Consider the following 72,089-nt stretch of genomic DNA (forward strand, 5'->3'; position numbering starts at 1 on the left):
GTGCTCTAAAGAAGATATGGAAGGGTAAGCAAGACCTCCTCAACTGATTGGGACAAATTATGCCTACTGGAAGGCAAGAACCAAGATCTATCTTCAAGCACAAGGAGTAAATGTGTGGAAGGCCGTCACTCATGGCTGGACTCACCCCAAAACGACTCAAGAAGATAAGTCAAAAATTCTTACTCCGGTTGAACAATGGACCCCCGAGGAAATTAGCAACAGTGAAAACAACAACAAGGCACTGAACACCATTACCGGATCGCTTGATGAGGGTCAATTCGGGTTAATCGCTGGATGCAGTTCTGCAAAGGATGCTTGGGAAATTCTTGAAAAACTTTATGAAGGAGACTCCTCTGTTAAACAAACCAAGATGCAGCAAGTCCTCACCAGATTTGAAGAATTACGAATGAAATATGAAGAAACCATCGTCGAATTTAATGCTAGGGTTCAAGAGTTGAAGAACAAAGCTGCCGTATTGGGGGAACCATTCTCCTCAGACAAACTGGTCAGGAAGATCCTTCGATCCCTTCCTATACGCTTCAGGATGAAAGTCACAGCAATTCAAGAAAGCGTAGGCTGGGAAACGAAATCGGTTGCGGAACTGATGAGCAATCTAAGAACATACGAAATGGATATTCTATCGCAAGACAACAACTCAAAAAGGGGCAAGAATGTTGCGTTTATTGCCGAAGAATGTGACTCAGAAGAAGAATGTGAAGAATTGGATGATGAATCTGTGGCAATGATAACAAGAAATTTCACCAAGATTCTCAAACAAATAAATCGAAGAAACAGAGGAGGCAAGAATCAACAAAACAGACCCAACAGTGCTGCTCCATCCTCGTCTAACTCATCGCGAACCGTCGGAAAATCGTCAAATTCGAATCAACAGAAAAACTTTAGTCAAAGCAATCAGTTCGGTCAAAATCAAAACTTGACTCGACAAAATCAATGGCAGCAAGGGGAAGTTAAGAACAAAAACAAAGGAATTCAGTGCAAAGAGTGTGAAGGGTTCGGACACATTCAAGTGGAATGTGCCACTTACCTCAAAAGAAAGAAGTCCATGAAGGCAACAACCTGGAGTGATGAAGAGTGTTCTGAAGAAGCTCAAGATGAAGATGAAGAAATATCTGGAAACTTCGTAGCCTTCACTGCAGTTGTTACTGAACCTAATTCGGATTTGGATAATGATTCAGATCATGAAGATGTAGATAAAATACCTTATGAAGAACTTGAACAATCCTACATCAAACTGTACAAGAAATGGGATATTCTCTTGAAGACTCACACAACCACAAATTCAAAAAATGAGTTTCTTGAAAAAAACATTGAATCCCTGAAGAAACAAGTTGCTGATACAAATGCTGAACTGTCCGAGTCCAACTCCAAAGTGATGAAGCTCTCGGCAGAATTGGAAGCTTACAAGAAACAGATTCAAATGATGAACACAACATCAACTCTCAATCAAATCCTTGACTCCGGAAGATCACCTAACGTTCGAAATGGTTTGGGGTACACTCAAAACTCTCAAAATTCTTTCACTACTAAGTTTGTCTCTGCAGGTACTAGTACTTGGACAAATGCTGAAACCCACCAGAAGACTTTGAGGAAATATAATCCAACATGTCACTACTGCTACAAGAAAGGCCACACGAGACCAGAATGTTACAGGTTCTATAGTGATCAGAGAACTGACAAATTTCAAAAGAAATGGATCACTCCAGTCAGTCGTCAAGTTTGGGTAAGAAAATCTGATCTAGTTTGCTACTCTATCCTTCTTGGAAAAGAAAAGGGAAAATGGTATTTCGATAGTGGCTGCTCTAGGCATATGACTGGCAGTAAAGAATTCCTCAAGAATGTGATTCCATATACTGGACAAGTGACCTTTGGTGATGGAATTAAGGGTGACAGCATGGGTATTGGGATCCTCAATGTAGCTGGACTGCCCTCACTATCAAAGGTACTGCTGGTACACGGTCTTAAAGCAAATCTGATCAGCATCAGCCAATTGTGTGACCAAAAGTTGAATGTAGGGTTCACGAAAGATCGATGCATTGTTAAGGACAAACTAAACAAAGTTATTATGGAAGGTATAAGATCCTCTGACAATTGCTATATTCTGTCTTCGAATCTTTTGTGTTGCAGCACCACCACAGATAATACAGAACTCTGGCATCAAAGACTTGGGCACATGAATTATCAAGATATGAACCATCTCATAAGTCATGAATGTGTAAGGGGGGTACCCAAGTTCAAAGTAAAGGAAATTGGTGTATGTGGCCCGTGCCAGCTGGGAAAGCAAACCAGAACCCCACACAAACATTTCAATCATATAGGAACCTCTTCGTGTCTGGATCTTCTGCATATGGACCTAATCGGACCAACACAGGTGGAAAGTTTGGGAGGTAAAAGGTACATCTTTGTCTGTGTTGATGACTACTCTCGTTTTTGCTGGGTAATGTTCCTCAGAAACAAGTTAGAAACCTTTGAACATTTTGAGAAACTGTGCTTGAAGCTGCAAAAAGAAAAGGGCCTGCATATTGGTAAAATTGTGAGGATTAGGTCAGATCATGGTAGGGAATTCGAAAACCAGCACTTCTCAACCTTCTGCTCCAAAAATGGGATCAACCATGAATTCTCAACCCCAAAAACCCCCCAGCAAAATGGAGTAGTTGAGCGAAAAAACAGAACCATCCAAGAAATGGCTCGAGTCTTGATAAACAGCAAAGACCTTCCTCAGTTCTTTTGGGTAGAGGCAGTTCATACTGCTTGTCATATAATCAACAGAGTGTATCTTAGACCTGGGATGTCGCATACACCATATGAGCTGTGGCGAGGAAGGAAACCAAATTTGAAGTACTTTCGCATTTTTGGCAGTAGATGCTATATCCTAAATGACAGAGAAAAGGTTGGAAAATTTGAACCAAAGAGTGATGAAGGCATATTCTTAGGGTACTCACCAAATAGTCGAGCCTACAGAGTCTACAACAAGCGTATCAAGACTGTCCAAGAATCTGTCAATGTAATTGTAGACGATCAACCGCAACCAGTTGGAAATTATCTACCAGCTGCTGATCTTGAATAGAACCAAACAAAAACAACTGATGAAAAAGGAGTCAAGAAATCTGAGTCAGACTCTGAACTAGATGACTCTGATCCAGACACTGAACAATACCAAAGAAAGTCAGACGATGAAAAAGGCATCAAGAAATCTGAGCTAAAATCGGAATCAGAGGACTCAAAATCACCCACTGAACAACAGCCAAATNAGAAGTCCATGAAGGCAACAACCTGGAGTGATGAAGAGTGTTCTGAAGAAGCTCAAGATGAAGATGAAGAAATATCTGGAAACTTCGTAGCCTTCACTGCAGTTGTTACTGAACCTAATTCGGATTTGGATAATGATTCAGATCATGAAGATGTAGATAAAATACCTTATGAAGAACTTGAACAATCCTACATCAAACTGTACAAGAAATGGGATATTCTCTTGAAGACTCACACAACCACAAATTCAAAAAATGAGTTTCTTGAAAAAAACATTGAATCCCTGAAGAAACAAGTTGCTGATACAAATGCTGAACTGTCCGAGTCCAACTCCAAAGTGATGAAGCTCTCGGCAGAATTGGAAGCTTACAAGAAACAGATTCAAATGATGAACACAACATCAACTCTCAATCAAATCCTTGACTCCGGAAGATCACCTAACGTTCGAAATGGTTTGGGGTACACTCAAAACTCTCAAAATTCTTTCACTACTAAGTTTGTCTCTGCAGGTACTAGTACTTGGACAAATGCTGAAACCCACCAGAAGACTTTGAGGAAATATAATCCAACATGTCACTACTGCTACAAGAAAGGCCACACGAGACCAGAATGTTACAGGTTCTATAGTGATCAGAGAACTGACAAATTTCAAAAGAAATGGATCACTCCAGTCAGTCGTCAAGTTTGGGTAAGAAAATCTGATCTAGTTTGCTACTCTATCCTTCTTGGAAAAGAAAAGGGAAAATGGTATTTCGATAGTGGCTGCTCTAGGCATATGACTGGCAGTAAAGAATTCCTCAAGAATGTGATTCCATATACTGGACAAGTGACCTTTGGTGATGGAATTAAGGGTGACAGCATGGGTATTGGGATCCTCAATGTAGCTGGACTGCCCTCACTATCAAAGGTACTGCTGGTACACGGTCTTAAAGCAAATCTGATCAGCATCAGCCAATTGTGTGACCAAAAGTTGAATGTAGGGTTCACGAAAGATCGATGCATTGTTAAGGACAAACTAAACAAAGTTATTATGGAAGGTATAAGATCCTCTGACAATTGCTATATTCTGTCTTCGAATCTTTTGTGTTGCAGCACCACCACAGATAATACAGAACTCTGGCATCAAAGACTTGGGCACATGAATTATCAAGATATGAACCATCTCATAAGTCATGAATGTGTAAGGGGGGTACCCAAGTTCAAAGTAAAGGAAATTGGTGTATGTGGCCCGTGCCAGCTGGGAAAGCAAACCAGAACCCCACACAAACATTTCAATCATATAGGAACCTCTTCGTGTCTGGATCTTCTGCATATGGACCTAATCGGACCAACACAGGTGGAAAGTTTGGGAGGTAAAAGGTACATCTTTGTCTGTGTTGATGACTACTCTCGTTTTTGCTGGGTAATGTTCCTCAGAAACAAGTTAGAAACCTTTGAACATTTTGAGAAACTGTGCTTGAAGCTGCAAAAAGAAAAGGGCCTGCATATTGGTAAAATTGTGAGGATTAGGTCAGATCATGGTAGGGAATTCGAAAACCAGCACTTCTCAACCTTCTGCTCCAAAAATGGGATCAACCATGAATTCTCAACCCCAAAAACCCCCCAGCAAAATGGAGTAGTTGAGCGAAAAAACAGAACCATCCAAGAAATGGCTCGAGTCTTGATAAACAGCAAAGACCTTCCTCAGTTCTTTTGGGTAGAGGCAGTTCATACTGCTTGTCATATAATCAACAGAGTGTATCTTAGACCTGGGATGTCGCATACACCATATGAGCTGTGGCGAGGAAGGAAACCAAATTTGAAGTACTTTCGCATTTTTGGCAGTAGATGCTATATCCTAAATGACAGAGAAAAGGTTGGAAAATTTGAACCAAAGAGTGATGAAGGCATATTCTTAGGGTACTCACCAAATAGTCGAGCCTACAGAGTCTACAACAAGCGTATCAAGACTGTCCAAGAATCTGTCAATGTAATTGTAGACGATCAACCGCAACCAGTTGGAAATTATCTACCAGCTGCTGATCTTGAATAGAACCAAACAAAAACAACTGATGAAAAAGGAGTCAAGAAATCTGAGTCAGACTCTGAACTAGATGACTCTGATCCAGACACTGAACAATACCAAAGAAAGTCAGACGATGAAAAAGGCATCAAGAAATCTGAGCTAAAATCGGAATCAGAGGACTCAAAATCACCCAAATCTGAGCTAAAATCGGAATCAGAGGACTCAAAATCACCCACTGAACAACAGCCAAATGTAGGTAACCATCCATCTACACCCACTGAACAACAGCCAAATGTAGGTAACCATCCATCTACACTCACTGAACAACAGCCAAATGTAGGTAACCATCCATCTACACTATCAAAGCAAGTTCCTACACATGTTCAAAAGAATCATCCCGCTAAGAACATATTGGGGACACCCACCGCCGGTGTTCAAACCAGAGGAATGCTAAGAGGCAGTCTAGCTGAGTTATCTGGGTACGCGTGTTACACATCAAAATTTGAACCCAAGAATTACAAAGAAGCACTTCAAGATGAAGACTGGATAAGGGCTATGCAGGATGAACTTGCTCAATTTGAGAGAAATGAGGTATGGGATCTTGTGCCTTGTCCTTTAGATGCGAATGTAGTAGGCACAATGTGGATTTTTCGAAACAAAACCGATGAAGAGGGAAATGCGGCCAGAAATAAGGCCAGACTGGTGGCTCAAGGTTACTCACAAGTTGAAGGGATTGACTATGAAGAAACGTTTGCACCTGTGGCCAGACTTGAGTCAGTCAGATTGCTGTTGGCCGTCTCCTGCATTCTGAACTTTCAACTGAACCAGATGGACGTAAAAACTGCCTTTTTGAATGGACTTCTCAATGAGGAAATCTTCGTAGCTCAACCAAAAGGATTTGAGAATCCACAGCATCTTGATTACGTCTACAAACTGAAAAAGGCCCTTTATGGTCTGAATCAGGCACCAAGAGCATGGTATGAACGACTCACCCAATATCTCCTGAAAAATGGGTACACTCGCGATGGGGCAGACAAAACACTGTTTGTTAAAAAGACCACTGGACACATAACTGGCCCAGGTTTATGTAGATGACATCGTTTTCGGCTCAACATCCCCTGCAAATGTTAAGGAGTTCATTCAAGTCATGGAAAAGGAATTTGAAATGAGCATGATAGGGGAACTGACATGCTTCTTGGGTCTACAAGTAAAACAGATGGAAACAGGGTTGTTTCTGTCACAAACCAAATATGCCTAAAACTTGGTCAAAAGATTTAGTCTTGACTCTGCTAAGGAAGCTAAAACACCTCTTTCCACAACGCTAAAACTATCAAAAGACTCCAACTCAAAACCTGTTGAAGACAAACTCTATCGAAGTATGATTGGCAGTCTACTGTACCTAACGGTAAGCAGACCTGATATAATGTTCAGTGTAGGTCTGTGTGCACGCTTCCAAGCAAATCCAAGGGAAGCACACTTGAATGCAATTAAAAGAATAATCAAATATGTTAAGGGGACTGTGAATTATGGACTATGGTATTCGCGTGACTCAGGAACTGAACTACTTGGATACAGCGATGCTGACTGGGCAGGAAATCTGGAGGACAGAAAAAGTACATCAGGAGGGTGTTTTTTCTTAGGAAAAAAACTTTGTCTCATGGTTCAGCAAGAAGCAAAACTCAATCTCATTATCTACGGCAGAAGCTGAATACATAGCTGCTGGGAGTTGCTGCACTCAACTCATATGGATGAAACAGATGCTGAACGATTATGGACTAAAGTTCAGTAGTGCTGATCTTCACTGCGACAACACCAGCGCTATCAATATTGCAAAAAACCCTGTCCAGCATTCCCGCACTAAGCATATAGATATCAGACATCATTTCATCAGGGATCTTGTGGAAAGTGGAGACATAAAAATGCACTACATACCAACAGACAAACAACTGGGAGACATATTTACAAAGGCACTGGATCCGACCAGATTCAACATCCTAAAATCAGAACTCGGCATGTGTAATGGTCCACCGAACTAGTACAGTAAGTGGGACACTCTTTTTTCCTTATCATAGGTTATTTCTCTCAAAACTTTTTTTTATAATTTTCTTTTTTTCTTTTTTTTTTTTGCGCGCTATACTAATATCTGTTTTTGATAAGCATATAATATCTAAGGAACAGTGTACCCGACTGACCAAACTGCTATAGCATTAATTACGGAGAAGACAACTGTCAAATCTACACGACTCCCACTCTCCTCATGCCTCATCACGTGACCCGAAAAAGCAGGTCATCATGGAGTCCTTCGACCTTTGAAAAACCAGTTACAGTTAGAGGAAATCAAAGATCACGAAAATCTCTCAAAGCTGCAAACCCCCTCGCAATGGATCAAGATGAAACCCAATATTTTGATTTCTCCAGACTCACAAACAGATATCCCTCTGAAATTCAACATCAAGCATCACGAGAGATGGTTATGATAGTCAACAACAAGATGAAACCTCCAGGAGGAGAACCAATCTGGTCGTGGTACTCAAGAGCAGAGCAACTAGACTACCTGAAAGGGTTTCTCAAACCAATTGCATTCGAGAAAGGAGAAACAGCTAAGGCCAAAGATCCTGAGGTTTATTCTAAAACATCCTCCTTTTCTTCATTTTTTTTCTTAATAAATGACTATACATGAACAACATAGTTTCTGCCTTTAATATTTTTATCAGGATATAATTGTTCTATCAGATACTGAGGATGATATTAACCCAGAAAATGTCACTGTAGAAAAACCTTTGCCCTTAGTGTCTGTAAAACAAGAACCAATAGATGATGAACATGAAAAATTGCCTGTTCCTGAGAAAAATCTACCCGTGCCTGATAATGTCAACCCAGAATCAGCTGTAGTATATGGTCCTCATCAACTTGAACCTCCTGCTTCCCTTTTCACCAAACTAAACTTGTTTAACATCATGGATGAACACAGAAGATCAACGTCTCTCACAAATAGACTGTCTATTCCACTAAATATCCCACAAAGTACAAAACCCACACAAGATAAAACTCTGTCCTTGCCATCACCACAAACCACACAAGTAGAAATCCCTGAACATCAAAATCCTGAAAATCCTCTCCCCATTCAGTCAGAAAACTCTCATACTGATGAAACTAGGTCTGAACCTCAATCTGAACCAAATCCTGAAACAACACCTACCATCCCCATTGATGATTCTCCACTAGATTTTGAGTTTGAAACAGGAAATCCTCCAGAATTACCAGTTGCAGAACAAACTGATGAAGAAGACAATTTGCCTTTGTCTCAAGTGAAGAAGAACCAAGCAAAAGCAAAAGGAAAGAAGAAGATTCAAGAAGAACATGTGGACAAAAATCCTGTGGCAAAAACTCAAGTCTTTCCCGCTCCTGTCACCAGGCGAAAAACCAGGTCATCCACAACACAACAGGAGAAGGAGATCCCCTCACCAACACGAAAAACCAAGAGAAAACAGCCAATTGCTGAACAACCTGCCCCTGTGGAAACCACTACTAGTAAGAAGAGAAAGAAGATCACCACTCAAACTCAGCAACCTGAAAGCCAGTCGGATGTCTCTGCCGTAACACCCCTTGAAGTAATCACCCCTCAATTCCTATCTGATGAGTATGCTGCAAGGTGGGACTCAACAAACAAAAGGAAAATCCTGAGCGAAAGGTATCTTGATGTTGAAAAGTTCAAGTCTCAGTGCCAACTAATGCCAGTGGTTGAGAAGCTAAATCTTGTCAAGTCTGTAACAACTCAGACTAGCTATCCACCTATTGCCATCAAGGAATTTTATGCAAACCTTCTGAAGACTATCAAGGAGGCCGGCTCACATGTCTACGGACGTGTTTGGCTGAGAGGAAAGGAATACAATTTTGACACACGTACCATCAATCTGTATCTGGGCATAGATGCAAGTGACATTGAAGACCCTGTTATTGGTGCAAATACCATCACAAAAGTCATTACAGGAGGAACCTACAGCTACTGGCCTGCTGAAACCAACATGTTACCAGCAAAATCTCTCACAACAAAGTATGCTATTCTGCACAAACTAGCCATGACAAATTGGATGCCGAATGAACACCGAGGAGGCTTAAACTTTCTTATGGCCACCCTGATCTACAAGATAGGCAAAGGTATTCCCGTTGATTTAGGTGAAATTATCTTCAAACATGTGGCATCCTTCAGAAAACCAGAGTCTAAGGAGAGCAAGGTAAAGCTGCCTTTCCCCTGCACAATTTATGGAGTTCTGCGCTCACAAGGTTTCAAACCAGAACCAAATGAACCTATGGAAGCACCACAAGTCAGAACAATTGATGCCAGACTGAAACAAGGAAGTCATGTGCTTGATATCTTTCCAGAACATGCAAGTAGCTCAACCCCAGCTCTGAACCTTGATGTACCATTTACCAGCAAACTCACAGCACAGCACCTCAACAAAAGCATCAGAGATCTTAACACAATCATCCAGATACTTGTTGAAAAGAGAACAATTGAGATGCAATTGAGAGAACAATTGAGATTGAGAGACCAAGAGATGACTGCTGCTGTTGCTGAAACACCCACTGATCCATCTACTGCACCTGGAGCTGATTCCACCGCACCTGAAGCTGCTTCCACTGCACCTGAAGCTGAATCCACTGCAGACAGCCAGGACGATGAGTCCTCAGAATCTGAATGATTCTGTTCTAAAACCTGGGTTGCCTTTTCTACTTGGTCCTGCTATGGAATCTTGTGGCTACAGATTCACAAGTTCCTGGCAATAGGGGGAGTAGGAACAACCTTCTAAACATTGGTTACTACTGGTTACTGGTTACTTTTTTTTTATGAAGAAGATGATTGGTTACAAGCATGGCTACTTGGGTACTAGTCTTGATAAAAGACCCTTCTGCTGAAATGGACTATTTGTAATAGGGTCTCATGTTAGTTTTCATTGTATTTTGTTTGATGATATAATCATCTTCGTACTTTGTTTGGATGTTTAATTCAGTTTCTGTTGGACTTTTGTCTTAAATAAACGTTGTTTTTGACTATCTCTGATATTTTAGGAAGATTGTTGTAAATTGCCAAGAAACTTGTTACAAAGGGAGAGATTGTTAATAAAATTGCTAAGAAGAAAAATACTTGTAAAAACTCACTAAGTTGTAACAAGTCCTTGTGACAATTTGTTAGTTCAGCAGATAGTTCAAAAAAACAAAGTGTCTTATGATGTATTAGGTTTCTTATAGTTCAGCAGAAGGATCAGAAGGCTTTATGGACAACTTGCTGAACAAAACACTTGACCAAGACAAGGAAGACAAGAAGAGGATTCAGAGTCAGTTACGAAGACTTCAGATTTAACCGAATCTGGGCAACATATATATATGAGGAGGACTTCCAGTGATTGAACTAACGGAAGAAAATACAAAAGATCTGAATGGAAAAACTTCCTTAGATGTGATAACAAGATATCTTGACAAAGCTTACCTTTGATTCAAGATGCATCTTCTTCATGAAGTATTGGGCAAGCAGTCACTCTGAAAGCCAGTTGCGCTGCAATTGAGGGGGAGCCTCAATTCAAGAAGATCGGGAGATCAAGTATTCCTCAACTCTTCAAGGCTGAACTCTAGAATGGTGATGATGAAGATTTCTAGAGTTGCCGTGTGATTCTCTACTGTAAATTGGTGATACATTTCCAGATTGATCAATGAAGAGTTGGGCAATCAGAGTGATGCCCCCCAGATGTAGGAATTGAGATTCCGAACTGGGTTACCAATTCTTAGTGTTCTTACTGCTTTGTTAGTTTCTTGCACATTATCTGCATAATACTCCTTGTTCTATTCTTTGCACTAGATCAGTAAATAGTTTAAAAGGTCATCTAACAAATCTAGTAATTGGATTTAACAGTTGGAAGACTCTTTTAGCATCTTAGACCAAGAACACGGTAGTCTAAGTTTTTCAACATTGTTTGGTTGGTAGAAAAGAAATTACTAAGAATATTGATTCCATTGTTTAGTTGGGTTTGAAATTGTAAGAAATAATTAGCATAAAGAAAAATATGCCCCTATATAATAATAATAATAATAGTAATAATAATAATAATAATAATAATAATAATAATAATAATAATAAAGAGAGAGTGTGTGTGTTTTAGAGGGTAAAATTGTCCTACTAATTTTTCATGGAAAACAAAATACGAAAGAGGGGGAGGGAAAGGGGGAGGGGAGGGGAGGTGGGGAGTGGAAAACTTTTTCCTCATTCTTTTGAGGAAAACATTTTCTAGTGAAAAAAGTTTTCTATGAGCCAAACTAAAGAAAATTTAATTTTCCTCAAATTTAGAGAGTGCTTGATAGGAAGAAAAGTTTGAACTTTCTTGGAATTTTAAAAGATGGGAAATTATTCCCACGTTTGGTGCAATATTTGACTTTGGAAAGTTCGGGTCAATGGAATCACATTCCATGTTATCAGAGAAAGTAAATCCCACATAGGGGAAGTAAGATTCTTTTTTTCCTAGGTGACTGGGAATTACTAAATATATTTAATTACGTGCTTGCAAAAATAAATATATTTAATTACGTATTTATCTTTTTTGGTGTCAAGTTAAAAGTTTATTATAAATGTAAAAATTTGTCTCTCCCACCATTATACATTATTTATCAAAGAAATTTACATCCAGATAGTAGTTAAAGTTTTTTGTAATATAATTTGCAATATGATTCATTACGTAGGCTATGTTTGGCAAACCTATCTGAAAAGGTAGTTGAAAACTGAAAAACTATAAGCTCGAAGCTGAAATCTGAAGAGTTGTTAAGCTAGTTGTTATGCTTAAAAGTCTTTCGTAAAATTAACTTTTTGATAAGCTGATAAATGTAAAAAACTAAAAAGGACATCTTCATACAATTTAAGTAGTTTTAAATTTAAATATGTTTTTTATATATTAAAATATAAAATAGTGAAATCAATATATTTTAATAAAATATAAAGTAAGAATATATATTTGAAAACATATAAAGTAAAACAAAATGTTTATAATTCATGAGATTAGTTCATACAAAAATCAATGTTCACACACAAATGTCAAATTGAAATTACAACCAAACATATTGAAGAGAAAAAAGTCAAAAAGGTTTAGCCAAAAAGGTTTTAATTGGAAAGGGTAAATGATGTCATTTCTTTAAAATAATAAGGATGGAAAAAAGAAGAAGTTAGGAAGCTACTAGCTTATTTTGAAATGCTACCTTAGGTAGCGTTTAAAAATAAACTCTTATTTTAAGCTACTAGCTTATTTTGGGAACATTACCAAACAGAGCTTATAGCTTATTAGTAGCTTAAAATAAGCTATAAGCTCCAAAATAAGCTCTGCTAAACAGAGTCGTAATGATACAATTGGCTATGTTTGGCAAACCTAGCTGAAAAGGTAGCAGAAAGCTGAAAAGTAGCTGAAAACTGAAAAGCTATAAGCTCGAAGCTGAAATCTGAAGAGCTGTTAAGCTAGCTGTTATGCTTAAAAGTGTTTGGTAAAATTAACTTTTGATAAGCTGATAACTGTAAAAAGACTAAAAATGACATCTTCATACAATTTAAATAATTTTAAATTTAAATAGGTTTGTTTATATATTAAAATATAAAATAATGACATCAATATATTTAAATAAAATATAAAGTAAGAACATATATTTGTAAATATATAAAGTAAAAAAAAATGTTTTTAATTCATAAGATTAGTTCATACAAAAATTAATGTTCAAACACAAATGTCAAACTGAAATTACAACCAAATATAATGAAAAAAAAAGTCAAAAGAGTTTTAATTGAGAGGAGTAAAGGATGTCATTTATTTAAAATAATAAGGATAAAGATGGAAAAAAGTTAAAAAGCTACTAGCTTATTTGTGAAAAGCTATCTCAAGTAGCATTTCAAAATAAGCTTTTATTTTAAGCTACTAGCTTATTTTGAGAACATTACCAAACAGAGCTTATAGCTTATTAGTAGCTTAAAATAAGCTATAAACTCCTAAATAAGCTCTGCCAAACAGAGCCAATATGCGTGTGTATGTGTGTATTTATGTGTTTATTTATATGTATGTCAGTATGTATAAACTTGATTAACTTGATTAACTTGATTTTAAATTTTGGTTACTTAACTAATTTGATGAGTTAGTGATCTTTTTATCCATACATATTATTTTGTATTTTGAATATTCTTGTTATAGATTGAAATTTTTGGCATATGATTTATTAATTTACAAATAATTTATTGAACTCTCAAATATTTGTTATAATTTTTATTAATTTTAATGTTTGTATATCAAGGATATATTCGAGATTAAAAAAATTTCTTGAGATGTTTGAACGAACCAAACATGTTAATTTTTCTAAGTAATTTAGTTGTTATGTTTCCATGGTAACGCCAAACATGTTAATTAATTTTCCTAGTAAAATTATTCTCATCAAATATATTTTTTAGAAACATTTTCTAAGAAATTTTATTGATGAGAAAGTATAAATGTTTCAAACAACATTAACGATGGGAAGCACATTCATAGTTCATACTGGAGCTACGTAGGAAGTTAGAAGTCACATTGAAATTGGTTTCACAAAGCTTATTTATTTTGTCTTGCGCCTGTTTTACGTGTTTTGGGGATATTTTATTGTATAAATCGTCATTCAAAACACTGATTTAGCTGCGATCCAATTTCTATCAATTATAAATGTTACCCCACTACTTTAGAATAACTAGTAATGAGTTTTTAATTTCCTTATTCTATTTGCATCAAAGCTTGTGGTCAACCAACTCTTCAAATTAGTGTCTCAGCTACAAAGGGAAACCACCTAGCCAAGAAGACTGAATGATCTTTTGTAACACACGGAAAAATGGGGTCTTGAATTTGATCAACAAAACTCTTTTTTGTATTGTCAAATTCTTGTAGCTTATGGAGTGTGGGACTGATAACAGAGTAATTAAATTAACGCGCGATTCATCTTTTGATGACTTGAGCTATATAATCTCGATCTAATGAGGTTATCCTTGATGAGATTTGATTTAGAGGACCTCAACATAATTAATAGAATCATCCTACAATTAAAACACTTGAGTCTGCTGATGACCTCATCTTCGCAAGGTCATCCTAATATCCTGTGATGAATTGAATTGAATGAGCTCATGTCGGTGTGGTCATCTCAGCATTGGAAAACTTGAATTGAATGACCTTAACCCAACAAGGTCATTTTGGCACCATATGGTAGCTCGAACTTACAAGTTCAAGAAAGTTTGACTCAAGATAGTCCTGACTCATAGATGAGGTGAGATTGGTTACAAACAGGACATGAATCAACTTGACCTAGATGTGTATGAGGTCGACAAAATTAATAACTAACTCCGAAGAAAGTGTAAAGTCAACGAATGGAGGACACTATATGATTGGTTACTACTCAAAATTAGTTATACGATTTTATAAATACCTTGAAATCCTTATCTCATGAGAACATTCTCTTCAAACACATCTTGTTATTACAAAACTTGATCAATAGCAAAAACAATTGTTCTCACACCATTTCCTTGTCCAATTCATCTTTTTATCCATAACTAATTAAAGCTATCCTTATTTGAATTATTTCATTCACAGTACAATGTATCTATATAGCCTATGGAATTTTTGGACAAAAATACGTGACATTAATTGTTGTAAATGTAAAAATTCTAGAAATTCAATGCATTTTTCAAATAAAAGCAACAATAAATATAGTATTAATTTGTGTAGGAATTTGAATTTCACGAGATTTTATTAGGTGTTAAAGTGTACTGTTAGAGCCTAACTATGAATATGAAATTGATAAGGAAAAATATCGGTTCTCTTTTGAAGAAACAAGCTCAATAATTAATCAATGACCGAATACAATGAGGAGAAGAATCTTCTCAAATACAACGACGAACATTCGAATGGGCAGCTCAGGCTAAGTTGTGAGCCCGCACATTCACTAATATACTAACATATCTAATAACAAAAGCCTGAAAACAAGAAAGTAAGTACAATATTGATATAGGATAAGTCCATGGAAGAGTCGTAAAAGATACGACAGACTTATTGACAATCTGATTGAATACATACTTTTTGCCATTGTTCATCCTTCAATGAGTTCAACCAAGATAGTGCCTTTTTTATGACGGAAGCTTCAGCCAGCTGTGATTCCTGTACAGATATCGGTTCTCTTTGGGATAAAATTTGTTCTTAATGTCACACAATAGGATTGATTAATTCCCAAACCATAATATTTATTAATTAAATTTGATTAAATAATCAAATAATTGTAATACATCAAATTAAAGTATATTTACTCACAGAGTAAGTATAATATTACTCATTGTTTTGTGTGATCAGTAATTTAGAGCATTAATCTGATCTGTAGCATTGAGCTATTTCATGTAGCATTAAAATAGTGCCATTGAAATTTTTTTTTATCCAAAACTAGATTGCTTCTTATCTCCTTTGTCTTGTTTCCCTATCTTATTTATTATTTATTGGTTAATTAAACTTTTCTATTTTCAGTTTTTTAACATTTACTTATAATTTTAAATTCATCTTTTTATGATTAATACTTAATATTACTTTTAATGAAATTTAAGTATACAAATATTATATAAGATGAAGGAAGTATTATTTCACCAGACGGGATATGGGCTTGTGGTATTAGTCTTTTTGGTTTGAACGAGTCACTTATGAACAATCTAAATTGATTTATTTCCTTATTGTTCTTTGTCAAATTATGATCACAAGACGAGTTTTACCCAAAATATATATTCAAGTAACGATTATGAAAGTTTCATAAATAAAAAGTATTAATTTACAAATTTAATTTTACGTATGGACAAAAACGCCCCAGCAAACTACACGTGGACGCAAATAACCCCCACGAATTACCCTATCTGTGTTTACGTGTACAACAAATAAAAATTTTAGCCAGAGAAGTTGTGGAAGGGCAAAAATCAGTCAATACCACAGTAAAGTCATTGTACATATGGACCACAACAAGAATCTTCACATGGACAAAAATAGCCCCCAACAAGGCAACAACTCATCACGTGTAATTTATGATTTATGTGTAGTTTTCTGTACAATTTTAACCACGAACTTATAAAAGGACGAATATCATTATGAAGATCAAGAGAGTGTCTATCAAGATTTGAAGGTGATAAGGAGAAATTTTATTCGCAGGAACAATAATATGCGAATGAGTTATTCCCCTTTCCCCTGCTAAAGGGAATAACATTATTGCTCCCGGTATTAAACTATTCCTGAACTATATATTTTACAATATGTTTGGTTCAGATAATGAACTTTAACGGGATATTTGGTTCCCAGTAAGAATGTTATTCCATGGTGATTAGAATATAATAAGATTTGTATTTCATTATTTGATTTACGGAAGAAATAGAATTTAATAGCATGTTTGGTTCACAGAATAAATTTTAAAAAAATAAGAATAGTATTTCATTTTTTTAAAAAAAAATAAGAATAGTATTTCATAGAAAATAGAATAGTCAATGAATAAAATATGAATTGTATTCTATTGTTTTGTTCGCTAACAGCATGTTTGGTTCACATAATGAATTTTAAGGGAATAGGAATGTTATTCCTTGGGGAATGGAATAGACATGGAATAGAATAGAATTTGTATTCCATTGTTTGGTTCATGAAGGAAATAGACTTTAGGAATGTTATTCTAGTGTTTGGTTGGGTGAAGAAATATAAATGGAATATATGTTTAAAAGACATAAATACCCTTTTACCAAATATTATAGTAATAATAATAATAATAATAATATAATAATAATAATAATAATGATAATAATAATAATAATAATATTATTATTATTATTATTATTATGATTATTATTATTATTATAAAAAGGTTGCGACTTGCGAAGATCCTCCGGCTGGGTGGCTAGCACCAGTATGAGCAGCGGCTGATGAGATCATAGTCTCCATTTGCGAAGCCAAAGCCTCCACTACCAACGACATCCACAGACTGCGACCGAACGATCTAAAATGACGGGAAGTCGCCGGTGACCGACCGATGATCGGACCATCTGAGGCTGATCGCAAAGATTAGACGACTCCATCCCTGTCACCCATTTCATGATCTGACGAAAGAGATGAGAAGACAGAGAAAGATAGCATAAAGTTTTTAGGTTAAACAAGGGCAAAATGGGAAGTAAAATATAAAAACTATTCCTGAGAATCCAGGAATAGCCTAATACCAGGGGGGGCCCTGGTAATAGCTATTACCCTTGCAAGGGTAATAGCTCATTCCCAGGAACATTGTTCCTGGGAATACAAATGCGAACCAAACAACGGAACAGGCTATTACTGGGAATGCTATGCCATTCCCTGCCTATTCCGTGAACCAAACACCCCGTAAAAGAATAGACTTTAGAAATGTTATTTCAGTTTTTGGTTGGTTTAAGGAATAGAAATGGAATGTGTTTAAAAGACATAAATGCTCCTACACAAAAAAAAATGTATAATAATAATAAATATATAAATAAATAAATATTATATATATATAAGGGTTATAATACAAAAAGGTATTCTTGGTGTTATAGTACAAAAGTTATTCCCAAATATTTGGAAATAGCTAATACTAGGGGAGCCATTAGGAATGGCTATTTCCCCTTATAATATAATAGCTCATTCCTGGGAATAGCATTCCCAGGAATAAAAGGACAAGGCAAATAGTGGAGTATATCTATCCCCGGGAATGGTATTTCATTCCTGATCTATTCCACAAACCAAACGCGTTGTATGAATGTTATTCTAGTGTTTGATTGGTTTAAGGCCGGAGTAGAAATAGAATAAATGTTTAAAAGACATAAATACCATTATAAAGTATATAATAATAATAATAATAATAATAATAATAATAATAATAATAATAATAATAATAATATTATTATTATTATTATTATTATTATTATTATTATTATTATTATTATTATTACTGCATAAGATTTTTAAATAATATTATTCTATAGCAATTACATACAATATTGCAAAAAAAAAATAATAAATTGATGTGTAAATTATGAAACAAAATATTCATATAAATAAAATTTATTTTTAAAGAACATTTAATAATATTCAAAACAAGAATAACATGCTTTCAAAACAATAATAACATAATTTTTTCAACAAAATACCCAAAAGCAATACAAATATTATTAATAATGTATCATAAATTCCAAAATAATCATATGATAGTAGTAATGTTCATAAAATATAAATCTGATCAATGATTAATTGCTAGCAAGGAATCTTCTAATCCACCGTAGTCTTCGATAAGGATCAAGACAGAGAACAAAAATCACTTTATTAGGATGATCAGTCAGCTTTAACGAAACAAAGTCCATTTCGTCATAAGTCAAACCATTAACCTCTTTTAATGCACGCTCATGTTCCTAAAACATATCCATATCACAATCATATTGAAGACTATTGGATAAGTTCTTACCCGCTTCTGACATTGTATTGCTTATTAGTTTCGCAGCATTACGCATATTCTCAACACACTCAATAGCTTTATCATGACTCCTCTTTCTTTTACTTGAATTGCTTCTTTTTCTTCCATTATTTTGCAGCTCAGGTTGTGTACTCATGAAATCAATATCATCCAAATCAACAAAAGCACTATCATCTATGTCGACTCTTATATCATTTTGTTCTTTAGCTTGTATTTCTTCAACTATGTCATCCGTTGTCCGTGCATCTTTTCCAATTGCATGATCTTTAGAATATATTACAGATAACTCATTATAAAACATAAAATTTCTTATTCTAAAAGGTGTAGCTTCTTTGTGACTCTATAATAAACATATAAAATAAAGTATTAGTACGTATACATTAATAAAAATAATTGAAAGTAAAAAAAATGGTAAATACTTACAATTAAATATGATTCCCAAATTGCATTTACAGCATAAACCATGTGCTTTTGCTCATTCCAACCAAACCCACTAGTGTTTTTATCTTGAACTATATCATGAATAATGCCCCATGAAATACAAATCTTATTCTATTCCATTCTCATGAAATAACATTTTTATTCCCTTAAAATTTATTCTGTGAACCAAATATGTTATTTCCTTAAAATTCATTCTGTGAACCAATATGTTGTTAATTGTTAAATTAGTTGTAAATTTAATCTTTCAACTAACTAAGACGTAGAACTTTGTTTGCATCTAGAATTTTGTGACAAAAAGCTTATATTAGAATTTAGAACTATCTCACACAAATCAATCTCAAATATATAATACGTTTTATTGATAATATATTATTTTATAGGTCAACATGTTGAAAAGTATTACAAGTATCACGCGCGTACAACTATATATCCAAGTATTACTGATTACTTGAAATTGTACAAGTATTAAATTTTCTTTAATTTGAAAAGTATTACGGAGTACTTGTTCAAAAAATATCAGTAAAAATATAATATATTTTAATAAGTTAATTTTTACCAGAGGTCCTTTTTTGTTTTTGGTGGCAATTCCAAATTTAGTTCTAGACTATTATTTTTGTCATTTGACATCTCAAACTATTATTTTTTGGACACTTTTTGTTATTCTCATAACTTTTTGTAAGGACATTTTTGTCTCTTCTTATTTTTCTTTTGTTATTTTTTTTCAATTTCAATCTGTTTCATTAGTTTATGACTTTAGGTAACATCTGATTTTTAGTAACCATATTTTTCAACCGGTTTTTACTAAAGTTCTAACTCAAATAAACTGGTTAAAACCGAAAAAAATAACAAAAGAAAAATATGAAGAGACAAAAATGCTCTTACTAAAAATAGGAAAAGTAATTAGAATGACTAAAAGTGTTCAAAAAACAATAGTTTGGGATGCTAAATGACAAAAACAATCGTCTAGGACTAAATTTAGAATTGTCATAAAAACAAGGGATCTCTCGTGAAATTAAGGCCATATTTGGTAAATGGCTGTTGGCTGATTGGGTTGGCTGTTTGATTTAAAAGATATGATTTGTTAATAACATTAGCTGATTGTAAAAAGTTGTTTGATAGATTGGCTGTTAGCCGATAGCTGTTTGGTATAATTTTTTTTTTCTCAAAAAGCTAATTGAAAAGGCTGCTTTGAATAGCCTTTTGAATTTTAGTATTTTAAAGTTACAAAAAGCTTATTAACCAAACAACTAATAGTGATCAAATAAGCCAAAATTGGCTGATTATTTACCAAACAAGGCCTAACTCTTTTTCAATCAATATAAAAAATAAAAATATTACATTTTAACTACAGAATATTACATAATTGAAATCTACCTCAGTCTCATACAAAACCAATCATATGAAAAGTATAGAATATATTACGGGGTAGAAGTTATTAATTAATTTGCCCTCATAAAACCTAAGTACAAATGACACCTGCACCTCAATTAATCGGAAGGATAAATTTATATATAATTCATTTCATAATTAAAGGATCAAATTTGTAATAAAAATTTTAAAAAATAAAATTTATAACTTATGAACAATTGAATGCAAAATTAAACTGTAATTTTACCATTAGTATAATTAACAAATAAAATTGAAACACATAAAATAAAGCAATAATGTATGAGATTTTTTTTCCCAACCTACTAAAGCAAGAGACAATAGTTGCCTCCACTGAGGCTCGAACTCACTCTTATCATCTATGTGAAAGTGTAAACCAAAACCGCGGGTACCACTAGACCACAAGGTCTTTAGCATATACTTGTAATTAACATATTATATAATTAACAATATAATGCACATTGTGACCATAATCCATAATATAACTATTGAACTCTATATAATTTTTGATATTTTGAAGATGATGAATAATTAACATCAAATTTTGGAAAAATTTGTTTTCACTATTCAAAATGGGCAAGCCAAAGAATAGCCTAAGGAACAAATGTTTTCACTATTCAAAATGGGCAAGCCAAAGAATAGCCTAAGGAACAAATATTTTCACAACCCCATGAAATACTGAGGGGCAAGGTGAAATAGAATAGTAAATGAGTTACTACTTACAACTAAGCTACATACTATCAATGTGCTTTAGAAGCAATGGATACCTTTTCCTAAACTTCCTTTCCCCCTACATATTCCCCTAATAAATGGGTTTACAAGTTTTTGGAGCAAGAGCTCTGACAAAAAATGAACAAAATTGCAGAGATCACATCTCAATTTCTTACAGTTACTTAGTTGCTAAGAGCTTGGAACAAATGTGCCAACATATCCGAACCCCGCTATAAAGAAAGCGATTGCTTGAAGTAAGACGTACCAACAATATTGTCGCTTCCCAAAAACAAGATCATAGCTTCCACAAATTAAGAGATACACGCCCATTGCTAGCTCTAAAAAGTACATTCTGCAAAGACAAAAAATTGATTGTGTGAAGGAGAGAAACAACTATGGACTAACAAAAAGAAACAACCTTAGTTTTAAGTGCCTATGAACTCCTCCTGTCCTAGCTTACAAAAATGTCATGACAAGAAATTTTACCTTTCTGTAATCTTGAAACGAGGTTTTGTAGGAGCTTCTGTTGCTGCTTTCAACTTTGGAGCTTCCCCTAATTTCTCAGTGACAACCCATTCATTCACTCTGCCTATCCCCAACAAGCCCGCGAAGGTAGCCTTAGCTCGATGTACTGCCATAACATTCTCAAACAGGATCCAAAACGCCAACAAGTGAAATGACCTGATACCAAATTCAGAGACGTTTTTTAACTCAACTAAAAACGCTTAATAAGTTGATAGTGAAATTATGCTCAACAAAGATAAAGAGAGAAAACCCGACCTTGGAGTTGCAACGATGTTGAGAATGGTGACGATGGATGGAATGTAAACAGTTCCCCATTTCGGAACATCAACATCAGGCACCAAACAAGTTGCAGGCAATATTACACAGTAAAACACGAAAGTTCCAACATGGGCTATGACCTTTCTTACAAAGAAGAAGCTGTATATTATATAAATCTTCTTCCAGAAATTTACGTTCTGTAGAGTGTAGATCAAGAAAAGACAAATCAAACGAGGGAAGAACAATACTCAATTGCAGTTAAGATATGACAAGAGAGTTGCGGGAATTAACCTTATTTCTCAGTATCTCCACAAACATTTTTCTAAAAAGATTTGCAGGGCCACATGACCATCTATGTTGTTGAAACCTTAGTGCCTTAAATGTACTAGGTAATTCACTTTTCACCTAAGAAGAAAGCCAAGGTAAGCAAGATGAATTCATATACAATCGGCAAGGTTTTTACATGAATTACGCTTTATGCAATATAATATGCCTTACAGGTTACAAAGCTTAGTAGTCAAGAAAGTTTAAACTTACCCTGAGAGAAGCTAGGTATAAAAATTTCCAGCCCTTGAGACTAGCACGAACAGCCAAGTCCATATCCTCAACAGTTGTCCGGTGATTCCATCCTCCTGCCTCGTCGATTGCAGCAATTCTCCAAACGCCCGCTGTACCTGCATTTCAAAATCCAGTTGCTAAAGGATGGCAATGCGTTTCAAGTGGATCGAGAGATCTACATTTAAGCGTTGTTAAGTAAATGAAAGGGAGTGTACCATTGAAGGAGAAAAAGGCGTAGGCCGAAGAGCCAACTTCTTGCTCCACAGTGAAATGAAAATTCAAAGACATTTCTTGCATTCTTGTCATCAAGCATTCATCAGCATTCACTGCAAATTCACCCACCACACCATCAACTCAACCTATATGCATGTCACAAACATAATATAATTAATGTTTTCTTTTATATGAACAGTGTGAAGAACCAATTCTACTTTGGTCCCTCCAACATAATGACAAATCAATTCTTAGTTGAATTCCTACAAGTTGAGGACAACCACCATGCTGAAAAGTTGAATGGAATATGTCCTTCAACTGATGGAAATTGAACAAAATAGTATATGAACTATTAAAAGTCATAACTCTATTGCAATTTGACTCCTATTCCATGTCTGATTAGCATGTGTTTTTGGTTAAAATCACATCTGGATGTGTGTTTTTTTTTTTTGCCAATGGAGATTCATAGTTCGGTTTCTTGAAAGACAAAAATTGAAACTTTTTTGTAAAGTTAAGATGTATTTTAAAACGGTTGAAAGATAGAAGTAAAACAACTAGAGCTACATAATTGAAGGATTAAAAACGCATTTTTCCCTAATAAAGCCTTAGCAAAGCATCTCCATTCCTCTTAGATAAGCTCAAAAAATGCCCCAATGGATGAACAAAAACTTACCGAATTCCCAACGAGCTTGAACAAGGGCGAGGTCGGGGTTATGGACTAGAAAAGGGATGGTGCGCCTTAGGAAATCAGGTTCGGGTTGAAAATCAGCATCAAAGATTACAACATAGTCACATTCCCTCACATAAGAATGCTTCAACCCTTCACTCAGTGCTCCTGCTTTATACCCATATCTGTTGTCTCTAATCTCATACTTTATGTTTATTCCACTGCTTGCCCATTTTTGGCACTCCATCTCCACCATTTCCTATTCACCATTTCATGTTTGGAATGAAACAAACCATAGTTAAGGACCCAATACAATATAGGTGAAAGATTTACATATTTTGATGTTTCAATGCCATTTAAACTATTAGTACCTTAATAGTGGGATCTGTTGAATCATCAAGAACTTGGACTATGATTCTGTCGGAAGGCCAAGAAAGTCCACATACTGCTCCAATTGAAAGCTTATACACCTTTTTAAAACACATTTAAAAAACACAACCAAAATTGAATTAAAAACACATTTTTCCCTTCAAATTACGTTAGTCCAATTCCCAATGCAAATTGAATGCATCTGGGATTCTGGGAAGCGACCTACCCCACTGAGATACACAACTTCACCTACCAGTATCTAAACTTCCCAAGAAACAAGCATTTTTATAGTACTTATTCGCACCTACTACCCTTACTCTTGTTTTTAATGTTTCTTATTTTGTTGTCATGGAGAATTGAAAGGGACTGCTCTTATATAAAATTGATGGAATTTGGAAATATTCTAAACCGTTGTACGGAACAATGTATTAAGAGTATTTTTGTGTTCAAATAAAATGTCAACCGATTGCTCATATGCATGTAGTGTAAAATCAGTCCATAAATTATTAGATTAGATATGTAAAATAAATCCGAAAATGCGTGAATCAGCTTTTCTTTTAGTATTATTGACTATATTACAATGTAGTATATGTCTATACATACTTTTTCAACCTATTGAATCACAAAGAGTCAATGCCCTCACTGGGTTCGAATATGTGACCTCCCATTTGGTCGTGTCACAATAAAACTAGGATCAGAGATGTTCTGAAAAAAGACTAAAAGTGTATTATCATCTATAAATTTATGACCAAAATGTTTTGTCTAACACACTTTGTTTCCAATTAAAAATTTGCAAGAATCAATCCACATTTAAAGAGAGTAAAGTAAATTTTCCCTTCTGAACAATAAAATTAGTTATTTTTTGTTATCAATCAATTTTTTTTTAAATCTCCTTACATAACTTCAAACCAAAAAGACTTTGGCCTTGTTTGATAAATAATCAGCCTATCAGCAAATTTTGGCTTATTTGATCACTATTAGTTATTTGACTTGGTTAAAAAATCAATATAAGTGTTTGGTTAATAAGCATTTTGTAACTCCAAAATGCTAAAATTCAAAAGGCTACTCAAAGCAGCCTTTTCAATTAGCTTTTTGAGAAAAGAAATTATACCAAACAGCTATCAGCTAACAGCTAATTTATCAAACAACTTTTTACAATCAGCTAATGTTATCAACAAATCATATCTTCTAACCCAAATAGCCAACCTAATCAGCTAACAGCCATTTACTAGGCGCTTACCAAATTATAATTCGCACATTTTCTATAATTCTAATTAACAATTCCCATCAAGCCGAACTAAAAACATTACTTCAACAATAACTGAACACTAATTTTACATCGTTAATAACTTTAGAACTAATCATATATCTATTAAATTAAATAAAAAAAATAGAACTAATCACATATCACCAGTATAATTTATAGACAAAAGAAAAAAACAATTTCCCATATATATATATATAGAGACCCACATGCCCGTAAGGGTAGCCTGAGTGGCAAGACCAAGACGCTCGCGGCCGTGAGGTCCTGAGTTCGAAACCGTCTGCCACCCGGGTTTGAGCCGGTCAGCTATGGGCAACCTAGGCTGGTTGGTTAACCTCCTTGTGGTCCTTTGCCGGCTAGGATCACAGGGCGAGGGTTTACTCACATACTCATACTCGGAAGAGGAGTGGGGTTTGCCTCGATAAACCCAATATATAGTGAGACCCACCGTTGCTTATGAAACAAGTGTACTTCCCATACCACCAAATGTTACAATCAATTATACTTTGGGGCTCACCAATATCACTGATTGGCAAACCCCACTTATGTCCAAACCAAAGGGACCCCATCCTTGAACCCCCATTCATTTGCCAAAAATTTAAAAAGAATGTGACTCGTTAAAAATTAATAACTTTTCGCCTTAATAATTACTCCGTAATTACTTTTTTTTTTGTATTATTGAGTCTTATTACAAGGTATAATCTATTCTATACTTTTTGTTGCAACCCAAAGAATTAATATCCCTGTCCCTCAAACAGAGTCACAAGGTGCCATATGAGCACAAGTGCTTGGAGCTAATTGTATTTATTGAAACAGGAGGGAAAAGTGGAAAACAAATACTAACTCCTAAAAAACTAAATATTATATCTCCGAAATTGCAACTAAATATCTAATCCATTAATTAAGTGATATTTATAGAATATTTTCTGTAATAAAATTATAAATTTATTGAATGAGAAGAGAAAAACAAATTTTTCACTGGCAGAGGAGAACGCATACCTCTTTCTCGTTATACATTGGGATCTGAACCAGAACCCTAGGGAAAGAAGCGTTTCCGAGCTCGGCATCCTCCTCTAATGGCTGCCATTTGAACCGTTTCTCCGGCGTCCGGCGGAACAGCTTGACGACGGTTATCACGACGCCCATATACACCCACTCGACGAACAACAGAGTCGTCATCACGAAGCAGATGAGCACAGCAATGTTGAGGATTTGAGCTATCAATGGCACTTTAAAGGCCTTAATCTCCCCCCATATCAGCACCAACTGCTCCCACACGAAATCGCCGGCATCGGAAATCGCGCCGGAGAGATTCATCGCAGTTAGTCTGCTCTAATCGGACGGCGCATTCAGTGCAGAAGAGACTATAGCAGCGAGGTTTAACAGTGTAGAGTGGGGTATAAGGAAGAGAGAGAGAGAGAGAGGGGGGCAAGGAAGGAATAATGGAGGAAATAGACAGAGAGAGAAGACGAGAGGAGTCAATAAAAAATAAAAACCATTTTTGACTTCTTATATTAGTGTCTTGGTGAATGGTGATTGGTCTGTCAAGCAAACTTTATGACTGGGTACTTTATATAGGCTTATTTGATTTTTTTTATATATATTATTAACCCTGTTACCTATAGCATATGTTTATATACTTTCTCAATTTATTAAAGTCCAAAGAGTCAATAAAATTATTTTATTATCATATTCAAACTTTTTAATATACTCTTCCATTTAATTTTATTTATTCAAATTATTTATAATTTAATTTTTATAACACTAATCAAAAATACAATTTTTGTTACTTATAAGAGAAAAAGTAATACATTTTTCATAATAAGTAATGTTGACAAGTGCCTCTCACTTATAAGGGCAAATATAATACTTTTGAGGAAAAATATAATACTTTTAAATCGATATGTAAAAGTATTGTATTTTCCCTTAAAAGTATTACTTACCCTAATAAGTAACAAAATTTTTATTCCTGATTAGTATTACATTTGAGCATAAAAGTATGACATTTGTGTATATAAGTGTTACATTTGCATCTTGACCCGACTCGTCTCATGGTGAGACGGTCTCATACAAGTTTTTGCCTTATTTTTTAATTACATGAAATACAAATACTCAATTACTCATAAAAAATGGAGTGGGGGAGTATTATTCTATGAAAACTATAATTAGGTATCACATGAAATGATATCTGATCTTAACATATAATAACTTTTTGAGACATCATTAATTTTTTAAATTACAAATATAAGCAACTTTAATTATTTCCTAATTTGGGTTATCAAACATTCAAACCCCACTCCCTTTATTAATTCCTTTTCTTCCTTGCAAATTGCAATCCCTCATGCACACTAATCTCTCATAACTCCATTATCTTATGATCCGTTAAAAGGGATAATGTCTTTAAATATATATATATATATATATATATATATATATTTCAAACTTAAAAATTTATCATAATTATAAAATTAACTTCATACTTTTTTTAATTAAAATATCAACCATCAAGGAACCTTGCGCAGGAATGTGCGGTCCAATGGTATGTTCATACCAAATTTAAAACAAAGAAAAATGCAACACACGCCCGCGGGGGCAACCATATAATGCCCCGTAAGAACGCGTTTACTTCTCTTTTTTTATTGCTTTGACAAAAACCTTCATTTGCAGGAAAATAATTTGCTCAAAATCTTCATATCTCATTAGTTAAAAACCAGCACACTAGTTTTTTACTGTACCAAAAACCATCAAAGATCCCCTATTGGGGTTGGTCTTATATTTATGATTGTAATATGTATTATTGATGTATAATCAATTAGAGTAAATAACAAAAATAATTCCTCAACTATTGTGCTTTTACCATTATTGTAGTTCTGGATTCTAATTTCAGTAAGAATGTTCTTAACTATAAAATTTTGTATACATTTATAATTCTGCATGACTAAAATAAGTAAAAATTTGACAAAAGTACAAAATAACTACATTCGAAGTTAAAATATGTACAAATTTGATAGTTAATAGCATTATTATATGAAATTAAAATTTGGGAGTTCAAATTTGATAATAACATTATTTGATAGTTAATAGCATTATTATATGAAATTAAAAATTGAGGGTTCATTTCAATAATTTATGCAATTGATTACTTTTAATGTCGCAATATGAATTATTTTGTAATTGAATAATTATGGACCATTTTACGTATGCGAAACTACGAAAGTGCCAAAAAGGAGCGGACCCAATGTTGCTTTTTGTCTTTAAAGCACAAAAGGTTGTGAGGGGCATAAATGTTGTGTTGCTCGCTGAAGTAAAATGGAAATTTTACCTGCAACCTGTTGGGAGTGTTGGGCAGGTAAAACACTAAAAAAATAAAATAAAAAAATAATACCAAATTATATTTATATTACTTAACATGGTGGCCGCCTGGCCGGTCAATGGTTGTTACCTATAGGGATTTCATTCGGTTAATAACATAATTGAATTAACAAAATTTATAAAGTGGTATTTGATAAATAGCTATTAGCGGATTGAGTTAGCAGCGGGTTTGACTAGCTGATAGAATTAAATTTTTTTTTTTGAGTTCTATTGACTCGGTTACAATGTATTAATTGGTTATAGACAAATGTTTGATAAAATAGTTGATAGTTGATTACATGCAAAATAATTTTTAAGGGGATGTTTGGTTGGATGGAAAACATTTTCCATGAAAAATGTTTTCCTAAAAGGGGAGGAAAATATTGTTTTATGTTGTTTGGTTGGATAGAAAACATTTTCCATTGGAAAATCAATTCATTGCAAAGAGGTGGGAGTTTGTTTTTCCTAAGACTTGGGAAAAAAATAACATGATTGGACTATTTTACCATTATAAAAGTTTCTTAATTACATAGGCACCTATTTATTCATTCATCTTTTTAGGGGCATATTGATCTTTATATTCATAATTCCTTACCATTCCAAACCCAACTAAACAATGAAATTCATATTTCCAGTAATTTATTTTCCACTAACCCAAACAATGAAATCTATTTTCCTGATAATTTGTTTTCCATAGAATTTGATTTCCATTTCCTTCAAATATTTTCCAGCGAACCAAACATGTTGTAAGGGCATAATTTATTTTCTCAAAAAGTTGATCGAAAAAAGTTGTTTTGAGCAGCTTTTTGAATTTTAGCGTTTTTGAGCAATAAGTTGTTACAACAAGCTAATTAACCAAACACTCGTATTGGTTGTTTAACTAAGTCAAACAGGTAATAATGGTCAAATAAGTCAAAATTGGCTGATAAACTAACTATGTTACCAAACAGAACCATGTTTTAACTGTTTTTTTTATAGTACTACTGACTCTGTTACAATGTAGTACAGAACCATGTTTTAACTGTTCTTTTTTATAGTACTACTACTGACTCTGTTACAATGTAGTATATGTTGATACCTACTTTCTCAACCTTTTTTTATAGTACTACTGACTCTGTTACAATGTAGTATATGTTGATACCTACTTTCTCAACCTATAGTATATGTTCACATCTACTTTGTTCATACCTACTTTCTCAACCTATAGTATATGTTCATAGCTACTTTCTCAACCAAGTGAAGCACAAATAGTCAGCTACTTTCTCAACCAACTGAAGCACAAATAGTCAACAACCTCTACTGAGACTCGAACCCACTCCCTTCCAAGAGTCAGAGTCAAAATGTTTTAATTTTTTGAGTACTATTCATTTTGTTACAATGTAGTATATGTTCATAGCTACTTTCTCAACCAAATGAAGCATAAAAAAACAATATCGCCAACACAAAGGCTTGAACTTACTCCCTCCCATATGGAGGTGCAACCGGGTGCCACTAGACCACAATGTTTTTGGCAAAAATTTTTTTAATGATAATTGAACAAAACTTCATATTTTTAAAGTAATCAAATCAAAATATTTTTGGTTATCTGGAATATTTTAGTAAAATTAAAAAATTTTAAAAATTATAAATGAAAATTTTCAGTCCATAGTTTTACAACACAAAATAGTTATTACATCAATATATAACTGAAAAAAATTGAAATAGTAGTATAATTGTATGGTTTATAAATTTATAAAAAAAAAAAAACACACACACACACACAAACACATTAATAATTCGGCTAATAGACAATTCCGAACCGAATAACCAAAATTTTTTAAAAAACATTAACCGTTAATCGAAAAAAAATATTTTGATTAAAAACGGTATGTTTGATTGGTTAACCGAAATTTTTATCTTTCATTGGTTAACTAGTTTCTTATCGAATTGTATACACATACTTATTGGTCAAATTATTTTCTTTTTAAAAAATTTTTTTTTTTCTCTTTCATCCAATTAGTGATGAACTTATGGGAAGAGGATATACTACTAGGTGAACACCCCGGTGTTTTTCCTACACCAACACAGCGTTGAAGTTCAAAGTTTTTATTATTGATCTCTGTGCGTTTTATATGTTGTTTAGTTCAAATAATATTTAGAGTTAATTCAAATCATTTACAATTTAATTATTATTTTGTTTAATTTAGAGTTAATAACTAAAATTTGTATATTTAAATGCCAGATTTAAAAGATCTAATAAACATAATAGATCAAACATATTTAAAAATTATAATGAAATGTTAAAGAGAATAAGTGAAAAAGATAGATTGACAATCTGGAATAAGTATGACAAATAAAATAAAATAATGATCGTAGATAGTTTCTAATTATACTGCATTGTGTTAAACCCTAACGGGGCGTTTGGTTGGAGGGAGGGAATTAGGTGGGAAAAGAATTGTAATTCCATGGAAAAAGAATAATGCGGGAATAAAGTGGGAGTTTAAATTCCAGTGTTTGGTATGCAGGAATAAAATTACTGGGAATTCCAATTCCAATGTTTGATATACATTGGAATTGAGAGGGAATAAGTTGTATAAAGTCCAAAATGTCCATTGTTGTTGTTCTTATTATTTTTCTTAAATAACAAGTATCTATTGGACCCATTTGCATATTCAAACCCCAAAAAAATATAACATATTAGGGTCACTCTTGTGTGAGACCGTCTCATGAATCCTTATTCGTAATACGGGTCGGGTCGGGTCAAAGCACCATGCAAATGTCATACTTATATGTGCAAATCTCTTACTTATATGCTCAAATATAACACTAATCAAAAATACAATTTTTGTTACTTATAAGAGAAAAAGTAATACATTGTTCATAATAAGTAATGTTGACAAGTGCCTCTCACTTATAAGGGCAAATATAATACTTTTGAGGAAAAATGTAATACTTTTAAATCGAAATGTAAAAATATTGTATTTTCCCTTAAAAGTATTACATTTACCCTAATAATAACAAAAATTTTATTCCTGATCAGTATTACATTTGAGCATATAAGTATGGCATTTGTGCATATAAGTGTTATATTTGCATCTTGACCCGACCCGTCTCATGGTGAGACGGTCTCACACAAGTTTTTGCCAACATATTAAATTCAAAAGCACTCATCTACCGTATCTCTTGAACTAAAAAAACACAAGCATTTGATTTGGGTAGTCAAAAATTTTGAAGAGTTATGCATATAAAGAATTCAAAGGAATATACACGAAAGTTGTTGTATATAAATAGGGCCGGTTTTTTGATTTGCGGGGCCCTGTTCTAGTAACTAAGTAAAGCCCTATCAAAGTAAAAATAAACTGCGAATTGAAAAAAATTGCAAAGAGAAAAATACAAAAAAAAAAACTTAATTTTGGGCTAATATAATAGGCCAGGGCTGGACTAGGGCCCCCAAAATTTTGGGACCCTGTGTGGTTGCACGTCTTGCACGCCCTAAAATCCGGCCCTATATATAAATAATGCATATAAAGAATGCAAATTTTGAATAGTTGCTGCATATAAATATTTAAAGGAACATACACAAATGGAAGTCGAAGAATAATACACTCTATAATTTTGAAGGGAATGTTAGACATCAATTTTAGGTTAAAATAAGGGAGGGATAATTTTGTCTCAGTGTTATATTTTTTTGTTCCTAAAATCCATGGAATTAAAATCCAATTGCAATTCCAGAATTGCAATTCCCTCCAACTAAATGAAGGAATTTAGTTGCCTTCGGAATTAGGTGAGAATTTAGTGGGAAAGGAATTGTAATTCCCTCCAACCAAACACCCCGTAAAAGTAGTTCAAAGCCATTTTAAAAAGATTCATGCAACGCTCTTTTACAAAAATCATTACATAATATTTTCATAGTTTCATTATTTTAGAAAATCATGGTGATGTTGCCTATTCACATACAAGTATCAACAAAAAATATTTAAATTATTAATATTTTATTTTTTAAATGGTTTCAATTTTATTTATTTATAGTCAAATTAAATAGAAAAATCAATAGATAAATTTGACAAAAAAATTGTATATTCAAGTTATTATATGTTTTGAGATAACGTATCATAATAATTCTAAAATATGTGTACTTGCCTATAATCTACCATCAGGAACCAACTAAGTTGCTCTTGTGTGTTGCATATGATGAGATTCTTGACCAGATTGGTTTCAAGATGTGAATTGCGATTTCAAATTTTTCTAAACAAATTGAAAGTGTTTAATTTCATAATAGAAAACAAACTCTTTTGTAAACAATGTAAAAGATAATGGAACTCCGTTGATATTAACTCTTGTTAAAACCTTAAAATGTATTAACAAGAATTTGTATAACCCTAGCCGGCTTGTACGGAGGACAAAAAATGATCATTGCACAATAATACTAGGACCAAAAGGGATGTTATAAAAAAGAAGCACTAAAAGTGGACTGACACCTAAGACCAAAAATGAAATTAGCTCATTAATTTACCTTCTTGTATAAACAATGTAAAAGATAATGTACATAGAGTAAATCATGCCTTGTAACCCTAGTCGGCTAAAGACCATCAAGAAGGTATATCAACCTAAGTTGTCCATATATAATTGACCGACTCAAACCAATAAAGTCAATAGGTCGCTCCCGTTAGGAGCCGCACTTGTATCAAATATAATTATCCTTTACAAAAATGAAACGGAAAGAATATGTTTTACAATTGCTGCAGCTTAATGTCCATTCATGATAAAGAGGGTAGATATTGGCTCTGTTTGGCAGAGCTTATTTAGGAGCTTATAGCTTATTTTAAGCTACTAATAAGCTATAAGCTCTGTTTGGTAATGTTATCAAAATAAGCTAGTAGCTTAAAATAAGAGCTTATTTTGAAACGCTACTTGGGGTAGCTTTTCAAAATAAGCTAGTAGCTTTTTAACTTTTTTCCATCTTTATCCTTACTATTTTAAATAAATGACATTCTTTACCCCTCTCAATTAAAACCCTTTTGACATTTTATTTTCATTATGTTTGGTTGTAATTTCAGTTTGATATTTATGTTTGAACATTAATTTTTGTATGAACTAATCTTATAAATTATAAATATTTTTTTTATTTTATATATTTTCAAATATATGTTCTTACTTTATATTTTATTTAAATATATTGATTTCATTATTTTATATTAATATATAAACAAACCTATTTAAATTTAAAATTATTTAAATTGTATGAAGATGTCCTTTTTAGTCTTTTTACATTTATCAACTTATCAAAAAGCTAATTTTACCAAACACTTTTAAGCATAACAGCTCTTCAGATTTCAACTTCAAGCTTATAGCTTTTTCAATTTTGAGCTACTTTTCAGCTTTCAGCTACCTTTTCAGCTAGGTTTGCCAAACATATTCATTACAACTTAAAAATATTAATAAATACATTACATATATATATGCTTTTCAAAACTTTCTTTTACTATATAGTACTACCTCCGTCCCATTTTGTTTGTCTGATTCGGTTAACGAGGCTTGACTGAAGTTATTTTTAATTCAATTNGCTTTCAGCTACCTTTTCAGCTAGGTTTGCCAAACATATTCATTACAACTTAAAAATATTAATAAATACATTACATATATATATGCTTTTCAAAACTTTCTTTTACTATATAGTACTACCTCCGTCCCATTTTGTTTGTCTGATTCGGTTAACGAGGCTTGACTGAAGTTATTTTTAATTCAATTTTTCATAATATTAAATTTAGTATTAGTATATAAAATTTATATATTTAGAAACTACATTAAAAGTACTATTAAACACAAAAAATCAAATTTAAAAATAATTAAAAATTACTAAAGAAAATAAGTAATGAAGAAAGTGTTGGTTTGACCAATGAATAATAAACATGACAGGTAAAATGGGACAGATGGAGTATATAGTAAGGAAAGATGTAGTTGTACTGATAGCTAAGTAGGGCTCTGGTTGGCAGAGCTTATTTAGGAGCTTATAACTTATTTTAAGCTACTAATAAGCTATAAGCTCTGTTTGGTAATGTTCTCAAAATAAGCTAGTAGTTAAAAATAAGAGCTTATTTTTAGACGCTACTTGGGGTAGCTTTTCAAAAATAAGCTGGTAGCTTTTTAACTTTTTTCAATCTTTATCCTTATTATTTTAAATAAATGACATCCTTTACCCCTCTCAATTAAAACCCCTTTGGCATTTTCTTTTCATTATGTTTGGTTGTAATTTCAGTTTGACATTTGTGTTTGAACATTAATTTTTGTATGAACTAATCTTATAAATTATAAACATTTTTTTTTACTTTATATATTTTCAAATATATGTTCTTACTTAATATTTTATTTAAATATATTAATTTCATTATTTTATATTTTAATATATAAACAAACCTATTTAAATTTAAAATTATTTAAATTGTATGAAGATGTCCTTTTTAGTCTTTTTACATTTATCAGCTTATCAAAAAGTTAATTTTACCAAACACTTTTAAGCATAATAGCTAGCTTAACAGCTTTTCAGATTTCAGTTACTTTTCAACTTTCAGTTACTTTTCTAGCTAGGTTTGCCAAAGATAGCTAGCCTAGGTAAGCAATAAATAAGTAGCGGTAATTTGGATATGATACATTGACACATAAGTAAGTAGCAGTCGAGATAATTAGGCAGAAGGTTTTGGGTAAAATAAAAAAGTAATGGTAATTGAGGCATAGTAATAAGTGAAACTATAAATAAATTTGTATTTGAAAAATTTAGAAAACAATAGCAAATATTTTGTTTAAAAATTCTTTGTTAAGTTAAAAAATTAAAAATTTCGAATTTGAAAAAATGTTGATTTTGAATTTTTTATTTTCTATTTTCAAATTTTCTTAAAAAATATTTAAAAATTCTTAAACTATTAAATAAGCATAAAGCCTCCTTGGATACTGAAACTTAAAAGTATTCTGGAAAAAAGTACTGTAGTATAGTACTAAAAAGCATGATTATATAATACGGAGTATATATTTTGAGATTGGATATTATTAAAGACAAATTGCACGTTTTATTCACTGACCATAAGAGGTTGTACAAAATCAGCCATCCACTCAATTACTCAAACTCCCCACGTGTTAATGTGTACATATATGCAGATTATTATCTGTGGTTTAATATTTTTAACTTTTTAGAATGTGATACATAATGACATTACTTTTTTTTTTTTAATGTTATATACAAGTACATAATTAATCAGGTGAGAACCTGTGAACAAATCTAAACCATTGATTTAGTAGATCTAACGGTTGAAACTAAACAAAATTTTGTAATATTTATGAAAATAAATGCTCATTTTAAAAATTTATAATATTTATAAAAATGACCCCGCATATTTTTTACTTAATTTTTCATCCATCAAATCTTACAGATCAATGGTTTGAATTTGTCCATAATTTCTCATGGGGAGTGGTTCTCTTAGGATTCTATATATATCTACAAACCTAATAATCTACATACATACAAACCTAATAAACCAATAAAGTTAGGCCACTAACGGAAACTAAAAATGTTGGTGTAATTGTTTGTTGAAATGAATGATTCATATTAGTTTGATTTTAGTATTTTTTTAAATTATTTTTGATATTTTACCATATATTATATCATTACTTTGCCACTGCATTCTGTTAGTTTAAACTTTAGTAATGGAATATTCCATTGACTATTTATTATTGTTAACTTACTCATTGATTTTTATAAGGAACGTCTCAGGTGCAAACCTAATCCCAATCAAAATTAACATAATTGTTAAACATATACTATGAATATGTTAGAGTATATTAAAAAAAATACAAAATACAATTTGACATGAACTTTAGTTTGGTCAATTAATTAGAATAATGCATTGGACATTAATAAAATGGTACACCTAATTTACAATATATATTCAATATAGTTGAAGCATGGATCATACCAATTAATAGGATTTTATATTAATTGGACATACATTTAAATATATAAATTTACAAATTCATTGTATAACTTAAATAAAATATTCTCCATCCCCGTCGGGGAGCAGGGTGGAGTCGAGGAGCATGCAAGAGTGAATTCGGAGGCGAGGACGGAGACCCCATTCTACACTCCGCTGCTGTCCCACCTCGTTGCTATCCCTAATTTAAAATTCACTTTTTAGGCATTATTTAATTATATCTTTCCTATCTCTAAGCACGCGGCTGCAGAGGAACAACAAAACAAGAATTACAGTTGGCCTACACTGTGAACTGTGAATGCCTAACTTAACTATACTATTATTTAAAAAATATATATATATAACTATACTATAATACAGCAACACAGTATCTACATTGATTTATAGGAAGATGCCGAAGAATCTATCGAGGAATATATTATATACTGGCTGTGAACTCCCCTCGAAAAACAAATTATTTTTGGTCAATTTAGTTCTCATATTGACTTCATATATTTAAGAAATAATGCTCTAATAGCACGTTTGATTCACTACTGAAAGAATTTAGAGGGAATAAGAATGATATTTAACAGGGAATGAAATAGGTAAGGAATAAAACAAAAATTGTATTTTAATGTTTGGTTCGTAAAAGGGTAATTATAGGATTCGTACATACTTGTTTGCCATGCTTACTTCTCGTCCATAAATTATAATAAACAAGTATGCATGAATCTTACAATTACCCTTTAACTTAAGAATGAAAATTGTAACTTTTGTTAAAAAATTAATATTTTAATAGGGTGATCGTCACGTCAGCATTAACCAGGGGAATATGTCAACTTTGGTTTAATTATATAATTTTAGACTTATAGGGACTTAGTTGCAGTTTATTGAGTTGTATGACTAAATTGTATTTTTGTGTGTTGTTGAGTAATCTATTAGTATTGTATACCTCAATTTGTAATTGGCAGAATTATTATGGCAAACTAGATATGTTAGATTTAGTATCAGTTAAAGTATTGATTGAAGATCTACATCTAGCAGAATAGACACTACACCAGAGCCTTTGGAAACTAGCCTGATAGGGATAAAATCCCGATCTACCGGTCTAAATGTGCGTACTGACCTTCATTCGGTTGCTGGTCTAGGTGTATGCCTAAATGCCCTGCTCGTTGCTCCGGTCAAACCAACATCCCGCCCTCGTTCGGTACCTTATTCGCCTAAAAGTCCCAGCCTATCCGGGATTCACATTCGGCTTCCGTACGTTGGACCGTCGCACGGACCGGTGCATGCTTGACACGCGTAACACATGCCACAAGGCCGGGACACTTCCCGAGGCCACCTATAAAAGGCGCATTTATTGCGAGTAGAGGGACTTTTGGCTGTTTTATCTTCTGAATAGTCAAATAGACCGGAAACATCTGACCCACTGTCACGTAAATCGGTTTCGTATAGGGTATTCATACTTGTACCCGTTTGAGTATTAATACAGATTAGTACATTCGTATTTCCGTATATTACTTTATCATAGCCATTGGAACTACACCAACTTATCAAGTACAACTGGTAGAACAGTTACGCGGTTTGAGATTATTTTACAAGAATATCCTTATCTGACTGAAAAACCTCAAGGGTAAGATAGTAATTCATTCTACAAGAAATATTTTAGGAATTACTTGACTTCCAAGGATTAGAATATTACATATACTGGTCATAGAGAGAATTCAACAGAGTTGGAGAGTTGAGATACACTTCACAAGAAATTCTCTCTATGAATGACAAAGAGAATACTCTGAGTTATCATCTTCTCAAGACATTGTTGATGATCTGAGTTTAAGAGTACTCTTGAGAAGAAGTTCTACAAACCTTTATCGATCTGCAGATCATATAGTGGTGGGTGAGTCAGCGAGACGGACAACAACAATGCGGATCTCCAAGAAGGGATTTCTTGGACTACTGATTACACGGATCTCCTCGGCTTTGTGCGGTAGGTCCAAAGGATATTGTCAAGTTCTTCTACCCATGCTCCACTAGCTACCTCTAACTTCCTTTTTAAGCCATCAACGATGGTTCTATTCGCATTCTCCACCTGACCATTTGCTTGAGGATATGAGACCGCTACCTGGCTATGCTTGATGCCCTACTCAAACAAGAACTCTAAGAATTCCCTTGCTTCAAACTGGCGCCCATTGTCCGTAATCACTTGAAGGGGGACACCGAAGCGGCATAAGATACTCTTCTCCACACACTTTTTACACCTAGCTACCGTAATGCTAGCGAGAAGCTCGACTTCTACCCATTTGATCTAAGCTCTCAACGAAAGCACCACTAATAGTAAATATGTTACCAGATTATATTAGGAAAGTGAATCGTTTATATTGCTATAGTCTCAATACAAAATGTTACGGTGTCCCCTTCTATTACAGGGTCTACTATTTATACTATGAGTGCAACGACTTTTCTGGTGAGCGTAACAGATTCCTCATAATGGCGAACCTACATTAAGTGATGGGTAATAATAATGGGCCGGGGAGCCGTTGGAGTAATTAATTATTTTCTCTCTTCAATGTGTCAGTGTAACTGCTATGTGACCGTTGGACTTCCATGTGTTTGCCTGCTTGCTTGTGGTTTCGGGTCGGGTACTTACCCAATTACCCTGTCAACAAGTAGTTCTCAAGTAGTTAAATCTGAAAGATAACTATTGAATATTGAATATTACAAATACATAAAATCACACATAATTTATACAATATCTGAATAATAATAGCATATTCAAACAAAGCAAATTCTCCAATGAGACTGTCTTACGGGTCTAAATCCGTGAGACTAGTCGAGTCATGAGATTTTGAATCTTATGATATATGACTTTATTAATATTATTTCTTATAAATTGTCTAACCCGATAACTCTTATTCACACGAGCACACAATTTACAAAACGCTACAACCACACATTTTAAGCAAGCTTTCCGCTACAAGGAAACTTATTTCCTTAACTTTGTTCTAGCTCACTTATAACTACGATTGAAAATTTGAAAAAGTCTATTCAACACCCCCCCCCCCCCTACTCTTCTAGACTTTTTAGCTTGCTCGGGACCAACACCTTAAGAGTATGAATTCTGTAACTTAAACAAATTAGTAATTGTGTCCTATGTTATGAATTTTTGTGTCTTGTGTTGTGAAATTCAATACCTATGAACACACATTATGTACCTAAATTAGGATTGAAAAATAAGTAAATATATAACATGTGTATTTGTTTTGTGTTGTGATTTCTTGTATCTTGTGTTATGAAATTCTGTACTTTATGGGTATGAATTTGTACCTCGTTTTGATCCACAATCCATAATACTATATAGACCCTGGTCCATGATATAATTATCATTTTCTTAAAGGTAGGATGGAGAAATGGTCTGAAATGTGGACTTTCTTGTGAGATAGGCTATAAAATCTAGGAATAAGGGTCAAATAGATCATTAAACTACACATAAAAATGCAATCGAACCACTCAAGCAACTTTAAAAAAACTACAATTACACCATTGAATATTCAAAAATTTTATAATTTCTCCAAATAGCAAGCTGTCTTCAAATAATGCAACTATGCAAGTAAACATCTGGCATGGCTTATTAGGTGGATATAAATTCAATCAATTCCTACATGGAAGTTAGAGTGTATAATTGATAGCCATGTTTACATTTTTACCCCTTTCTTCTTCAATTCATCCTTGACATCAAGCATCCATATCCAGCTTTAGAAGACATGGCCTTGTGGTCTAGTAGTACCGATTGCACCCTATGTGAAAAGGGTACTAAAAAAAAAGTATTTTTAAGTTGAGAAACTTGTGGAAGGAGAACAAATCCCTTTCTCTCTGTGTAATCAATGTCAATTGCCAAAGCCCACAACAAAAAGTAAAACCAAGAACTATACAGGCTAAGTTTAGTATGTCGTATGACAAATCACACTACAAAAAAATCAAATTTATCAACTGAAAATTTTATAAATAAATTATTGAAATCTATATGTATTTAATTTACTAACAAATTTTGTAAGTAAAAAACTAAAATCAGATGTAATTATTTAATCATTTAGTAAATCTATTCGTATTTTATTATTTTCTTATAGTTTAAGTCATGTGATAATTAAGAGAAAGACAAAGTATAAACCTACAAGAATCCAAATAAACAACTCAGTTGATTCCTAATTAGTAGATTCTGGACAAGGACACATAATCAAGCCTTGATAGTTGCAGTACATGTAAAGTTTCACCCAATATGATGGCCGGACTCCTTGTGAGCACTAGGGGTCTTCTCACCTCGTTGAGTCACTGTGATTTATCTTCCAGTATCGTGACAGCTTGAGTGTGGGAGCAACAACATAACGGATTAAAAGGAAATTAAATAATCTCCAAGAGTCACGTGAACCACAACTGCTCCCAATTCATACATACATACATACATATAACCTATACAAGTATACAAGTCTATCTAGCATACCAAATGCCCTATCATGTGATTATGTGAAGCAGTCACAAGAGAATGACAAAAGGAAACCATTCATCCATGTCGAAAGCAACAATGTAAATAATTAAAGGGATCGGACACAATCTATTCATGTGAACAGTACCACGTACAACTGCTCCCATCAACGAAGTCACAAGTTATTAATGAATAAAGATAATAATGCATCCAATTAGAGCTTTCCACTGCAGCTAACTAGCTAGCTCAAAGTAGCTAATCCCATCAGGGTTTCAACGAAGAAGCAGGCGGTTAAGTGTCGCATATCTTGTTAATGATAGTTCGTTGTTTACTTGCACGAAGTGGCAATTCTCATTACGCTCCTTACTTTCATGCTTGTTAGTATAATATTTGTATTAGTGTATTTTTAGTTAAAATTAATTTGGATTGGAAAATATTTTTGGTGTGTTATTTTGTTAGTTTCATAATCTTGGAAGGTACGGTATTGAAAATTGCAAAATCAAGGAGATTCAATAAGTATGAAAACCAAAGAAGATTGGAGATTCAAGATAATTCACATAACTACATCTTTTTAGAAGAAACCATTCTCATATTTGAATAGTAAGGTGCTTGAAAATTTGATTGAAGTCATACCAGAGAATCTGTCAAGTTTCAATTCCATCTATGTTTTCTTTTACACTTTGAAAGGTTTTTTTTTCTTTTTTTTTTTAAAGACAAGTAAATAGTCTGTTGGGTTGAAATGACACCTATATATTCCAAGAGGTGCTTTGAGAATGGTGGGGAAGAAATTTTATATTTTTGGTCAGGTGGTAACTTTTGAGTTTGCGTTTTCATATACTATACTCTGAATTGCATAGCGTAGCATTACATGTTGATAGGTTTTGGATTTGTATAGCCTTCCTAATTACATGTATTTCTTTGGTTGATTGTCAGAATGGAGTTTGTTCCATTTCATGCTTAGCACCTTATGTACCCTTCACATTCATAAGTTATATGTAAAATTCAAAAATGTTACATTTCCTCCAAACATCTCTTGAACCAAACATCATTTACTATTTCTACAATGAATAAATTAAAAGTACAACACAAATTGACAATAATAAATTCTATTTCGACTATACTTGATTTCATTATTGAGTCTATTGAACGTACAATATGAATGAGCTAAGCAACAATTAATATTTTACACAATTTTATTGGAATACAAAAGAGAAGGAAAAGGCAAATGAAAGAGATGCATCTAAGTTACTATCACTAGCTACATGCACAAACTATGTGCCATGGAAGCAAGCTAAGAGAGTCCTTTTTCTCCATCCACTTCCTTTTTTGCTTTTCCCCTTCTCAAAAGAACACATTCCATCTTTCCTTGAATTGCCCTCTCTATATTCCCCCTTTAATCTTGAATTCAAATCTCTACACGTACAATTGAATGAATCCATTTGAGCCATGCATAAAGAATCCACCATGCATGCATGCATGCAAACACCCAAATTGTTTTTGGAAACCAACAAGGAGTGGCCTAAGGGCGTGTTTGGTTGGAGCGCAGCTAGGAGGTGGGAACAATGGTGCCCACATATCCGAATCCGATTATAAAGAATGCGATGGATTGAAGTATGATGTACCAATAATACAATTGCTTCCCAAATATAAGGTCATAGCAGCCGCAAAACAAGAGATATGCCCCAAAACATAGCTCTAAAACAAGCACTCTGTTTAAAAATATAAATAAAAATAATATGTCAACCAGTCAATCATGCACTCATGGAGTAACTGGGTAAGGTCGAAGCACGTTATTGAATTTTTTTCTTTTAAGCGAAAAATGTGACTGATATGGATCATACTTGTGTCTGATATGCATGTGTCTTCGGTAAAAATTACTTATTAATTGATTTTTTTCTAATTAATGAAGGTTCACATTTCATTACTTAAGAGACGGATGTCACAAATTTTTGATAAAATAATTGAAAAATAGCAACTAAAAAACAATAATATGAAAATACATATTCTAAACTACACATTAAAAAGTGAATATAGACATGTGGAACATTACTACTATTATCATTCTTACATCAAATGCCAGTGTGGCAATGTGCTCTCAAGAATAGTTATTTCAAAAGGGGCGAAAAAAGAGGGAAAAAAAAAGAAGCATATATCAATATATAGTGAAGATGGTTAGTCAAAGAAATAATAATAACTAGATATGTCGTCAATGACTTTATAGTCAAGTCATATTATAAGTTTGTAACTTTAACTGATAGCAAATCTGTCAGATGAATTATTTTAACTTATCAGTGTATGTGAGAGAGAGATCATATATAGTTAACAGTGTCAATAATAATAAATATAAAAAAGTGTATAAAATATAGTATTGAGGAGAAGCTAAGCTAAGGAAGAATTTGTACCTTTCTGCAATCTTGAAACGTGGTGTTTTAATAGCTTGTGCAGCCGATTTTAATTTGAAAGCATCGCCTAATTTCTCTGTCACAATCCACTCATTCACCCTACCCACCTCCAACAATCCTATGAAGGTTCCCTTTGTCCGATGTAGTGCCATAACATTCTCAAACAGCAGCCAAAACGACAACATGTGAAATGACCTATATATATATATTTTTTTATAATTCAAGTTTAATTCAAATTAGAATCAGAATCATAATCATATATAATCCAAATCATAATTTCTAGGGTTTTGAATTATTGTTGGGATATCCGTGTAAGTATGTTTGACTGTATCGGGTATTATTGGCATCAATGCCGACAATATCCAATACAACCAAGCATACCTACATAGTTACAACCTCGTATTTGACATTGGTTATTGACATCTTAGAGAAATTCTTAATTAAGACGGTAAGAAAAAGATTACAGACCTCGGAGTTCCGACACTATTGAGGATAGTGATGACAACGGGAATATAAACTGCACCCCATTTTGGAACATCTACCTCAGGCACCAGACAAGCTGTGGGTAGTACTACGCAGTAAAAGACGAATGTGACAATGTGGGCTATGACCTTCCTTACAAAGAAGAAGCTGTATATCACGTGAACCTTCTTCCAAGCATTAACATTCTGCAAAAATTAAGAGAATTGTATATCAATAATGAGCTATGATCATTGGTTAACAACATTAATCTTGACGAAGTTGAAGTTGTTAAATCGATAAATTGTTTTGCCCTAATTAAGGGTTTTTCTATGGTATTAGGTATACCCGGTACTGTTGAGTTTATTGGAAACGGTGCTAACAATACTTTTTTTTTGGTACTAACAATACTTAGGACAACTAAGTATGATATATCTGATTGTATTGAGTATTATCAGTCGTTGATTAGTAATGTAAAAATTCTTAGATCTAATATATGGAAGAAAGTTGTAAGAATACTTAACCTTATTTCTTACTATCTCCATGAACATTTTTCTAAAAAGGTTAGCTGGACCACATGACCATCGATGTTGTTGATAGCGGAAGGCCTTGAATGTACTTGGTAATTCATTTTTCACCTATAAAACAATCAAAGTTTAGTAGTTAATTACATGATAATATAATACAATGATAAACTACTACTAAAATATTATGGAGTACGTATACGCTAATCCTTTGATTTCTTTTTTACTTTGATTTTTATTCTTTACTCAAGTGACAATCATATTAAAAATATTTAAAGTAGGCTATACCTAATTACATGGATAAGGTTGAGTTGTTTAAAGTAATACGGAGTAATAGGTAATGAGTTGAGGATTAGGTTAAAAACTTTTGCTTGATGTTGGTGTGAGTTAATTATGGACGGATGAGTTTTAAAGTTGACACCTGGTGATTAGAAAAGATAATTTTAATTTAAAAAATAGGACAAATCTCTATAATATAATATCCTTTCCTTATTTAACACTATTTTTTAATAAGATCGGACAAAATTTTAAAAATAAAAAATCAATAGAAAAAAGCCCACATATAGCATTATCAATCAATCATATTTGGATGGTTCGAAAATGGTGTAAAATTGTAAGGATCCAATAACTACATGCAACCTGCATGTGTTTAATTTCTTCAATTATCGGTAGAATGGTAGGTAGGGGTAACGAGTGGCAAATTATTACATGGACCAATGGATCATGGTCCACACAGCTGTGTGGAACAAAAATAAAAAGTATATTATTTTTATATTAAAGGTACATTATTGTTGTACTGTAGGTACATTATTTGACAGTATATATCAAATAATGTACCTTCAGTACAAAAATAATGTACCCTAAAATAATGTACCTACAGTATAAAAATATTGTACCTTCAGTAAAAAAATAATGTACTTTTTATTTTTGGTCTACACACAGCTGTGTAGACCCATGTAATAATGATTGGTAAAGAGTGGGGGATAGAAACTCATATGTTGCAGGTGTAGGCCAGAGGTGGCCTAACAAGAAATGTATTATTGCATATTCAATTCATTTCAAAAAATTTTGAATTTCGAGTGTAATTTTAAATAACTTGAAAAAAATAAAAGCTTATAGATCGCTAGTTTTGACGGAGTAAAAAGGGGAAGTGAATTACCGTGAGGGTACCAATATACAAGAATTTCCAGCCTCGAAGACTAGCTCGAACAGCCAAGTCCATATCCTCAACTGTTGTACGATGATTCCATCCACCAGCCTCATCAATCGCAGCAATTCTCCATACACCTGCCGTGCCTACATTTCCCACATGCAATATAATAATTATTTCACAAATTTTATACGAAACATGATATATTATTGCAATGCAACATTAGTTCAACATGTAATAATTATTATTTCATAAACTTTGTTTTAAACATGGAATGCTATACTTATAGAACTAATAATCCACATGCAATAATTATTTATTTCATTAAAGTTTTTTTTTTGACACATGTAATGCTGCGCTACATTTACTCAACCAATAATCCACATGCACTAGCCATCATGATGTTGACACTTACAATTACATCATAATGTTGACGCACATAATTATATATCACTTCAAATATGATGACTATTGCTTTGTAACCCTGAGAGTGAAATAATCTCATATATATATATATATATATATATATATATATATATATATATGAAAATGAAAATTTCCACAATGGTATTTAATGTTGGGTTGAATTTAATATTGAAAGTACAATAGCTCTCTTTCATCAATTATTTTTTGTGACTATTGTGGTACACTATATGGTTAGTGCAATGAATGTGAAAGACTTTAAAGGACCCATACCATTAAAGCCAAAAAATGCATATGTGGAAGAGCCAACTTCTTGCTCCACAGTAAAATGATAATCCAAAGACATTTCCTGCATCCTTGTCATCAAGCACTCGTCCGCATTCACTGCAACCATTCCATCCATCATATCATTATGCTCAACCAAAAATAATTGTCTCCAAATCTTCTGGAATATATATATATGACTACAACATATATTACATTGCTAGCTCAAAGTGAAACTGTCAAATTATAAATCACCCATCCCATTTACAACATGACATTTTTATTTGAGATAAAACACGTCATTCAATTTTGCATTAGGGTTAAATCCAGGCAGAAGGTCATGGCTTCGAATAATGTGACAATTATGCATGAGGACAATGTTAACGTGTTGTTTGCGACCCATTATAAATCCATCTGTCAATTTAGATGGAATACATCTTTCAATTAGAACTGACAGATGTCAAATCTAAAGAAATGATATTGACCATTTTTTGAAATAGCAACATTTTTACTTTTAGTTCTCGATTATCATCAATTCAATCACTCTCTAAGTCATACAAATTTTTTAAAATAAAAAAAATTAGATCGAATATATATAGCACACATTTAACTATTTATGTCAATTATTAGGTATAAAGGAAACCTTAAGTCAAGACAAATTAGCTTATATATGACATCAAGATGAATAATGTTATGCGGCAATGTTTCTTCCATGTGAACTTTGAGCCACACCGTACTCACCTAGTGCCATCATCTATCCCTATCACCACGTAAAAAAGCTAAAGGGTACTTATGACAAATCACCATCCATGTTTACTTGGTTATCTTAATTTAACTATATTTTAATTTCATCTCAAATCTTTTCTTATTATTCCCACTTCCTCTTCAACATTTGTTTTTTCAATATTTTGATCACAAAGTTTTTCAAATATTTCAAAATCATAGTAAATCCCAATTCATCTAAAGTCAAACCCTAAATAACAAGTAATTATCTCATTCAAGAAGTTCAAAATCAATTTTTTTTAGTCAATTCTAGTTTTAGGTAACAACTCGCCCACTCATGCAATGTCAATTGACTGGTTACTTTTTGACGGGTCACAAACAACACGTAAACCATAGTCAAATCTATGAATTTATGCGTTGGTTTACTCTTATATCAAATTAAATAATATGTTTAATTTCAACTAAAAACCTAAGTATATATTTGAGAAATAACCCCAAAATTTTTATATAAAGGAATAAAATCTCTATAGGTGATTGTGCACCAAACTTTTAGCTGGCAGTTGGCATCATGAAAACACCTTTATGGACCTCACATTTTCCAGTGGTGGGGTTGTTGATAATTAGATGGTTACACCCATGGCCAATTGGCCATGGGGATATGGGTTCTTGACCCCAAACAAGAAAACAAAAACCTAAGCGGCCATACTATTGTGGCCTACCACTTTTGACCTTTTCGCAGACTTAAAATATGTTTTGTGCATAAAAATAAATCATCTTCAACTACGATGATGTAATTAGTTTAGATTGTTTATAATTGACTAACTGAAACTAAAAAGAATAATAGAAAGCTTCCACGAAAAATCAAACTTAAAATTTTATGATTACCAAGTTAACTGTCTGACTAACTTGACTAGAGTTGCTCTCATTAAATCATCATGTTAAGTTCTATCAATCTATCATGACAGATGACACCAATATCCTTACGTAATGCAACCTAGACCAATATTTTCTACTAATAAAGAGATACTTAATGTGAAAAAGAGGTATTTTTTGCTTATTTGTTTTTTTTAATCAGTTTTTATCACTTAATTATTTTTGAGTTATAAATTTAATTTTTTTTTTAAATATAAATTTGGTCCTTTAATTGTTAAAGAAGTTGTAAATTCAATCCATCAACTACCTTAGGCATCAAATTTCATTTATATTTAGAGTTTTATATTACAAATTTGTCCATATTTGTCCTAAAATATGTCATTTTAATTTAGTCCCTTGTTAAAATTAAAAATAACACATTTTTGTAGAATGTCAACAGGTCAATAAGAATTTGTGCCTTCTGGATCTGATATAAAATCTAAAACTTTTTGTATGCATCTTTAATTTTTATCTAGTGTAAAAAATATTGATATTTGTTATTACGTTAAGCTTTCAAAAAAAATAAAACCTTAAAATATTCACACATTTTTAATAGTCAAAAACTAAAATATGAATTACCAAATATTTTCTAGTCTTTACAGCTAGCCTAGCATTATAAAATTGTACTAATAATTACAAGAAGTATAATGAAAGCAACCTATACTGTTGCTAAGAGTATTTGACTAAAATACTACTAAGGTCTTGTAACTTTTGCCATATAAAGTGCTCTGCCATTTTTTGTTTGCATTGCACGTGACTATGTACAAACAGTAACATTAAAAAAAAATTTTTTAAAAATATTTTAGATTAAAATAGTGATTAAAACGGGACTTTTTGATAAATTGAAAAATAAAAAATTTAATTTTAATAATTCAATATTATGACATTGTCACATTTACTCTAAAACTTACCGTGATCTAAAAATTTTAAATAGTTGACTAATTGTGACAATCAAACAAAAGTCAATGATATATAATAAAGCGAAATTTAAAATAAAATAAAATATCAAAATAATCGACAACTAAAAGTGAAATTTATCAATAGAAAAATTACAATATCTTACCATAAAAAATAAAATAAACTTTACAAATAATACGGAGTATAAAATAAGAATATTGATTAGTACATATGTCCTACTGTTTTATAGTACAATACGGTGTTGTTGTACAATGTGGAAGAATTATCTAATGTAGTTACTTAGTTGTTGCTCTTATGTCCCATTTCATTTGTTACACTTATATATTACACTTGTTAGGTAATATATATATATATATATATATATATATATATATATATATATATATATATATATATATATATATATATATATATATATATATATATATATATATATATATANCATCTTCAACTACGATGATGTAATTAGTTTAGATTGTTTATAATTGACTAACTGAAACTAAAAAGAATAATAGAAAGCTTCCACGAAAAATCAAACTTAAAATTTTATGATTACCAAGTTAACTGTCTGACTAACTTGACTAGAGTTGCTCTCATTAAATCATCATGTTAAGTTCTATCAATCTATCATGACAGATGACACCAATATCCTTACGTAATGCAACCTAGACCAATATTTTCTACTAATAAAGAGATACTTAATGTGAAAAAGAGGTATTTTTTGCTTATTTGTTTTTTTTAATCAGTTTTTATCACTTAATTATTTTTGAGTTATAAATTTAATTTTTTTTTTAAATATAAATTTGGTCCTTTAATTGTTAAAGAAGTTGTAAATTCAATCCATCAACTACCTTAGGCATCAAATTTCATTTATATTTAGAGTTTTATATTACAAATTTGTCCATATTTGTCCTAAAATATGTCATTTTAATTTAGTCCCTTGTTAAAATTAAAAATAACACATTTTTGTAGAATGTCAACAGGTCAATAAGAATTTGTGCCTTCTGGATCTGATATAAAATCTAAAACTTTTTGTATGCATCTTTAATTTTTATCTAGTGTAAAAAATATTGATATTTGTTATTACGTTAAGCTTTCAAAAAAAATAAAACCTTAAAATATTCACACATTTTTAATAGTCAAAAACTAAAATATGAATTACCAAATATTTTCTAGTCTTTACAGCTAGCCTAGCATTATAAAATTGTACTAATAATTACAAGAAGTATAATGAAAGCAACCTATACTGTTGCTAAGAGTATTTGACTAAAATACTACTAAGGTCTTGTAACTTTTGCCATATAAAGTGCTCTGCCATTTTTTGTTTGCATTGCACGTGACTATGTACAAACAGTAACATTAAAAAAAAATTTTTTAAAAATATTTTAGATTAAAATAGTGATTAAAACGGGACTTTTTGATAAATTGAAAAATAAAAAATTTAATTTTAATAATTCAATATTATGACATTGTCACATTTACTCTAAAACTTACCGTGATCTAAAAATTTTAAATAGTTGACTAATTGTGACAATCAAACAAAAGTCAATGATATATAATAAAGCGAAATTTAAAATAAAATAAAATATCAAAATAATCGACAACTAAAAGTGAAATTTATCAATAGAAAAATTACAATATCTTACCATAAAAAATAAAATAAACTTTACAAATAATACGGAGTATAAAATAAGAATATTGATTAGTACATATGTCCTACTGTTTTATAGTACAATACGGTGTTGTTGTACAATGTGGAAGAATTATCTAATGTAGTTACTTAGTTGTTGCTCTTATGTCCCATTTCATTTGTTACACTTATATATTACACTTGTTAGGTAATATATATATATATATATATATATATATATATATATATATATATATATATATATATATATATATATATATATATATATATATATATATATATATATATACATATATATATATATACACACACAAAAATAAATGTGCAGTTCAATTAAAATTTTAATTAAGACAGAATTGAAATATAATTTTTTTTAGTTCAAAAAAGAATTACATTTTTAGATCTAAATAGTAGTAACTATCTCACGTTCAACAGTCTCATATAAAAATGACCAATTAATTAATATATAAAGTTATAAAGTAAATGAGAGTCGTTCACTGTTATAAGACTATCAGAGTAACAGACATGCAAAATAGGACAAAGAGAAGATTGCAATGCTTAAAATGAGTATAAAGAAGTGATATGGTGCAATAAAATAATTAACTTACCGAATTTCCAACGAGCTTGGACAAGGGCAATCTTGGGATTGTGAACCAGGAAAGGGATGGTGCGCTCGAGAAAATCAGGTTCGGGTTGAAAATCAGCGTCGAAGATAACAACATAGTCACATTGCTTCACATAATAACGTTTCATGCCTTCCTTTAATGCCCCTGCTTTATACCCATTCCTGTTGTCACGAATCTCATATTTTATGTCCACTCCATTACTTGCCCACTTTTGACATTCCGTTTCCACCAAATTCTATCCAACGCAACAATCAAAGGAACAAAAAAGAAAGAAAAAAAAAAAAAAGTTAGAGATTCCATTCGATGTGGGTAAGTGACCAGGAATTCTATTAGCTGTTGTCTTTTAATTAGTTAATGACAATTAGAAACATTATTTATGTATGTATTTTGTGGTTGAATTATTGCCACCAACCGATGTTCTTGGGTCTTGGTTTCACACTCCCAACAATTTACTAACGTGGCATTTGATTGACGTGGTGAAAAAAAAAAAAGTAGAGTGAATAGAAAAAAAATTCTAGAAAGAATAAAATAATGATAACATAGAATTGAAATATTATTAAAAGTATACTTTCCGTATCCAAATTATAGAATACTTGTAGGTCATACTTACTTTTCGTTTTTAAATTATCATTAACGTTGTACTTTTTGTCCTTTTACTAATAAAACATTAGGGACAAAATTTGCAATTTTAGTATAACTTAAGGACGAAAAGTAAGTACGAAATGATGAAAAGTACAACGTCAATGATAGTTTAGGGATGAAATGTGAGTATGACCAACACCTATGGACAAATTATATAGTTACCCTTTAATTTAGGGGCAAAAAGTATAATTTTATCAATATTATTATATTATTTAGTTCCACAAGAAAAAAAAATATAAAATTATAGAAAAAATTATGTCCCATTCCGATTTAAGAATGGAGGAAGAAATAAATTATCAAATGAAAAAGAACGGGAAATCAACATTTTGGTCCCTTAATTGTTTTCTGACTTTCAATGTAGTCTATAGTTTTCAATTTCAACTAATTAGATCCTCGAATTGTTTAAAATTTCGTCAATTAAATTCTTTCGATGGACCAAAATGGTGATTTTTCCATTTTGAAATTTCATCAATTTGATCGTCAAAGGGATTAATTGACAAAATTTTACAAAATTCGAGGATCAAATTAGTTGAAATTGAAAACTATGGACTACATTGACAGTTGGAAAACAATTGAGGGACCAAATGGTAATTTCTCCAAAATTTAAAATGCTACTTTCCCCTTAAATTACTGCATAATTTTTACTACATTGCATGAAACTGATTTTTTTTTTTTTAAAAAAACTCTTTATTTTCATTAGAAGCCTATGAATTTACTACTTCACTATGAGCTGATAAAAAATGTACGTAATAATCAAATATAAAACAGTATTTAATAAAATAATGACATGTCATACAGTAAATATATATTTTTTTGAAAGAGTAGTCAAACAGTAAATATTATGTAGTAATTTTTGTAGTACAACAATGAAAAAAATACCCATTCCAAAGAATACACACATACACATATACATATATTGTACAAGGGACACTTCAACCTTACCCCCAAAAAAAAATTCCAGATATAGTATGAATAACTAATATTGGAGTCTGATTACTCTGATTGCACAGAGAATAATTTGTTTCGTAAACCAAATTTTGAAAAAACAAAAGGTCTTATTTGGCAAATTATTATAAGTACATGTACTTATTTATTTTGTGAACTAAATGTGACGTAAATCAGTGGATGTATTATAAGGGTGTGTTTGGGTTTGGGACACAGAGAATCAAAAGTTGAAAAGATTCTATGTACCCGTGCCTTGATAGAGAGGGTGGTGGGGGTTGTGAAATTTAAGATCCCACACAGTCCACTGTCGTTGGTGAGCTGTATTGAAGGACACAAAGATTTTAATGAGAATTAATTAGTTACCTTAATAATTGGGTCTGTTGAGTCATCAAGAACTTGGATTATGATTCGGTCGGAAGGCCAAGTTAGTGCACATGCTGCGCCGATTGAAAGCTTATAAACCTGTTCAAAATTAATGACGGGATAAAATTAAACTTTCGAATATCAAATTGACGAAATTTTTAAAAATAAGGAAATTACCATTTTGACCCTTCAAAAGGGTTCAACAGGTAAAATTTTAGACAATTCGAGAATAAAATTAGTTGAAATTGAAAACTCTGGACTACATTGACAATTGAAAAACAATTGAGGGACGAAGTAGTAATTTTTCCTTATATATAAAAGGTACCACAATAATTAGTCTCTGCACTCGACCATATAATTTATTATATTAGAATATAGATTGTACCTATTATTATTGAAATGATTTTGCAAAAATATTAATTAGAATAATTTTTTGAATAATGAGAAAAACTCGTAATCACTACTCGAGAATATGCACGGGGTAAGTCCTACTTTTTGACCTTATTCACTAATAGACCACGAGAAGGTAAAATAGTCTAAATTGCCCACAATGTTACTATTAATAATAAGGGAATACAAAAAATCTTGTCAATATCACATAAATGTTATAGCGTTTTGTATGGACACTACTACCACATGGTAGATGCTCCCCTATACATGTACATATATATAAACACACGTATTACCCTTTAATTTCATATATTATTTTTATACTAGCTCCGTTAGTGGACACCAACTATTAGACTAAATTGCTAACTTTATCATTGAAAGAGACAATTTGTAGATTTACATTTCACCCAACATATATACTTTTTTAACTTATTCACACCTAGTCATTTTATATTATTGCAAATATTACTACATTCCTCTACATAAAAGATAATCATAAAATCTAGTTCGCATGGACAGCTCAGTTGCTCACAAGGGTGGAGTTTGAGAAGAAAGAAAAAAATAATCATGAAATCTCGTACAAAGTTGACACTATCAAAGAGAGATCATTAATTCTATATTAAGTGCATAATCATTTATGTAATTACATTTCATATCATACAATTATACCTTTATTTATTAATTATTACCCACAAAAAAAAAAATCATCACTCCAAAACTTCCTCACACCCCAACTCCACAAAATTGTGATATACCATTATTTTAACACCGAATTAATCCTTGATAATTCATAAAATCTTTTTTTAAAGTATTCATAGAATCTTTTCTTTTTCTTGTCTTTTACAAAAGGATGAAAATCAACATTTTCCTAAATTAGCTCCTTACTTCTTGGGTTGTAGGCATTATTGTGGTCAATATCCATTGACAAGAAATTTGCTTTCTACTCCTTGACTCATGCCATAATTATGAAATGGGTCAAATGCATTATTAAATTTTCTAAGACCACAAATAAATAAAAAGGATAAAAATATATATTTCATCAATGTCATAGATATATATTTAAATTCGAAATTTGACTCTTTAAAAATACTTTAAATAATCCCAACTTTATTGGACTAATAGTAAGTCCACAGGACCATACCAATAGAGTCATTACCTATGTAAACCCTCAATTAGCGAAATAGTATATCAAAAAGATTAATTATAAATAAAAAAATTAAAGTTTGTTCTTAATCCCGGGACTCGGAACCTCCACACCTTGACCCGACATGAAATGGAAAGAAGGGAGTAGCAAAAAAAGAAGGTAACCATACCTCTCTTTCATTGTACATTGGGATCTGTACGAGAATCATCGGATAAATCGCATTTCCGAGCTCGGCGTCGGGCTCCAACGGCGCATATTTGAAGCGTTTCTCCGGCGTGCGGCGGAGGAGCTTGACCAGGAACATGACCACCCCCATGTAAACCCTCTCCACGAACAGCATTGTGGACATGATTAGGCAGAGGTAGACGGCAATGTTCAAGAGGAGTGGCACCACCGGTGGCAACCGGAACCCTCTAATCCGGCCCCACATCAGCATCGCCATCCCGGAAACATCGTCCCCGGCGCCGGAGAACGTCTCGTTTAGCACCGCCGACGCCGTCGACGACAGGGGATCCATTATTTCTTTTTGTTTTTGTCAATTGGAGTTGGTTGATGGAGTGAGAGTGTGTGTCTATATATAGAGATATAGAGAGAGAGAGAGAGAGGGAGAGAGGGAGAGAGAGAGAGAGAGAGATCTGTAAATGTGCAGTGTGAATATAAAACCAGGGGAAAGGGTGACTTTCCAGGGTGACTCTGCGTATACTTTTCGAAGATAAAATTATAGAAAATAAGTCAAATAAGTCCCAAATTAATAATAAGCGCACAATTAAAATGTTAACTAAAAATATATATTATTTAAAAAATTAAAAAAGATTTCAATTAAATAATTGAACTTATAAATAAAATGTAAATAAACCCTTGAAATTGTAAAATAAAAGGTGTAATTAGCAGTTTAGCACAATTTTATCAAAGGTAACGTGCTGAATAGACATGCTAATATGCTATATGATTTTTTTTAATTGATTTGGTGTATTTTTAGAATTGAAATATAATAATAATAATAATAATAATAATAATAAAATTATTATTATTATTATTTGATACGGAGTATTTAATTTATAGAAAAAAACGTAGCTGTCATTGCCAGCAAACCCGTTCCCGTTGACATCTACCGTCAGTCTAAATTTTTTCCGATTTAGAAATTCTTTTTTACTCGTATGTGAACTGTCATCATTCAATTTGCTTCATGTTCGTTTGAGCAAGAACGAAGACAAAATACCTCGTCTTTAACTACGACGGAATCCAACTTTTTTTATTTTTAATTTGTAAATATCAAAATCAAATTACATTATTATTATTATTATTATTATTATTATTATTATTATTATTATTATTATTAGATCACATTAATTTAAAAACTATACAACTCATCACCAAATCACCTATGTCTACTAAATAGGTTAATTGATGGTAAATGTGCTAATATATATATATATATATATATATATATATATATATATATATATATAATCATAACTATATGAGAACCACTCTCCAAGTGAGAACTTATAGACAAATCTAAACTATTAATCTGCAAGATTTGAAGGATGAAAAAATCAAGTAAAAAATAAGCGGGGTTATTTTCATAAATATTACAAATTTTGTTTATTTTCAATCGTTAAATTTACTAATTGAACTATTGCTACTAATTTGTAAGTTTATTTGATCATTTTGCCTATAAATTACAAGTGGTGGATGGAGAATAAGAATTAATTTGATCGATCTCATGACCTCCCATATGAAAGAGTGACTACATGCCATCTGAGTACAAAGTGCTTGGCCGTCTTATTTTTAATTCTACATTGTAACACAGTCAATAGTATTAAAAAAAAATTTCTAAAAATCACAAATTTAGAATATCAGATTTCATTAAATAGTCACATGTGTTCGGTGTATCCTAAGTTTTCGTGTCACTATTTTTTTTTTCTTTTTTACATTAATGACCTTAACTAGGTAGCAGAGAAACTAGAAAATAAATTTGAGACACAAAAACATATAGAAACAACAATTTTTAAAATGCATCCTTTTTTTTTTCTTTTTTTTTTTTAATAAAGAAAAGACTATTGAAATACGTTTCAAGTAAACCCTTGAATCACGTCTACTTGTAGAAAATGAGTGTTTTAAACAAAATACTTGGAGAAGTTTTTGTAAGTTTTCATAACTGAACATATTTGAAATATAAAATAGTTCCTTTTGAGAGTTTTAGTATATCATATATAGTAAGAATTTGTGTAAATATTAAAACAAAATTAACAGTTACCGTGACAAGAGATGCTAAATAGCTACATCAATGTAGAATTAAAAGTAATATTAACTTCTTGCTAATACACTTTTGATTGAGCCTGTTACACACTTTCTTCCTAGTGATCTTTACTTGTCTTATGTGAGATATGAGCTATAACCATGAATAAGGTTTACTTAGTGCATACCCTAAAATAATAACTACAAACTTAATTTTTCTTCTCATCTAAAAAAAATATTAACTTAATCTTATAATTGCGAAAGTAAAATGACAATTCATATCTACTTGGATAACCAAAAGTACATTTTATCCCCAAAAAGAAAAAAAAAAATTTGATCGGCAAATAATTGAAAATTAAAAAGTGAAAAATGTCTTTGAAAATAACTTGAGCACATTTTTTTATTTCACTTTCTTCCTTGATGAATAAAAGACATGTGCTGCTATAGGTCACATGGACCACGGCCTCTGTTTTGCTACAAACGACAATCCAAAGACAGCTATTTTGTTATTTTTATTTAATATCACAAATTTACTAATTAATTTAGGTCACATTTTTGTGAGACCATCCCACGTTTACTAGTATAAGTATTAAATTTGATATTAACCTGATCCATTTTACGAACAATGATCCATGAAGCGGTCTTACACAAGTTTTTGCCAATTAATTTTGATGCATTAAGGCAACGTAATATTTTCTACATTAATTAATTAATTTGGTTAATTAAAAATGTGTTGAAGTCGATGGTAATGTTTATGCAAAGTGTAATAATCTAAATAATTATAATTTTTCTATTCTCTTTACTACTGCCTACTAAATCAATAAGTTAAGTTTGTGTAGACCAACATTTTTAATTATAATTTTTAAAAGTTATAGTGAGGGGTCAGTGACTATTTTATGAATAATTATCATATAAGCAGTGTAACATTTTTTATAATAAATATATACACATATATAAAGACAATATACATATCCGATTAGTATGTATAACATATGTCGATGTGATCAGTAAAGCATGTGAATCCAATTAATATCGCATGTATAGCATAAATTATATATATATTTTCTTCAACTGAGTACATCCAAACCAAATTGTCCGCACGGGTAACTCAATTGGTTCTTGAGTAACAGATTATGGGTAAAGACGTATAATAGAACCTTGAAAGTCGTAGGGTAGGAGTTATACTTAATGTGGTGGGCTTATTGTGAGCACTAGATACTAGTCCTCCCACCTAGTGGGCTGCCTCCTTGTGGGAACCAGATACTGGATTTGTTATACCATGGACCAGGGTTTATATTGCATTGTGAATCTTGATCCAAAAATTATGTGTTTGCAGTTAACACATTTTATACATGCATTTAACAAATTGTATATCTGTAAACAAATTGCAGGCACATAAAACTATGAAAAAAAATGTAATAAACACGTTTTGGAGTGTTCAAAATTTCTTTTTTTTTTTTTCAAAGAATAATGAAAAATTAGAAAACAGATCAACTTTTTTAAGGGTGCACCATTTTAAAAAGTTTTGAGTAAAGTCTTTATATTTTTAAGAGGTACAATATATTATAAATTCTAATAATTAAACACATTTTTAAAATTTAAAAATAGAAATAAAGAATGAAAAATAATGGAAAGAAAAGAAATAATTAAAATAAGGGAAACCACAAGTCTCTATACCGGGGATTTGAGAATTACAACTGCACAAAAGTCTTGTCTTCCATTTTACTCGGTTCATATTGCATGAAAGGCATGTGCTACTATAGACAATCTATGCCATTCTTGAGACAGCTATATAAGAAAGACATTCACAAATGGGAGTAATTAATTCTCTTTGACGCATTAAGGCAACGTCATATATAATTTTATTTTTTTTATTCATTAATTTGTTTATGCTAATAAAAATTGATTTGTCAACTTATTGACTTATTGTATATGTAACGTGCATAGAAAGTATAAATAATTCGTACATACCTAATAAATAAGAGGGAAGTGGTAAATATAATTAAATTTTTGTTACATTTAAAAAAATTATGGATTTTTTAATCAATAATAAAAATATGTTGTGTTAAAAAAGTGAGAGTACATAACTGCAATATTACTTTAAATAATAATAATAATAATAATAATAATAATAATAATAATAATAGCCCTAAAAAGTTATATGGGATAGTAGTATAGTATTTATGGTTAGAGTTAATTCCATTTTTGTTCTTAGATTTACAAGTGACAATCCGTTTTAAGGTTTTTTTTTTTTAATTGTTTAGGGTAAGGGTTTAAGGTTTTATCAACAAAATTGTTAAAATATCTTTAAATACAAGGACATTTCAATTCTTTTTTTTTTTTAAATACAAAGTGGGTTGATTCCCTATATTATTATTATTATTATTATTATTATTATTTAAAAAAAATAATAATAATTGAAGACTTAAATACCCATATATTTTACATAGTTATTCAAATAATTTTGTTGATGGAGGACCAAAAAATGATTATTACACAACAATACTAAAACTAAATGAGAATGTTCTAAAAAGAAAAGGACAAAAAAGGATTGTAACTTATAAATATATGAAAAAAAATGGAATTAACTCTTATATATGGTTAATATTCTTCCAAAAAATTATTATTCATGTTGTACTATCCTTGCTAAAATCACAAAAAAGAAATGATAAAAGAATTATGAGTTTTTGTTTTTGTTTTTTATTTTTTTTTATAGTTATAATATGTAAAAATAGCAATTGGCTGAGGAACAACTACCCTCATCCACGTTCTCCAATCTTAACAAAGATTACTCTCCATCTCCATTCTTGTTAGTAGGGAATTGAATTGTCTCTCGAGTTTAAAGATAGGCTATGTTTGGTATAGCTTATATTAGAGGTTATAGCTAGTTTATTGTGATAAGGATTAAATAGGCCGTTCAATTATATGTTAAAGCGCAATTAGTTTCATAGACAAATAAAAGCTTCAATTAGACACTTTAACTTCTCATTTTTATGCAATTAAGTTAATTAACAGGTTACTCTACGTTAAACTTTTTAAATTTAAAAAATTAATTAAAATTAAAAATATATTTTTAATTCAAAAAATTAAGTAATTATTATTATTATTTTTTTAAAAAAAAAAGCCTCTGGCGACCGCTTTCGCGTCGAAGGCCTGTCTGGATTGAAAAACTAGCTGCTAACGACGACGGTGATGGTGGAGGCAACATAGATTGAAAAATCAATTATATTAATTTATATGTCCATTCTAGAACCCACCGTTGAAACCTTTGAAGCAACGACGAACTTTCCGAGCACACCCCTCGCAATGCATGTACACTTTAAGAGCAATCTCCTACGGTGGAGTCGGTGGCGGTGGTGGCCGGGTCTTTGGATACTTCTACTGCCTCCGTTTCCTTGTCACCTCCACAATCACCGCCGCCGTCAACAACAACAGCAGTTGAAGAGAAGCCGACAATCTATGTTTTCTTCTTCTTTTTCTTCATCATTTTTAAAAAAAAAAAAAATGAAGTTCATTTTATTTTTTTTTAAAATTCAATTTTACCTGATATTACCTAGGTTTACTTGCAAAATAAGCTAATTGCACAAATTTATGAAGTTATTGACTAAATTGCATACAAGTAAAGAGATGAAGTGTCTAATTGGAGTTTTCCTTAGTTTAAAGGGCTAATTGCATTTTGGCATATAGTTGAAGGCCCTATTTGACCTTTATTCCTAGCTTATTTTAAGCTACAATTAAATTATAAGCTCTGTTTGGTAAACCATGGAGAATTTATAATAATATCTTATTTTGAAACGCTACCCAATTAGCGTTTTAAAATAAGTTTATGGCTTTTCAACTTTTTTTAATCTTTATTTATTTACAAAAATGACACCATATACCATTCATTAATCAAAATCGTAATATTTTAGTTTATTCTTTTTATATGCATTTTTACATTTATCAGCTCATTCAACAATTGATTTTACCAAATATTTTAATTTCAATTAGTTAGCTTATTAGTTACGCTTTTAGCTTTCACCTAGCTTTTCAATTAAACGTCATTCCAAACAAAGCCTAAATAGCATTTTAAAATAAGCTAGTAGCTACTAACTTTTAAACTTTCACCTTTAAGCTATAACTTATAAGTTATGTATGCCAAACAAAGCCATAATTGTCCTATCTAATAATATCACATTATAAATTGATGATATTAAAGAGTTAATAAAGTTTCACCTACAACCCCAATTTGTAAGAACTATTTGTGTTTGGTGTGATTTTTAATTAATTATTTTATTTAAATTTTTTAATTTTAATTAATTATTTTATTTAAAAATATTATTTTTTAATTTTAAAGTTGATAACTGGCACATCAGGTAAAACAGGTTATTTTGGATGAAATTGTATGAATTTGTATAGTTGAGGGACCCAATTGCATTGTTTTTGAGTTCGATAACCTAATTGCATTTTGGTGTGTAGTTTAGTGACCTATTTGACCCTTATTCCAAAAATTAAATGGTAATTGAAAAAAAAGTTAATGGGTATTAAAATACGAATGCATATATTATTTCAAAATTGTCGTAACTAATTAGAAGTGGACATTATATTACTAGATGTATTATATAATATGATAATAATCCCTCTTCATTTTTATTAGTTTTATAGTCATTTTAGAACCTTATATATGCTGTATATATCGGATTGGATGATGATTAATAAGAGTATCCATTATTTTCTCTATATTCTTTTTCTTTTTATCTAATTACTTTATTTCAACCGAAACCATATAACTATTTTACAACATGTTATCAGCACAGATGCTCTATATCCTCGGTTTATATCATTGCTTATCAGTTGCTAAAATCTCCCTATTTTGTACTCCGTAATATATTTTAAGATTTAATGACCCAAATATTTTTAAACTATGGCCGGCATGAGCAATTGGATGGGTTATCCTGGACAAAATATAATGACTCAGATTTTTTTTTTTTAATCTTGTTTGGGCATTATATACATGTAAAACAGTAGTCAAAAAAATTCCAAAACTATGTGTTTTTGTTGGGGACATCCAATTTGACATACTACTGGTTTTAATCCATATCTGACTCAATTCATATCATAACTATTCTCCCATACACCTAGTACGTGGTTAAGAATCAAACATTTCTCCATCTGCAATTTATTATTAGTATCACCACCATAACGTGTCTCTAGGGGCTATATAATAAAACTAGGTATACACTTTGTTACAAACCCCCATTTGTTGCCTAATACCTAACGCCCATGATAGGGGATAACTAAATAATAAGGTACGCTGAGTGCATACTTTTTGAAGATCGTTTCACGACGGGGGAGATATTAGCCCAAATGAATGCTGAGAAATTCCATGGAATGAAAAGATCTTTTATTATTTAAACCCACCTGCTTAGTTAGACTAAACCAAAATTTCTAAAGATAATCAATTAATTTGCAAATGTTAGCAAATAATCTGTCAAATATATCTATTGATCATACTAATCATAAAAGAGTAACCAGGTCCCATATACCTTCTCCAACTTAGACCAAAAATATCCACCGATACTCCTTGGCGTCAAAAGGATGGGAGACCTATCGGTGCAAATGATAAGAATCATAATGCTAGATCGAGTAAATAAACTTTGTCAATCTTGAAATATCTTGAAGAATTATGTCTTGAAGAGGTTCGTTCAAATTGTGAAAAACCCTAGTAAATTTATAGGCCTACCAAACAAACATAATACTATGGATGCGGAACGACCATATCTAATATCTTTGGAAAATGACAACAATCTGGTTGATTTAGAAATTGCCATAAATTTTATAAATATGGGAGAAATCTATGATAAAAATATTATAGTGGTCGACAACACAAGCCTACAGAATTGCTCATTTTATAATCTGGATCCAGAGCTAAGCACTAGAAGTGTCATGACTATTTAACAAATAAAGGAGCAACTAAAGCACTAGCTTAACTCGCTAAAAAATTCTCTTTATAACATATACACCATTGAATGTTAACCATGTTGGTTACAAATGGACATTTGTATGTAAGAGGAATAAGGATAATAAGGTGGTGTGGTAAAGTGAGTTTTGTAGCCAAGGGTTAACGCAGAGACCCATATTGATTTTAATAAAATATATTCTCCCACAATAAATGACATTAAGTTCCGATAGTTAATATCATTAGCAGTAAATAACAAATTTAGATATGCAACTAATATAATATTTATTTCAAAAAGTCCCTGAAGGATTTAAGGTTCTCAAAATGAGAAAAATTGCAACGTGTATGATGTTAAACTATGAAGGTTTTATGTGTCTTGGAATAGTCTGACCTAGTATTTTTCTCCTAAAGAACGGATATGCAAATAATATGTGCCATTATGTGTTCATTAAGAAATTGCTAATGGAGTTATTTATTTTCTTATTCATTACTTCAGTCTATGCATAATTATTATTGAATCACATATAGAGCTTAACGATATTAGCTCATGCCTAAAGACGAAGTCTGAAATGAATGACTTGGGAAGACCAAGTATCATCTCAACCTGAAGTTCGAGTATTTTTTTGAAACAATTTTATATACCAGTTAGCCTATCATGTACTCTTTTACTCACTAGATTTTTCTCCCAGTAAATTTTTCTAGTGAGGTTTTTACTGAGGCAAGAATATAATATAGTAATGTCCAAGGGGGAGTGTCGTAAATAATTAAAAGTGGACATTATTAGAGCCTAGAGGTATTATACTATGATAATAAATCTTCATCATATTTATTAGTCTTAATAATCATATTAGAACTTTATATATCTTGTATATATTGGACTAAAGGTTGATTAATAAAAGTATCGATTATTCTCTATCTTTCTCTTAATCTAATTACTTTACTGCAAGTATACAATTGAAATTATACAACTATTTACGCCAGGGTACATTCAATTTTACAACAGAAGTGAATTAAAAATAAGAAAAATGAAATGGGATAAATGAATTATGCCTAGGTAAATATTTATATGTACATGTAAAAACTAATTTAATTTGTTTGTTTGTACTGATTTATCTAAGCCATATATCGTCCTGCAAATATGGTCCACTTAAAATATTGATATTCACACAAATGTGGACACGACATAATTTATAGTTTTATACAGCTAAATGTGAACGTTCACACCTCAAGAACCCAAATTCAATTAATAGTGACATTTACAGATGAGAATTCATATACTTTTATATCCAAATGCATTATCTTTTTAAAGAAAGTATTAGGTAAGATGATATAAACTGCGTAACTCATTAATTTATTTTTCAATGAGTTTTGATATACGTACTTTTATTTTATTTCATATTTATTAACGTAGCGATATATTATTGGTGATAGTCAGGAATTTTTTATTTACTAATATTATTTTCTATACATGCTTTTAATTTTTAGTGTTCACTTCTTGATGTAAGGATAAAATACTTTTTAATCATTGGCTATCATAAATTGATTAAACCCGCCAAAATTAAAAATAAATTTCTTATTTTTTTAAAAAAGAACTAATCAAATATTACCTTATAAGGATATAAAAAATATAAAAGAAACAATCAAATATTACCATATAAAGATATAAAAATTAGAAATTAAAAATTAAAAAGCCTCTCCATTCCACAAAATTTAATCTTGCTCTAACATACAGAAAATATAATCAGGTCAATGAATCTCTAGGGGAACTTGTGTAAAGTTTTAATGAAGGGAGAGATGATATTTTATTCAAATTGGCACAACAATATAAATACACACACAAGTATTGTTACAGGAGTCTATTCCTACGTAAATGCTTTATAGAATAAGCTAAGTTATGCATCCAAAATGATTCAAATACAAACAAACTTAAACCACAAACTATTTTAGAGCTTAACCCTTATTCAGGGTCCTCATCGCATCAAGGCCCTCATCGTATTTTTATACATGAGGGGCGAGCCCTTAGAAGGTAGGAAATCAATCTAAATTAGGCAAGTAAAGCACCAATAAATATGTACTTTTTTTTTTTTGAAAATAAAGAAATTCATAAGCTGAAACAATTACAAATAGGATCAATGGAACGGTATACCATTCCTTACCGTCAGACATAGAAACAATTTCCCTAACAATGCTACAAAGAACTTGATTTGTAGACTGTTTCACAAATTTAAAGCTAAATCCATTGGATAAACTTAACGCTTCTTTAATATCATTGATCAAACGTAGTCAAGACTGACTTCGGTTGAAAAGTTTTGCACACCACCTGAGTATTTGATTTCAACCTTACGTTCATTGACAAAACATCCATCGATCTGAACTGCAGATGCTCTTTTTCATTGTCATCTTTGTCACCCAAGATGAGGTTCACATACGCCATGACCAACTTTTATGATTCACACTTATGAAGAAAAGAACTCGTCAAAAGAAACGAGAGGAAAACAAACTCGTCATACAAACGAGAGAAACAAACAGAAAAACACAAACAAATACAGAACACACAAGAAAAGGGAAACAACAATACACCTCTTCTTGAAAACTTTATTTTAGGGATCCACTAAAATCACACCCCCTCTTTATCCACATTTGGTTGAATCCTTTGAACTTTGAAACTTCTGCAACTTCCTTCGAGAGTTGGTGGTTGAATCGGCAGTGAAAGTTATGAAACAAAAAAATAAAGGGAAATAGGAGAACGCCGGCCAAAGACCTGCCGACGCGAAGCTCCGTCAAAGCTTCGGCCAGATCTGGCCAGAGGCCGGCGGCCAAAAAAGAGGCATGGTTTTGAGAGACAGAAGAGAGAATTCGAGAGAATAGGCTAGGGTTTTAGAGGGAGCCGAAATATTAAACATGTACAATTTCTTTCCTTATTGCTATAATATCTTCTCTCTCTTTTTTTTTTTTTTTTGGTAAATTCACGGGGCATTTCTCCGTCCGTGTAACGGTGCAGGTCCACCCACGTTCGCTCCGGGAGGCACGGGAGCTGGCCCAGGGGGAATCGTCAACTATAATATCTTCTCTGATTTCCTGCTAGATCCGCCCTAGCTAGATTACCTTCCATATCTGATGGTTTCCTTTTCGTGCGGGAATATAGGTTTGTTGTTGTGCCGACCCTTGACCCGAGCCGGTCTGGTTATTTGCATCACTCCTCCACCAAATTTCCCATACGACTCCATGGCCTGCCCAACAGTTCAGCCCTTTACCGCACTCATTTTCGTATCCGTCTGACTGCTCAATCCATTTGCCTGGATGCCGGACTCCTCGTCCCATCCGCCTAGCCACCCGACTCCCCTGACTTATGCTTACCTCGTCACGCTGTGATGGGGCTCGTGATGTCATAGATGACTTTCTTAAGTCTTCCTCACGACAGCGTCTTTGACTTTCATCCTATTTTTGTTCTTTTTTTTTTTTTTTTTCATTTTCAAATTACCCTTGAATTTGCCCTTTTTACCATCAAAATAAAATATCTCTCAAAAAGCTCATCGCAAACACTTTATCACATAATTGGCCACTTTAAGTACAATTAAAACAGTTCTAAGCCAAAATTGACCAATTAATGCATAATAAAAGTACTACAATTAAACACCTATCAGTGACAAAAACAACCCATCCGAAGTGGAAATGACCTCTGCAACAAGAAAATGATGTAAAGACTAAAGACCCAAGTCTTTCACCGAAAACCACCCATGCCAAACATGATACAAAATAATCGAAGAAGTCGGTGGAATTTCTTGTAAGCACAATATCATCAGGAAAAATTAAATTCTACAGAGAACAAGCTAATCCACGCATCCAAAATGATTCAAATACAAAAAAAAACTTAAAACCACAGAACATGAATAATTAGGATCCCTTAATAACCTGAAGTCAAATATTACCATATATGAATGTGAAAGTTAGAAGGGAATGTAATATTACTTCTTCTTCTTCTTCTTCTTCTTTTTTTTTTTTTTTTTTTTTTTTTTTTTTTTTTTTTTAAATATAAGAATAATTTTTCTTCAGGAATATAATATTTTAAAATCTTATTTACCAAAATAGAGTAACTTATTTCTTAAAGAAAGATACTTTTTGCCTACATACTATGTCATCATCATATCACACTATTTGCAATGCGATCATCAACTACAAGGCTATATATGTTATACACTTTAAAAATATCCCTAAACGCTTCATAGCCGCAAGAGCAATAAAGAAGACACTTGTGGCAAGTTGTATACAACAGCTCAAATAACAAAGAAAATAGCCTAAGGACACAAAAGACAATACTTATCCAGGAGAATTGAAACCTCTGCGGTACCAAATTTCTTTAAAATTAAATATATTTCTCCTAATCTTAGTACTCCTCTCAATCAACTAACACTATGTACTTGCACAAACAATAAGTGAATTTCAACAAGAAATCGTTTATGATATCAATCTTTTTAGATTTTACGTAAAAATTCTTATCTTGTATGACTATTTTTTTAAAATCATCAATGCACGGTTGTTAGCACCACAATGCCCTTTTAATATTGTCCGACCCAACACCCATACATGTATTTTGCACCATCAATGCTTATCTATGATATTTTAAAAAATTAATATATTTCAGTCATAAGCACATGTAATCATGTATAATGTTATATATTAGGTCCATAATAGGTGAGAATCATTAAGTCCATAATAGGTGAGAATCATGTCCTAGATGAGAATCTATTGACAAATTCAAACCATTGATCTAATAGATCTAACAGTTGAAAATAAACAAAATTTTGTAATATTTATGAAAATGACCCCCTCATTTTAAGAATTTGTAATAATTATGAAAATGGCCACTCATTTTTTTACTTGATTTCTTATCCATCAGATCTTGCAATCAATGGTTTGAACTTGTCCACAAGTTATTACATAGGTAGTGGTTCTCATATGATTAGGATTCTATATCTCAAATTAATGGTTTGATTTTTACTTAAATTAGGGATGTAGAAATAAATTTGAAACCTATTAATCATATGGAATATATTACTAATACATTCAAAATTTTGGGTAGAAATAAAATTAGTTAGTTTTTTTTTTTTTACTAGTGAAATCTTCCTATTAAGTGCATAGGGCGTGGCTCGTAAGGCTATAATTGAAGGACATTTGACATGATAAATTAACTAAACTTAATATATAACAAATGACTATGAAGTAAATGGATGAAATGATGAACTCGTGTGCAGAGAACAAAATCAGGTAAGGAAGATGAGACTATGGTTACTCATTGAAAGGGAGAAAACTGAACTTGCATTGATGTGAGGATAGAACATGCAATATAAAGGAGGTTCAGGGAGTTGCTATGGCGGGAGAAGTTGTTACAACCAAAAGTGAATAGAAGTTACCAAACTACCCTTTTGTATTACATGCTAATACCCCCCCGTAAGTTGGCGTATGTAAGTCTTGCGTGCCCAACTTAGACTTGAAATGTTGAAACATGGGAGCTGACAGCGACTTCGTGAAACCATCTGCCACCTGGTTCGAAGAAGAGACTGAGAGAATTTTGATCAATCCTTGGGCTAGCTTTTCACGAACAATATGGCAGTCGATTTCGATGTGCTTTGTTCGTTCGTGGAATACGTGATTTTCAGCGATGGCAATCGCAGATTTATTGTCGCAAAACAGTGTTGCTGGCCTGGGAGATTTGATCTGTAAGTCGTGGAGGAGATAAGTGAGCCATTGGATTTCGCAAACAGCAGAAGCCAATGCACGGTACTCTGCTTCAGATGATGATCGTGAGACCGTGGCCTGCTTTTTGGATCGCCAAGAGATTAGTGCTGAGCCCAGGTAAGCACAATATCCAGTGATGGATTTACGCGTTTCAGAACACATAGCCCAGTCCGAGTCTGAGAACATGTTAAGATGAAGATCTGTGTTGCTTGGATAGAATAGACCCTGGCCGGGAGATGCTTTAATATACCTTAGAACCCGATGAGCTGCTGATAAGTGAATGTTTGTAGGTGCATCGACAAATTGGCTCAACTGCTGCACGGAGTAAGCAATGTCGGGACGTGTAGCAGTGAGGTATAGGAGCCTGCCCACCAGACGTCTGTAACTGCTGGGATCATCAACTGGAGTACCATCACCATGGCTTAGTTTTAATCCTTGAGCCATAGGTGTGAGAGCAGGCTTGCATTCAAGGAATCCGGTTTCAGCTAGAATTTCCAATGCGTACTTGCGCTGACAAATGTTTAAACCTTTTTCCGATCGTTGAGCTTCAATTCCTAGGAAGTAGCTCAAGCTCCCAAGATCTTTAATTTTGAATGTGTCATCCATGAACTGCTTGAGTTCTTGAATCAGATTTAGACTTGCACTAGCCACTATGATATCGTCGACGTACACTAACAGAGCAATGAACTGACTGTCTGCCCCTCTGGTAAATAACGATGGATCTGATTTGGACTGAACAAAACCAATGCGGATTAAGGCTGCATTTAACTTAGAATTCCACTGTCGACTTGCCTGCTTGAGGCCATATAGGGATCTCAGTAATCGGCAGACTTGATTCGGTTTCTCATTCTGGAATCCCGGAGGTAAAGCCATGTACACTTCTTCATTCAAATTGCCGTGTAGAAAGGCATTATTAACGTCCATTTGATGAATGTGCCAAGCCTTAGAGGCTGCCACACTTAGGAATGCTCGAATAGTCGTTATTCTGGCAACAGGTGAGAACGTTTCAAGGTAATCCACTCCGAACTGCTGCGTGAAACCCTTAGCCACAAGCCTTGCTTTGCAGCGTTCAACTGTACCATCAGCTTTCAACTTGGTTTTGTATACCCACTTGCATCCAATGGGTGTTTTTCCGGGAGGGAGCTCGGTTACTTCCCAGGTATTATTCTCTTGGAGAGCTTTGATTTCTGCTTGCATAGCCGCTTTCCAACAATCATGTTTGATGGCTTGATTGTAGGTGCGGGGATCATCAATGGTGGTTACTGCCATGGCAACCTGTTTGTGTGCTGGAGTGAGGCCATCGTAGGAAATTACTTTGGAGATGGCATGAGGGGAGGTTCTGTTTTGGATCACAGCATCACAGTAATAATCAACTAGTCTGCTCGGAGGTTGTCTCTGTCTGTTTGATCTCCTGGGAGGAATTGGAGGAGATATCTGTATTTCGGAGTCCATATTATCTGCATGCGCACTACTTGGCTCATTGTGTGAGGTCTCCACTGTGGTAGGACTGTGGAGTTGATCAANGAATTTTGATCAATCCTTGGGCTAGCTTTTCACGAACAATATGGCAGTCGATTTCGATGTGCTTTGTTCGTTCGTGGAATACGTGATTTTCAGCGATGGCAATCGCAGATTTATTGTCGCAAAACAGTGTTGCTGGCCTGGGAGATTTGATCTGTAAGTCGTGGAGGAGATAAGTGAGCCATTGGATTTCGCAAACAGCAGAAGCCAATGCACGGTACTCTGCTTCAGATGATGATCGTGAGACCGTGGCCTGCTTTTTGGATCGCCAAGAGATTAGTGCTGAGCCCAGGTAAGCACAATATCCAGTGATGGATTTACGCGTTTCAGAACACATAGCCCAGTCCGAGTCTGAGAACATGTTAAGATGAAGATCTGTGTTGCTTGGATAGAATAGACCCTGGCCGGGAGATGCTTTAATATACCTTAGAACCCGATGAGCTGCTGATAAGTGAATGTTTGTAGGTGCATCGACAAATTGGCTCAACTGCTGCACGGAGTAAGCAATGTCGGGACGTGTAGCAGTGAGGTATAGGAGCCTGCCCACCAGACGTCTGTAACTGCTGGGATCATCAACTGGAGTACCATCACCATGGCTTAGTTTTAATCCTTGAGCCATAGGTGTGAGAGCAGGCTTGCATTCAAGGAATCCGGTTTCAGCTAGAATTTCCAATGCGTACTTGCGCTGACAAATGTTTAAACCTTTTTCCGATCGTTGAGCTTCAATTCCTAGGAAGTAGCTCAAGCTCCCAAGATCTTTAATTTTGAATGTGTCATCCATGAACTGCTTGAGTTCTTGAATCAGATTTAGACTTGCACTAGCCACTATGATATCGTCGACGTACACTAACAGAGCAATGAACTGACTGTCTGCCCCTCTGGTAAATAACGATGGATCTGATTTGGACTGAACAAAACCAATGCGGATTAAGGCTGCATTTAACTTAGAATTCCACTGTCGACTTGCCTGCTTGAGGCCATATAGGGATCTCAGTAATCGGCAGACTTGATTCGGTTTCTCATTCTGGAATCCCGGAGGTAAAGCCATGTACACTTCTTCATTCAAATTGCCGTGTAGAAAGGCATTATTAACGTCCATTTGATGAATGTGCCAAGCCTTAGAGGCTGCCACACTTAGGAATGCTCGAATAGTCGTTATTCTGGCAACAGGTGAGAACGTTTCAAGGTAATCCACTCCGAACTGCTGCGTGAAACCCTTAGCCACAAGCCTTGCTTTGCAGCGTTCAACTGTACCATCAGCTTTCAACTTGGTTTTGTATACCCACTTGCATCCAATGGGTGTTTTTCCGGGAGGGAGCTCGGTTACTTCCCAGGTATTATTCTCTTGGAGAGCTTTGATTTCTGCTTGCATAGCCGCTTTCCAACAATCATGTTTGATGGCTTGATTGTAGGTGCGGGGATCATCAATGGTGGTTACTGCCATGGCAACCTGTTTGTGTGCTGGAGTGAGGCCATCGTAGGAAATTACTTTGGAGATGGCATGAGGGGAGGTTCTGTTTTGGATCACAGCATCACAGTAATAATCAACTAGTCTGCTCGGAGGTTGTCTCTGTCTGTTTGATCTCCTGGGAGGAATTGGAGGAGATATCTGTATTTCGGAGTCCATATTATCTGCATGCGCACTACTTGGCTCATTGTGTGAGGTCTCCACTGTGGTAGGACTGTGGAGTTGATCATTGTGTGAGGTCTCCACTGTGGTAGGACTGTGGAGTTGATCAATATTTGCAGTGAGATCAATTCCTGGACTGTGGAGTTGATCAATATTTGCAGTGAGATCAATTCCTGATGCTTCTGATAGATTTGGTTGTACTGTAATATCATTCATCTGTGCTTCTGATAGATTTGGTTGTACTGTAATATCATTCATCTGAGTATCATTACTGAGCTGGAATTCTCTGTAGTGCGAAGTAGGTATGATAGGTAAACACGGCTCAGCTGTTGGGGTCTCATCAATTAACTGCCCATCTTTATCAAACAAAAATTGTTTCTCATAGAAGATCACATCTCGTGAGATAAACACTGATCTATCATGAATATCATAAATCAAATAGCCTTTTGTATGAGCCGGGACACCAAGAAATATACCTTTTCTGCTCCGTGCAGCCATCTTGTGCCTTGCGTGAGATAAGGTAGAAGCAAAACACAAGCA

General features: G+C 32.7%; 3 protein-coding genes across 3 annotated transcripts; 1 reads left to right on the forward strand and 2 right to left on the reverse strand.

Moving 5' to 3' along the window:
- The first annotated feature begins 7,739 nt into the window (after positions 1-7,739).
- On the forward strand, positions 7,740-9,975 carry LOC116029892. Its single transcript, XM_031271939.1, has 2 exons — positions 7,740-7,892; positions 7,987-9,975. Exons 1-2 carry the CDS (start codon positions 7,740-7,742, stop codon positions 9,973-9,975), a joined length of 2,142 nt encoding a protein of 713 aa, XP_031127799.1.
- An 11,231-nt stretch (positions 9,976-21,206) lies between these two features.
- LOC116030918 (glucomannan 4-beta-mannosyltransferase 9-like) lies at positions 21,207-26,649 on the reverse strand. The gene is made up of 9 exons (XM_031273285.1): positions 26,182-26,649; positions 23,921-24,019; positions 23,556-23,808; positions 22,885-22,995; positions 22,649-22,785; positions 22,403-22,516; positions 22,109-22,308; positions 21,815-22,009; positions 21,207-21,680 (listed from the first exon to the last, which is right to left on the reverse strand). The coding sequence occupies exons 1-9, from the start codon at positions 26,497-26,499 to the stop codon at positions 21,518-21,520; spliced, it is 1,590 nt and encodes a 529-aa protein (XP_031129145.1). The 5' UTR covers positions 26,500-26,649; the 3' UTR covers positions 21,207-21,517.
- Positions 26,650-42,037: 15,388 nt separating this feature from the next.
- On the reverse strand, positions 42,038-55,082 carry LOC116030915 (glucomannan 4-beta-mannosyltransferase 9-like). The gene is made up of 9 exons (XM_031273283.1): positions 54,653-55,082; positions 52,950-53,048; positions 50,982-51,234; positions 46,179-46,289; positions 45,492-45,628; positions 44,333-44,446; positions 43,818-44,017; positions 43,350-43,544; positions 42,038-42,656 (listed from the first exon to the last, which is right to left on the reverse strand). Exons 1-9 carry the CDS (start codon positions 54,998-55,000, stop codon positions 42,494-42,496), a joined length of 1,620 nt encoding a protein of 539 aa, XP_031129143.1. The 5' UTR covers positions 55,001-55,082; the 3' UTR covers positions 42,038-42,493.
- Between the last annotated feature and the right edge of the window lie 17,007 nt (positions 55,083-72,089).

Source organism: Ipomoea triloba, chromosome 9 (genome assembly GCF_003576645.1).
Source record: "Ipomoea triloba cultivar NCNSP0323 chromosome 9, ASM357664v1".
Classification (NCBI taxonomy): domain Eukaryota; kingdom Viridiplantae; phylum Streptophyta; class Magnoliopsida; order Solanales; family Convolvulaceae; genus Ipomoea; species Ipomoea triloba.

Excerpts from the sequence above, each read along its gene's own strand:
- LOC116029892 (XM_031271939.1), top strand. The coding sequence starts at position 7,740 with ATGGTTATGATAGTCAACAACAAGATGAAACCTCCAGGAGGAGAACCA. Across the intron at positions 7,893-7,986 it reads CTAAGGCCAAAGATCCTGAG|GATATAATTGTTCTATCAGA; the intron begins GTTTATTCTAAA and ends TATTTTTATCAG.
- LOC116030918 (XM_031273285.1), bottom strand. The coding sequence starts at position 26,499 with ATGAATCTCTCCGGCGCGATTTCCGATGCCGGCGATTTCGTGTGGGAG. Across the intron at positions 24,020-26,181 it reads CAATGTATAACGAGAAAGAG|GTGTATAAGCTTTCAATTGG; the intron begins GTATGCGTTCTC and ends TGTTTTAAAAAG. Across the intron at positions 22,517-22,648 it reads TATACCTAGCTTCTCTCAGG|GTGAAAAGTGAATTACCTAG; the intron begins GTAAGTTTAAAC and ends CTTTCTTCTTAG.
- LOC116030915 (XM_031273283.1), bottom strand. The coding sequence starts at position 55,000 with ATGGATCCCCTGTCGTCGACGGCGTCGGCGGTGCTAAACGAGACGTTC. Across the intron at positions 45,629-46,178 it reads TGCATTTTTTGGCTTTAATG|GCACGGCAGGTGTATGGAGA; the intron begins GTATGGGTCCTT and ends TGGGAAATGTAG. Across the intron at positions 42,657-43,349 it reads CGTTTCAAGATTGCAGAAAG|AGTGCTTGTTTTAGAGCTAT; the intron begins GTACAAATTCTT and ends ATTTTTAAACAG.